General features: G+C 38.8%; 1 protein-coding gene across 1 annotated transcript; it reads left to right on the forward strand.

Annotated features, from left to right (window-relative positions):
• Nucleotides 1–3,427: 3,427 nt before the first annotated feature.
• Nucleotides 3,428–58,848, forward strand: LVRN (laeverin). The gene is made up of 20 exons (XM_037141792.2): nucleotides 3,428–4,330; nucleotides 17,080–17,222; nucleotides 19,658–19,797; nucleotides 23,239–23,365; nucleotides 26,876–27,030; nucleotides 28,561–28,674; nucleotides 32,562–32,705; nucleotides 33,244–33,309; nucleotides 33,401–33,466; nucleotides 33,877–34,049; nucleotides 35,879–35,955; nucleotides 36,276–36,415; nucleotides 38,481–38,536; nucleotides 41,345–41,498; nucleotides 43,367–43,461; nucleotides 45,933–46,040; nucleotides 46,656–46,826; nucleotides 47,256–47,393; nucleotides 52,292–52,367; nucleotides 56,156–58,848. The coding sequence occupies exons 1-20, from the start codon at nucleotides 3,630–3,632 to the stop codon at nucleotides 56,294–56,296; spliced, it is 2,985 nt and encodes a 994-aa protein (XP_036997687.2). The 5' UTR covers nucleotides 3,428–3,629; the 3' UTR covers nucleotides 56,297–58,848.
• The last annotated feature ends 1,157 nt before the right edge of the window (nucleotides 58,849–60,005 follow it).

Here is a 60,005-nt window from a genome sequence, read left to right on the forward strand (position 1 = left end):
TGCAACCTAGGTATGTGCCCCTGACTGAGAATTGAACCTGAAACCTTTTGGTATATGGGATGACATTCCAACCAAATGAGCCATCCAGCCAGGCCTGGGTATCTGTTTTTTGACACATAATCAATTAGTTATGTGCTAACTAAGGTCTGAAATTCTCCTTGGAGTCCCCCGAGGGTTAGTTTCTGTACTGGTGATTTTCCACTGGATTTATGGGTCTGACAAACCTGGTTTGACTGTCCAGATGGTTTGACTGTCCAGATGGCCTCTGGAAGGGTTTCTCCCGTGAGCTTTCTCTAAACACGACTCCTCTCACAGACCTCGGCGATTGACGCTGATGACCCAACATGGTCCAGTTATGTAAATAGGGGCCCTTGGTGAGGTTGCACATGGGATGTCTTTCTGTCCTCCAATACTTGCCTGTTTTCTTTCTCTTGCTGCACCATATCCTTTTCCTTTAAAGAAAAGGCTATGGATACTCTATAGAATTTGGTAAATCCTTTCAAATAACCAACCTGGGAAAACTTTTGCAATGATAAGTCCATACAATGTAGTACCGTGCAGCTGTGGAAAAGAGTGTGAAATATATCTGTGAATTCATGTGGACAGATATTTAGGATATATTGTTAAATAAAGAAAATGCAAGGTGCAGAATTGCATTTTTAGTATACTATTTTTTTTGTAAGGAGAGAAATGCAAAGGTATATAATTGTATTTGCTTGATTTGCATACATAAACACTGAAAGGGTACACAAAAAACTGTTCAAATTATTAACTAGGTAAGTGATGGAAGCAAGATGACTCAACCTATACATTTTTATATTTTGACCTAAAAATTTCACGTTTTGATTTTTGAAACTATGAATATATTACTCATTCAAAAAGTATATTTTCAAGGCAAATGAAGAAAAATTGTCATGTAGCTCAGGAGAGATAATAATGTATTACAGAGGTTCACCTTAAGTACCAAGAAATAAAGATGAAAAAACAGTAGACATGTCAAAGCATAAACATAAACAGCAAAAGTAAGTAGTGACACAAGATACAAAGGTTAAGTTTCACTTGGGGAATATATAAAAGGCTTAAATAATGGCTTTAGTTTTCTGAACAGCAGAACTGGGCACTTTTTGGGCAGGATATTTCTCTGTTGTTGTGGGGATCCTATGCCTTGTAGGATGTTGAGCGCTAATCTGAGCCTCTACCCAGCAGTTACCAGTAGCAATCCCCACAAAATTGCGACAACAAAAAATGTCTTCCAACACTGCCCAATGTCCAGAGGAGGAGGAGAGCAAAAACACCCAGTGGAGAAGCACTGCTTTAGCTGATGTGACTAGTACATAGGCTTTCCAAGCAGCTCCTTAAAATTTTTTTAATACTTTAGGTTTTTTTTTCTGTCAACTGATCTATGTCCCAGAATTACTCTTTCATTGAGATGTTAAATATTTCATATTATAGTATTTTCCAGTTCCCTTTTGTTATTAACATAAGCATGACTAAGCCACCATATTATTTTGTAACTTCTTTGGACTGGCATTAATGATTTATTAGAGATATTTTCCCTTCTGATAAGATATTTAAATTGATGCATCATTTGGTGTGATTTTATTACTTTGAGACCTTTTGTGTAGTGGCCAATCTTTATTTCTTTAATGATATTAGAGAAATGGAATTAGATACTTGTGTCCATGTACTCACTTTCCAATAGAATTTCTTATATAAAATTGAGGGGAGGCATACTTCTAACATGAATTTGAAATAATTTTGTTATGACTCCTTTTCTTTTTTTTTTTTAAACCTTTCCTTGAGAGTCTGGAATCCTTCAAAATCCTTCAAGAAATTACCCAGGGGGTCTTGAGGACGATAATTAATTAGCACCGCGTCTGTGACAGTCCCATCTGACAATGGCCTGAATCCGGGGGCCCTCGCTAGCTCAGTAACTCACAATTCTGGCAGCCTGACTTAAGACAGGTTTTGCAGAGAGAAATAGGAAGAGCATCTCCACCCAGCTCTACCCAGGAATTTCTCGGAGTGATGCACGTGGTCATAATTATTTTAAAACATGATTGTTTTGTTTCTGAAGAAAACAAATCAGACCGGGAATCAGACCAGTCCACGGATTATAGCGCAACGGTGTGAACTGTTAAGTTTCCCTTCACCATCTTGTCCTGGAGAGTTTGTGTGTATTTTGCTGTTGCTGTTACTGTGACTAATTTTCTGTTTCAGGAGCGGGGGGGGGGGGGGAATCACATTTCCCAAAGAATCACCTGGGTTTATCCCGTCTCCTCTCAGGTGGGAGGGTTTTCTCATTGGAAGGGAGATACAGTTCCAAGAAATAAAGCGAAGACAGTTCTGTGACCTTGGCGGTAAAATTCCCTTCGTGCTGAAATAACCGGAGGAGTCTAACGACGGGATACACTCAAATAAATCTTCAGCCAGCAACCGGATCTTTAACCACCCTCTCCTCCCTCTTCCACAGCGCCTCCTCAGTTAGTACTTGCAACCCATTCCAGATTCAGCCGAGAGCCCGTGCAGACTCGGAACTTCGCTCACGGCCCGGGAAGCTCCCCAGAGCATCGCTAAATTGCAAACAGATGCCCCCAAGCTAAGGCCTCACCGACTAGGGTGGCGCCTGGGAGATGTGTTCCAGCTCGGTTGTTCCAAGTGGAAAGGCTAGCCGTTAGATTGCTTTATTCTCTTTTCTTGAAAAGGCTGGTTTTAAGTGCAGGATTCCCCTTTCCCGGGCAGGGGAGTGGAGAACCAGACCGGGCTCCGGAACTGGATACCCAGTTCTTGGCACTTGCAGAGCCAAGTGGCGGCCTCTCGCCCCGTCCGGTCCGGAGTTAGCGGCTCTCCTCTCTCTTTCCCGGGAAGGAGCAGACACCACGCTCTTGGGTTTCTGTCGCCCCCTCCTCCAGCACTGGTTAGGAAAAGGCTCCAGGACGCCGGACCTTGCTTCCGACCCAGCACTCGCAGCCTGTGCTGCGCTCACTGCGCGAGTCCCGAGCTTATTCAGGAGGCGAATTTCCCGCCAAAGATTACGCTCGGGAAGTCAGTTCTGACCTCGAGGTTGTCCCTCGAGGGGTCATTTCAGAAGCGCTCCCAGAAGTTTAAGTTCTTAAGCCCCCCGACCCGGAGCCCCTAGCGCACGAATATCCAGTGGTGGCCAACAGGTGGGCTGCCGTCAGCTCGTCGCTGCAGACAAGGACCTGAAGGTGCTTTGTGTCTCTCTCCTGACTACACCTGGACTGCACCCAACAAATCCCATGAATCCAAATATCACTGCCGGAGGTGTCCAAATTCGAGTTTGTTCAGACTGTCCCCTCCTGGCACGGATTCTGGAAGCCGCCTCTGCGCGGTCTTTCCCTTTGAACCCGAAGGGGAGCACGCGTGGCTTTGCGGGGTCCGCCTCCTCCCCGGGCTCTTGCGGGAGGGGTGGGTAGGCAGGAACCTGGATCTGATTAGGTGGGAGGGGGAAGCTGTGGTCCCGAACGCCTCTCTCGTCTCCCAGCTCCTCCGGGAGGAGGGACGACGGTACAAGAGAGGGGGGTCCCACCCCTGGGCACTCGGCCTGGGTTCTGAGCCGTCGCCACTGTCTCGCAGCTCTCACCACATCCCCGCCAGGGGTCTCAGCCATGGGACCCCATTCCAGCTCCGGCTTCTACGTGAGCCGCGCGGTAGCTCTGTTGCTGGCCGGGCTGGCAGCCGCACTCCTGCTGGCGTTGGCTGTGCTGTCCGCCCTGTATGGTCACTGCGCGCGTGTCGCACCGTCGGAACTTCACGACTGCAGGGTCCCTGACGCAGGGCCTTCTCCGCGGAGCAGCGAGCAGGGGGAACCGCCGCCCACCCAGAAGTCCGGCCCCACTCGTGAGCCAGCGGTGGCGGTCACGCCGGACAAGTGGCCACTCTCTGGGCCCTGGAACCAGCTGCGCCTGCCGTCCTGGCTCGTGCCACTGCACTACGAGCTGGAGCTGTGGCCCCGGCTGCGGCCAGACGAGCTCTCACCTCCAGCTCTACACTTCACTGGCCACGTGAACATCACTCTGCACTGCACTGTGGCTACCGCGCTGCTGCTGCTGCACAGCCTCTACCTGGACTGTGACAGAGCCGAGGTGCGGGGTCCTCTCTCCCCAGGCACTGCAGACGCCCCCGTTGGCCACGTGCCGGTGGACAAGGTGTGGTACGCATTGGACATGCAGTACCTGGTGCTGGAACTCCGCGAAGCCCTGCAGCCTGGGAGCCTCTATGAGCTGCAGCTCAGCTTTTCGGGCCCGGTTTACCAAAACACCAGGGAGGGACTCTTCCTCAATGTCTACACGGACCAGGGTGAGCGCAGGTAAGGGCGAGCCGACCGGGCCTCCTCGGTCCCCACGTCCGTCTGTTTAGCTGCCCACCTGCTTCCAAGCGCGAGTGTCTCCAGCCAGCGGGAGAGCGCCTCTTTCCTCCCCTTGCTTCCAGAGATTCTGCTTGGAATAAAGGCTCCGAGACCGCGGCCACTTTTCATTCCCATCCCTGCCCATCCAGTTCATTTCTCTCGTTGTCCCTTTTAAGGTCGCTGCTACCCTCAGAAGTTTGTGGTTATCTTCAGAAAGTCTCCTTCTCCTCTAACCCTCAATTTCTTCACTGCAGTAAACAAAAGCCTTGGTATTCAACATTTGGTCCGCGGACCCTCAACAGCTGTCATTCTTGGGGGGTTGAGGGATTAGAACTTGCGTTTTAACGAGGTCCCCAGGTGCTTTCCGGGCATAAAGTTGGAGAAGCGTGGGGCCAGTTGCACCCTTGACCTCCCGGCTGCTGTCTCCCCTGACGCCCTTCTGCGCTCAGCTCCCTACTCTGCCTCTTTTTTTTCTCCTCTGAGCTCTGTAACTGCTGGTCTAACAACAAATAGACTCTTCTCGGGGTTGTTTGCTCTCGCAATTTTTTTTCCTAAAGTTCTCCAAACCTTCGGAATCCCCTTTAATTCATCCCCTCCCACTCGCTGCCTGGGGCCCGCATCTGGTTTTGCTGGTGAGCAGCCGCATCCCCCTACCCCACCCAGCTCTTTGAACAGCTCTGCGGAGTGTCCGTGCCTGCGCTTTGGGATTCTTCCGCTGGAAAAATAAATAAAAGTGATGACAGACCGCCCCTCTGAGTTCGCAAGCTCACGTAGTGTACATATGTTCTTTCTATACTCATTTGAGATAATGTCTCCCACACGGAATATTTCCACTTCAATACTTGCCTCTTCCCACCCTCTGCGACCACATTGCTTGACCTCCAGTGAGGATCGGGGGATAAATGGTCAAGGCGGTGGAAGATACCAAAACGGTCTTTTATTGTTCTTTTCTTTTTTTCAGTTGAGTGTATGGGGTGATACCGGTTGACAAAGCCACACAGGTTTCAAGAGTACAGCTCAATTAAACATCATTTAGATTAGGCACCATGCGCCTGTCACCCCAAGCACGGTCTCTCTGGGCCCCCATTCCACCCCCTCCCTTTGCCCACCTCCACCTAGCCCTCCACGTCCTCCCTTCTTTCCGGCCATCGCCACACTGCTGTCTGTGTCTGTGTGTTATGTATGTATGTTTTTTGTTTGTTTGCTTCTTTGTTTTTGCTTAAGCCCTTCACCTTTTTTGCCCAGTCCCCCCAACCCCCTTTACTCTGACAGCTTTCAGTCTGTTCCATGTATCCATGCCTGTTTTTATTTTGTTCCTCCGTTTATTTTGTTCATTAGATTCCACATATAAAGGGTTGTGTGTGTTTTTTTCTTTCTTTCTTTAAACTGGCGATCTCCTTCACTCACGCACTGGTGGAGCACTTGCGGTTTCCACAATTGCATGTACTTCACCCTTTATTATTAGAGAAAATGTTCTCAGATGTTCTCTATGAGAAAGAAACCCACTAAATTACCCCCTAAATCATCTCCTGTGCTATTTTGAAAACTTCAGGGGTTTTAAAATAAGTTTAATAAGCTGCCTTACTGGATGTATAATCTGTAACTTTTGTTTTTAATGACAGTATGCCTGGTTTTTCTCTTTCAAAAATGCATCAATGCTTAAAAAAATTGTTTCTGAAAAGGTTCATATTAGGATGACGTGTAACTGGACTATGAGTACTGGAAACCTTTTGAAATAACTGTAGTTCAGCGTGCAAGATTTTTCGAAGGGAAAAAAGCCCACTCTGTGCATACATACCTGATAGTGTTTCCTGCTGTCAGTAGGTAAATCATCTGTTCGCCCACCTCTTTCTTCTTCCCTGAGGGGGAGTTTTCATGGAGCTCAGATCAACTGCTCTAGCAAACACGGAAAAGTCCCTTTTTCTATTGTGCTGCCAAGTCTAGTGGTAACCAGAAACCATATTTTGAGAACATTAAAATTCAAACAGGCAGAAATCTTAATAAAGTTTTGCAGATGTTCACAGAGCAAGGTGGAGCTCCTTATGGCCTCTTAAAGGAGCTGTTGCCTCAAAATTGTTCTTCAGCGTCTCCGCTTCTGAAGCCACAAAGAAAAGAAACATCTGAGTGGCTCTCTCTTTGTTAGAAAAGAAAATTAGAATTAGATGTTTGAGATAAATAATACCAAACCAAGACTTTTTGTTTACCCAATCAAAGTGACTCAGAAAAGGAAAGGACTGACTTGAAGCCAAGGCCGCAAAGAACTTGGACAGAGTGATGACGTGGTGAGAAAAATTTTAGAAACCCAACGGGCCTGAGCTTGAACTTGAGCCATGTGCCTTGAGCCAGTCTCTCTACCTCTCTGAGTTTGTTCATGGAATACACACAGTAAGTGTCAACCATTAGAGTGCTGTGAGAATTTAATGAGAAAGAGGGGGTCAGTGAGTGACAGACAATTTGTGTAGCGGTAGCTGCTATCACTATTATTGTTGCGAGCATTCTCTCGTTATCTAAACACAGAATCTGCCAAATTCCTGGTAGATATGAGTTTAAGAAGAGGATTCCCTCCCATGTAGGAAGAAACTGACTACTGATTTCTCCTTCTTCCTAGGATGACTGTAGTGTCAGATGCAGCAGTCAGAACACATTTACCTCTTTTCTTTGGTGACTTTTTTATCACAGTCTGGACAGGCTAATGTTCTTAAATAATTTTACTCAACACTAAGGGAAATAAGAAAGAAAATCATTCCAGAAAATAATTTTCAAAGAGCATCACTGTCTCCCATTTCTAATGTTTAGGTTATGATTTTCTACTTTCAGAGTTTTCTGGGTATGTTTCCCATCTGGTTCTTGGCCTGCTTCCACTCGGCAGGGGTCATCACATTTCCGCCATATAGAAGCCCCCTCCTGGATCCTTGGACATGTGCTTCTGTGTGTCAGTGTCTGGTTCCCTCCTTCAATGTGTAGAAAGTTGAGAGCAAGAGTGAAGTGTTGATGTTCCTCAAAGCAATATTTCCCAAACTTCATCTATTGGCATACCATTATCTCAGGTAGTGTCAATATTTACCTATCCCTAGCCATATTATTTACATATCTCTAGCCATATTATTTTCTTAAAAAGTTACTTGATTTAGACAAAAATATTAAGTAAATTTGTTGAAAAGCAAGTCTATACCATTGTCACAAATGGGAAACCATTTGCAATATATCAATTGTAATGGCACAGACTAATACAACAAAACCATGCTGGTAAGTAGTAGTCTTATTGCCTACTGAAGGATTTGAAGGCTCTGAATTTGAGGGCTGCTCTCTTTATTAATAAGGAAAATTAGAATTAGATATTTAAGATAAATAACACTAAGCCAAGACTTTCTCTTGATCTAATGAAAAAAGATTCATAAAATTGGAAAAGGACTGTCTTTCTCATGTGTAAATCAAATCTCTATGACAGTGTAAAGGAGGGCTACCACAAATCTTTCTCCATCAGTACTTTGGAAAAACCTGCATTAGAGCAGTGGTTTAAAAACTTTTAATGCACATCAGAACCATCAGACAGAGGAGCTTATTAAACATGTGGGCTCCTGGAGCACACCCTCAACCATTCCAGGTCATCACACTCATGGTTAATAGCATTGACACACAGTGGAAGACACCCAAGTGTCCACTGATGGATGAATGGACAAACAAAATGTGATATGTCCATACATGGAGTATATGATTCAGTCTTTAAAAGGAAGAAAATTCTGAAATATGCTACAATGTGGATGAACCTTGAGAACATTATGTAAGTTACTTAGAGTAGTCGAATGTGTGAAGACAGGAAATAGAATTGTGGTTGCTTAAGCACTGGGGGGGTAGGGAGTTGTTTAATAGGGGACATTTCGTGTTCCAGCTTTTAGCTATTATAAGTAAAATTTCTATGAGCCATTGTGTATAAGTTTTTGTGTGATTGTGAATTTTTATTTTTCTGAAATAAAGGCCCAAGAGTGCAGTTGCTGGGTTGTATGGTAGTTGCATGTTTTGTTTTTAAGAAAATGCCCAACTGTTTTCCAAAGTGTTTGTGCCATTTTACAGTCTCACCAGCAATGTATAAATGACAGTCTCTCTTTATCATGGTCCCCATTAGGTATTACCACTGTGTTTTTTAGCTGTCCTAGTAAGCGTATGATGATATCTCATTGTAATTTTAATTTGCATTTCTCCGATGGCTAATGATGTTGAACATCTTTTTATGCTTATTTGCCATCTGGACATTACTTACTTTCAGTGAAATGGTTCTTCATCTCTTTTACCTATTTTCTCATTGAATTTTTTTTTACTGCTGAGTTCCAGGAGTTCTTTATATATTTTATATCTGAGTCTGTTGTGAGAGACATGGTTTACAAATACGTTCTCTCAGCCTGTAGTTAGTTGGTCTTTTCAGTTTGTGAATAACGTTTTTCAGAGACCAAAGTTTTTAACTTTAATGAAGTCCAATTTATCAAATTTTTTATATGTCATGCTTGTAGTGTCATGTCTAAGAACTCTTTTCTTAGGACCCTATTTTTTTAGAGTAGTTTAAGGTCTACAGAAAAATTGAGAGAGAAATGTAGAGATTTCTTATGCGGTCTCTGTCCCCACTCATGCATGGCTTCTCCCATTATCACTCACCAGAGAGGTTTTTTTTCTTATGCCAAAAATGAACCTATATTGACACATCATAATCACCCAAAGTCCATAGTTTACCTTGGGCTTTTCTGTCGGTGTCATATGTTGTATAAGTTCAAACAAATGTATAATGACATATGTTCATTACTGTAAAAGCATATTGAGTGTATTCACTCCCGAAAAATCCTGTTATCTGCCTATGTATCACCTCCCCAACCACTGGTATTTTTGTTGTGTCCATAGTTTTGTCTTCTCTAGAATGTCATATAGTTGGAATCCATTATATATGTTATATATAATTACATATATTATATATTCAATATATAGCCTTTTCAGATTGACTTCTTTCACTTGGTGACATGCAATTAATGTTTATCTTTTTCATGGCTTGATAGCTCATTTCTTTTTAGCACTGCAAAATATTCCACAATTTGTTTATTCATTCACCTACTAAATGATATCTTGGTTGCTTCCAATTTTTGGCAGTTATGGGGAAGCTGCTATAAATTCTGTATGAATGTTTTTGTGTAGACATACATTTTCAATTCCTTTAGGTAAGTACCTAGGAGCAGAATTACTGGATTGTATGATAAGAGTATGTTTAGTTTTGTAACCGTAATCACCAAACTGTCTTCCAAAGTGGCTGTAGCACTTCACATTCCCACCAGCAATGAATGAGAGTTCCTGCTGCTCCACATCCTTAATAGCATTTGGTGTAAGTGGTCCAGATTCTGGCCATTCTAATAGTTGTGTGGTGGTATCCCATTGTTTTAATTTCCATTTCCCTAATGGCATGTAATGTGGAGCATCTTTTCATATGCTTATTGGCCATCTGTTTCTTTGGTGAGGTGTCTGTTGAGGTCTTTGGCTCATTTTTAATTGAGTTGCTTATTTTCTTACTGTAGCATTTTAAGAGTCCTTTGTATATTTTGGATAGCAGTCCTTTCAGAGATATGTCTTTTGCAAATATTTTCTCCTAGTCTGTAGCTTGTCTTCTCATTCTCTTTATATTGTCTTTGCAGAGCAGAAGTTTATAATTTTAATAAAGTCCAACTTATCATATGTTTCTTTCATGGACCATGTGTTTGGTGTAGTATCCAAAAAGACATCACTATACCCAAGGTTATTTAGGTTTTCTTTTCTATCTTATCTTGTAGGAGTTTGAAAGTTTTTCACTTTACTTTTATATCTATGACCCATTATGAATTTTTGTTAAGGGGGTAAGGCCTGTATCTGTATTCACTTTTTTTTTTGCATGTGTATATCCAGTAGTTCCAGCAACATTTGTTGGGGAGGTTATATTTCCTCCATTGTATTGCCTTTGCTCCTTTGTCAAAGATCAGCTGACTGTATTTATATGGGTTTATTTCTGGGTTCTTTATTATGTTCTATTAATGTATTTATTTTTGTCTATTTCTACTTTACTGAAGCTTTTATCATAAATGGTTTTTGAATTTTGGTAAAACTTTTTTGCATCTATTGATATGATGATGTGATTTTTCTTATTTAGTCTGTCAATGTGTTGGATTACGTTAATTGATTTTCAAATGTTGAACCAGTCTTGCACACCTGGGATAAATCCCCCTTGGCTGTGGTACATAATTCTTTTAATATATCATTAAACTGAATTTGCTAATATTTTGTTGAGGATTTTTACACCTTTGTTCATGAGAGATATTGGTCTACAGTTTCATTTTCTAGTAATATCTTTGTCTGGTTCTGATATTAAGGTAATGCTGGATTCATAGAATAAGGAAAAGTATGTATATTCTCTCTACTTCTATCATCTGAAAGAAATTGAGAATTTTTTTAAAACACCAGAGAATTGAAATTATTTATTCCTTAAATGTTTCATAGAATTCATCAGTAAACCAATCTGGAACTGGTGTTTTAGTTTTGGAAGATTATTAATTTTCAGTAATTATTTGATAATAATTATTAATTACTGATTCAATTTCTTTAATAGATACAGGCCTTTTCAGATTATCTATTCTTTCCTTGTGTAAACTTTGACAAATTACTTCTTCCAAGGAATTAGTCCAGCTCATCTAGATTATCAGGTTGTGGGCACAGAGTATTATATAGTATTCTTTTTATCCTTGTAATATACATCAATTCTGTAGTGAAGTCCTTGCTTTCATTTGTGATATTAATATTGATATAGTTGAATTGATATCTACTATACTAATTACTGTTTTCTATTTGTTGCCCATACTCTTTGTTCCCACTTTGCCCACTCTTTTTCTGACTTTCTTTACTATGTTGAATTTTTCAATTCATGAATCCAGAATATCTATCCATTTAATATCTTTGATTTATTTCATCAACATTTTCAGCATACTATCCTATATTTGTTTTGTTAGATTTACATTTAAGTATTTTATTTTACTTCAGTGATTTTAAGTGATAATATGTTTTTAATTTTAGTTTTCATGTGTTTGTTGCTACTAATAGAAGTACTGAGTTTTATATGAGTCTCTTGTATCCTATGACTTGATGACCTCACTTACTAGATGTAGTAGGTTGTAGTACATGTGTGTGTGTAGATTCCTTGTGATTTTCTATGTAGAACATCATCTTATATGCAAATAGAGAGTTTTATTTCTTCCATTCCAATCCATAACCCATTTGTTTCCTTTTCTTGCCTTAGTGTGCTGGCTTAAACTTTCAGCACTATGTGTAATAGAATGGATACTCTTGCCTTTTTCCTAATCTTAGAAGAAAATTTTTAGCCTATCACTGATATGTATGATGTTAGGTATAAGTTTTTGTATATATTCTTTATCAAGTTGAACACTCTCCCCTGTATACTATTTCTGAGAAGTTTTTTTTTTCATGATGAATGGGTATTGGCTTTTTTCAAACACTTTTTCTGCATCAGTTGATGTATGATCATGTGATTTTTCTTCTATTTTCTATTAATATGGTATATTATATTGGTTTTTGAATACTGAATCAGCTTTTGTGTTCCCTCAGTTTTTGATAAGAGCAGTTGCTTTATAGTAGGGGAGAGGAGTATAAAGCCTTTCCAATGTGGAGAAAAAAACTGGGAAGAGTAAGGGAAGGACAAATGGATAAAACAAGTGTCTTTACTTTTCAGTCTTCTTCTCACAGGGTGTGACCCTGAGACAAATTTTCTTGTGAAAGTAATTTCTTAGGACATGTTCCCAGGAAAACCCAACTGGAGAATGGGGAAGTATGACTGGGAATGGAAGGATACCAAGCCAGGATATGAGATCAGTCAAAGTCCCATGGAGGAGAGTTTTGGAGACAGTGTGAGCCCTACCTCAAAACTGCCCCCATCAGGAGCAAAGGCGCAGGAGCAGCTTGCTAGTGTGAAATGGCTGGAGAAAATTGTGATCTTTATTTTGGGCAAATTTAAATGAGAACAGCATGATCAAAATCAATCCATTTTTGCAGGTGTAGAAAGAGTATTCAGCAAATTGAAAGACTTCCTTCCAGTCACTGTTTATGCTAGAAAATCTGACACAGACCTCAGGGTATGACACATAAGAGAGAAATTTGAGTAATATTAGAAAAATATTGAGAAATCTCAAAACAAGTTCAGTAAACTCAAGTGCCAGGCACATGATATTGTTGGTGTCACAGAGAAAAAAGGTCATTTCATTATTCTATAGGGTGTTGAACCCCAACACTTCATGTAACAGCAGTTTTCTCTGGGAGATGGTTTTGCTCATCACAGATTTAGATCCTGTATCTTTGAAAAGCAGTGTAACCAGCGTATTGAAGAAGCACACCTCATGGATCAGTAAAAAATATTGCTGTGTTTGTTCCACTGTCCTTTCACAATTAGTGTCCGGGGTAATATTTCCTGCTCCTGCATGAATACTCCAGTGGCCTATAATTTTCTGCTCATTCTTAGGTGGCAGATGATCTATGGTCACTAAGTCACAAATATTGTCCAGATGCAGAAATTAGAAAATCCAGTCCTGCCTGATACTTTAAACTTAATTTACTGTCAAATCTCCATCTTTGCCTGTGTACCCCACTTCCCCAAGTACGGGCTAGTTTAAGATGGAAACCTGTGGTAAGGTTGTGAGTAGTCCTTCCATTTCTTCACCTCATGTTTCCATCCTGCAAGCTGCAGTCTCAACCCCACCAGGTCCAGGGGGACTGGGGAGACAGGGAGGGGTGACACACAGGGCAGTTTTTCCTTAAGCCAGTACTCTTGTCATTTAATCTCACTTAGGTCCAGTAAATGACTTACTCCTTTGAGATGTTGTTTTTCTGGACTCTTCAGAGTTTTCTCACTGGTTTTCTGTCTCCTACAATTCCCTCGATTCTCCTTGATGTGTTTCTTACTTTTCTGTTCTGATGGTCACTTGCGACTCCTTCCTCAGCCGTTAGACATTGAGTAGTGCATCTCCAAGCTCCTCCAGTAGGTCTGTTGGACAGAATTCAAGACAGCTCCCTTAGTGGCTCACTTTGTCATTTTGTGTCTCAGGACCCACAGCTCTTCCAAGGAATACGCACACACCCTTTGCCTGGGACTGACATGGGTGCCAAGGCAGACTCAGTTGGGCACCGGCCTCTAAGTCTCAGTCTTAGAAAACACATCTACTGTTCTCTGAGGAGTCTTGTCCCCTCAGCACAGGGTTACAGGGCTGCACCTCCTTTCAACTACCTGAAAGCAGGAGGGCTTGGCAAAATAACGGCCACCTGCCCCTCAAGAAATCTCCTCTGTAATCTTTTGGATCTCCATTTTATGACAGTTCTTTTCTGTCCTTGGTGGAGCTGAGAAGTCCAAAAGGAGCCCACAGGTTCTCAAGACTGTTTACTTTGAAAATCTTCATAACATGGTTTGGCACTTTTCTTTGGAATTTTACATCTATTATGTTTCATTGCCTGGTGGAAACTTCAGTTTTTGGATCTTATTACACAAGTAATAAACAAACATGATTCATGGGCCAATCCTTGAACCACAGTCCAGTGGCATAACATCTGTCTTTACTAAATATTTTTATTTCTGAGTGTGTCATGTAAAAAAAGAAATTGGGGACAACTCTGCAAAGAGTCTTATTTACTCTTTCACCAGCTATGTTATTTTGCACTTGTAAACTAGAGCTGTAGACATACAGAGTTCATAAAATAATTTGGAATGGAATACTTTACTGAATATTTTTTATATGGTAGTAGATTTATCCCCAAGGGCATCAAGTGGTCTTGACCACTAAGACCTCTTCCAGCACAAGAAAGTGGTGAGTCCATAAGTCTCTGGCTGTATGAGAGGACAGGAAAGAAAGTGGCTTTGCAGTACTGAGCCGTTTGCAGACAAATTCCCCCCAAATTAACTCCCTCACTAGCTAAGCACTCTAAACCCAGACTTCATGGGCATCATAATAGCATGTTTCAGTGAGGTTTCAAGGCAGGAGAGGGTGGTGGATGGTTCTATTTTCTGAGGTCAGGATATCTTTGCAGGATTGCTTTGAGTCCCAAGAAGGGAACTAAACACCAGTCTTCGGTCCCCAGATGTGGCATAACTGGATCGTATGTGTTGCTGGTTGGCTCTGACCTTTGTAGTTGCTATTGAGAGCCAGAAAGACTCTGTATTGTAGGGATTTTTCCCATTTTGTTTGTTTGTATAAAACCAGGGAAGGAAATAGTTGAGTAAAATCCAAGTGGATTTCTTTAATTTCACTTCTCTGGAGACCTGAATCACGAAATTGAAAGGCACTTGCTTGATGTTGTTTGATTTGTTAAAGTGGTGACTGTAAGCTGGTGTCTCTCAGCCTTTTCGAACCTGTCATGCATTTCGATGGGCATAAAAGTTTCCCATTTCGTAAAAGAGTCTGATTTTTCTCCCTCCTCCCTACCTTGAACTTCCTTCAGACTTATATGTTTTGTGAAGTCATGGCAGCAGAGAAGATGTTATCAAGCTTTATTTTCTATAGTTCTGCTATACACATGATAGACATTTGTTGGCCCTCTGAATAGGTAAGCATGTATTGTATAACTGGGTGTACTTTTTCACTCTACATTACACCTTTTCATACTAATATATATCTGTTGGTACAAAATGTCCCACAGTTTCAAGGAACTCAGAGATCCCCTGAAGCTAGAGATCATCTAGTCCCATCTGTACATTTTATAGAAACAAATGCCCAGAGTTTAAACAGCTTTCCCACAGTTTCAACACTGTGCTTGCACTCCAGACCCTGAGCAAGAACCCAGGTCATTGAATTCCCCACTTGATATTCTTTCCACTAGGTTTTCAGTTGCTTGAATCTTCTCTACTTTATCCCATCCCTTTAAAGGTAGCAACCACTACTACAAAACAAACAAATGCCAATATAACAGACTCTGCAAAAATGTTTGTAGTCTTTGTGTATGCTAATATCAAAGTGCTTTGTTTTATATAGTACCTCCAAAGCTGAGAAAACACTCAATTTCTATGAACCCACATTTTTGCCAAGTATTGTAAATGATAGAGAAGAAAAATACGTAACCCATAACCTCTGGTTGTTTAAAATTTATTGGGAAGAAAGATATGGTTCATATTCAGCTGTGGTCAACTGTGACCTCTGGAACCTTTTAAAGTGCATTCGCAGTTAGTGATCTCCAGCCTTCCACCTCTGTCCTAGAACTTACTCCTCACTGAATTCTTCTGTAGTTCATTTATATCAAAAACAACTTATGATATTGGAAGGAATATAAAATAGTTCAAAGGTCATTTGTTGGTAAATTTACTTACTACTGATATGAAAGTTCAAACAACAAAGATAGGTGGTGTCATTCCTTTTCAGATGGGGAGCTGAGGCTCAGCATGAACATGTGACTTGGTCAGGACTGTGCGGTGGAGCGGACTCTCGCAGCCGCAGTCGCTGGAGTCAGAGTCCGAAGGCCTGACTCCAGTCCACACGAGCAAGAGCATAATAAAGTGGGAAAAGCAAACGGGACAAAGCAGGCTGTCGAAAGTTGTATTTTTGTCATAGGGTAGGAACACATCAAATTAGCTGACTGAGAGAAGTGTTCGAACATGCCAACCGCCAGCCTTCTGTGTGTCTTTCCCAAGGCCGTGTGAGTTTCTCTGAGAAGGGGCCTTGCCATGGCAGAGCGGGGGTCTGCGGTGATAGGTAATGGATGGGCTGTGCTCTCGAAAGGTATCTTTGTTGAATTCACCTTTTCTTTGTTTAAGAACTGGGCCCGAAGCAGGAGTGAACACATCAGAGAGATTAAGTCCCAGGACCTGCGGAGACAAAAGGACTTTAGCCTCCATGATAGTCATCTAAAAGCAGGTTCCCAGGTCAGGGAGTCTTGGAGAAGGGGATAGTGAGACTGCAGACTTATTTTGAGGAAAAAGTTGTTTGCTAGGACCCATCCCTTGTCAGACTCAGGCAGTTTTTACAGAGGGTGAACCTGACCATCCCCTTGTTTGCTCAGGCTACTCTTGTCCCTATGCTTTTCCCCTATAAATCACCAGTGCACAGTGGGGTAATGTCACTATTCATATTTTTCCATGGAGGTTGAGGGAGAGAGAAGCAGGAATTTGATAAATCTACTCATGTAAGGCAATTCAAGAAGTAAAATACAAGTTGTTTTGTTCACTGGCATTTACCCATTTTGTTTACCCCCCAACAGTGTGAAAACTAAAACATTTTGTAATTTCTCAACCAGGAAGAAGAGAGAATGTGTGAGCAAAAGATGGAAATGTAGACATTCTTCAGCTGATTTGCATTTTGATGGAAGATAAAAGCAATTGACCATTCCCAAAGTAGTAGTCTTAGTTTTAAAAATACATGGTTTTTAAAGGCCTGGTATTGCATGTTGGTTATATTTGTCCCTATTTTGTTTGTAAAAGGTTTCAAAGGCGTATGATGTGATTAAGTAAATATTATTTTGTGGTTGAAAATTAAATAGTCCTGTTGTATTTTAGGTCTTGTGCAAATTGAAATATGTGTGTGTTATGGGGAGGGCAGCAGACAAGATGAGGGGAAATCATTCTAGTTCCTTCCTGTATATAATTATAAGCCATAATCCTTCAGTATTTTTTTCTTCCATTGGTTTGAGATAAAAATACATCAATTTTTCCCAAAAATGTATTTTAGGGCCCTGTTAGCATCTCAGATGGAACCAACATTTGCCAGGAACGTTTTCCCTTGTTTTGATGAACCAGCTCTGAAGGCAACTTTTAATATTACAATCATTCATCATCCAAGATATGTGGCTCTTTCCAACATGCCAAAGCTAGGTAAGTAATGTTTTCTGTCATCATATTTTTATACACACACATATATATATCATATATATACACATATATACACACATATATATGTATGTATATATGATAATAATTTTATGTGTGTGTATATGAAGTCTGTCCAGAAAAATTCCAGCCACAGTTAATATAACAAGAATGGTTTGCACAACGTTGGTGTAACTTGGCAGCCAAGGAGAGTGGACTAGAATGCTCATGCAGGAACAATGATGACTTCACTGTACTAGTAAGTGGAGGCAGTAGACACTGTTGAGTGAGCATGTGTACTGTATGGCTGGCACATTCAAAATGGCTGAGCAAATACAGTGACAAATCTGCATCAAATTTTGCATTAAGCTTGAACCAATTCCTCCGTGGAAACTACGAGGATGATTCAGAAGGCTGAAGTTATGGGCAACTGGTGATTGGCAGCTTCATCATGATACATGCCTGCTCATGCATCACATCTCATGCAGAGTTTTTTGGCAAAACATCAAATCACCCAGGTGACTCAGCCCCCTGACAGCCAAGATTCGATGCCATGAAACTTCTGGCTTTTCCCACAACTAAAATCACCTTTGAAAGGGAAGAGATTTCAAGACCATTGATAAGATTTAGGGAAATACAACAGGGCAGCTGATGGCCATTGGGAGAACCATGTGAGGTCCCAGGGTGTCTACCTTGTAGGGGACTAAGGCATCATCGTCTTATGTACAGTGTTTCTTATATCTTTTATCTTCTTCAATAAATATTTTTTTTCATATTATATGGCCGAATGTCTTCTGAACAGATCTATATTTAACTCTACAATAACTTTTTAAAAATATTTTTATTAATTTTTAGAGAGAGGGGAAGGGGGGGAAGAGAAGGGGAGAGACATCAATGTGTAGTTGCTTTTTGTGTATCCCCTACTGGGGACCTGGCTGGCAACCCAGGCACGTACCCTGACTGGGAATCAAATAAGTGAGTCTTTGCTTCACAGTCCAATGCTCAGTCCACTGAGCCACACCAGCAGGGCTGTAATAGCTTTTAAATCAATAACTCTTCTAGGTAATGTGTTGATAATGTTTTATAACTAGGGAGAGCAGTCACCTAGGGTATGTGGCAGTACCCACATCTTTGAGATGATAAATCCTGTTCCTTCCTTTAAATTAAATTAAGTGGGGCAATATTGGTCAATAACATATATAGTTTTATAATATATCATCTATTTCCCCTTTCGTCACCATATATTTGACCCCCTTTACCCTCTTCATCTTTTCCATATCTGGTTTCCCTGTAGTAACCAACACACTGTTGCCTGCATGTATGAGTTTGTTTGTTTTGTTTGTTGTTCTCTGTTTTATATCCCACATATGAGTAAAATCATATGGTTCTTGTCCTTTCCTATCTGACTTATTTCACTTAGCATGATACTCTCAAGACCCATCCATGGTGTCTCAAATGGCGCTATTTCATCACATTTTATGTCTGAGTAATATTCCATCATATCGCTATGTACTTCATCTTCTTTATCCAATCGCCTATTGAAGGACATTTAGGTTGTTCCCATATCTTGAATCCTGTTTCTTTTTGTATTAGAAGCTGGGGACATTACACTGTTCTTATACATTGGCAGCCTGTCTGCACATTAGTTTGGGCTTCAGCTACTGATCATGAGTAACAATGAGCTAGTGGTCCTAGTCTGGATCTGGTGCAAAGAGGTGTTTTCTTCTTTGGCTTGCATGATGCTCTTCTTTTGATTCAATTAGTATCTAACGTTTAAAAATTCAGAGATTTCTTATAAAATCAAAATTCTTACTTCCTTGAAAAGTTAAAATATCTAACAACACTGGACCTGCAGGTCTCACATGACAGCCATAATTTCCGCTGAAGAGGCTGCCACCTGCAGACCAAGCCTGTGTTCCCCAGCCTGCCGGGATCCGGCCAGCCCCTGTTAGTGTACTTTGGCCCTTTTCACCTCAGGTATTTACCTGGCCCTCTCAGGCATTTGAATTTGTGATTTCAGGTGAAAGACCCTAGCCTGACTCCAATGAAGACCTAATGGAAACCTGAGATGGGCAGAATTGTACACTGTTGACCTACCATGGGCCTGGGAAGCTCTGGATTAAGCGTTTTGAGAAATGTGCCAGACTAGGAAGTGGTGGAAGTGGATGAAAAGAAAGGAGGTAGATCATGGGCCTAACTTACAGTGCTCATGGATGTGGCCCTCAGTCAGGACTATAGTCCTCAACATGCTAATTCAGGACCATGCTGTCTTTAGATCTTGCTCATGTGGTTTTGATACCTTAGGGACAGAGAAATCCAAACTGCTAGACTGCAGGGAGTAGCTGAGAGGAAGTAGCCAGGTGACAACTTGACAGGTTCATTTAAAGGTAGATATTATTGCTTAGGTTTATAGTGATTTGGACTCAAATTAATTTCTCCAGGTCAGTCTGAAAAAGAAGATGTGAATGGAAACAAATGGACTGTAACCACCTTTTACACCACACCCCGCATGCCTACTTACTTAGCTGCATTTGTTATATGTGACTATGACCACGTCAACAGAACTGAAAGGGGCAAGGAGGTGAGTAAAGAAGGTTCCCCAAATTGGCGTGCATTTGTACTAGCTGCACACTGTTCATCCACTCTTTCTGCATCTAGAGGTTATGGCTACCTATCCCATCATCATCTCCTGGTTCTCACTCCAACTTTTCCAAGCCTCTTTAAAGCGCTTCGTGTGGCTTTGAGGAATGAGATACAACAATTTCTGCTGTGGCTTTGCGGAGGGGTTTCTACGGAAGGCCCACTCAAGGCAGGTTCTCAGCCCCCTCTTCCCAGGCTATTATTGCCTTTCAGAAGACAACACAGAACAAGGAAAGCTGATGTACTTGCACCTTGCAGCTCAGGTCTACCTGTTGTTTACCTCGCCTACAGTGTTAATGAAGCCTTGAAGCTGGGTGCCTCTCAAAATGTCCAGAAACCAGTGTGGCATGAGCACCAAACAACAAAAACAGACACCATCAGGGGACACAGGGCTGTGGCTGAAATGGTACAGCTTAAATACCATCCCTAACTGAGAAGCAAGGCTACTGGGTTCCTCCCCAGAGTTGCGTAAAGTAGGTGCTCTGTCCTGAAATACCTAGTTTACACCCAGTTATATCTTCATTACACAATAATCCTTTAGGAAAATATCCAGATTATTGTGCAAGTACTTTGTACACTGGTTCACTCCCTATGCTAGAGCGTGGCGGTAAGGAAGGCCACTGCCATAGTTCCAGTTCTATCTAGTCAGATCAACTTCACAGGGCTGAGGGAGATTAGGCTCCACAGCAGGCTGAGGCTGTCTCTTGTGTCCAAGACCTTCTAGGCTCCTAGTTTGTCTCCTACTTGTGGAGACAAGGAAGCTGCGGATGAACCAAGTCTGCCATCAGGGGGAGAATCACTCCAAGTTACTCCTCCTGTACTCCTGACCTAATGACGAATTAAAAATACTGTGCTGGATGCAAACAGTGGCTTGTTATCTTCCTCAGCTGTTGGCTCCAGCCTGCTTTTCCTTATTGAAGAATCACTAATAAATCCTTGATATTCACAGAGGTAACACTGGCCAAATCAAACGTTCATGACATATACAGGGTCCAGCACAAATAATGCCCCATTTAATTACAAAATTATAAGCATGTAATTCTGTAACACAACAATATCACACTTAAGCACACCATGTGACATTTTAGGTGAAGTGTTCGAATTAAAACTATAAATTGTTACACCTGTATTATCATCCTGCCAACCACACTCAAGCAGGCCTTACTTCTGCCGGACCCTGTGTGTTGATAAACATACTCAGGCATGGTTCAAAAGCACATGTGCTGTGCGTGGCGTGAAGGAGTGGGCCCCAGAGCTCATGAGTGACCCACGATGATCTGTCAGCATCCCCGTCTCAACTGGCTTGTTCTCAATGCTACCGCAGATGAACAATTCTTACAAAAGGATCAAATCTGTTTCTCAGTGAAAGACCACCCTGAAAAGAAAGCCAGCTGTTACAGAAGCAAAGACTCAATGGAAGATACCTAAGAAAGTAATGTTGTTAGCCAAAAAAACCGAGATTGGGGGCGAGTTTATCAGTGGCATGTTGCACTTGGCTAAGGCTCAGCTCTATGAAATGAAGGAGGAGCCCACCAAATACTCTACAGGGGAACTAGAATGTACTCTCAGAATAACATCCAGACTATATACAAATTGGTCATTAAGTAAGATAAAATTTAGTGAATATGCCATTAATGTGTGACATGAGGATAAACATAAGAAATACAAAGCTAAGTTTGAAAATAACATATTTTGAGTAGAATTTAGCCCACATGAGCTTGTGTATAGATATTCCTTTCTTTTAGATGTTGAGGTCAGCTAGGAGGGCTACAAGAATGCGCTCTTGGACTGGGCGTGGTTTTGAAGGAACTTTATAGCTGCATCTTCCAAATGGTCCTCGCTGCCTTAATAGGCCACCCACCCCTTCCACACAGCTTGAAATCTCCATTATTTGCCTGCATTTTGGCTTAAAGAACAGTAGTTTATGGGAGGAGCTTTATAAATTGAAAATTGACACACAGACTTTGTTATTGCCCTTATTTTCCAAATAATTAAATGAATTAAAATGCATTTATGATCTCGAATGTGGGGCAAGGAGCCTATTCTTTCTGCTCAGTAGTGTGGGCTTTGGTTCAGCAGTCTTCCTGTTACCTCAGAAGTTAGAACTCAAGTTGTGGAGGGTAAGCTTGTTGGTACAGGGCTGGGAGCTGGGCCCCTCTCTCCCAGGGTAAGAAGACCTTTGCAGCAAGGGGAAGGTGGGAAGAAGTGAAGGGATCGAGTCAGGAGGCTTCAAAAGCAGGTGGTTGCATTTTGTAAGAGAGGTGCATTCCTGAGGACTTCATATAATTCAAAATTCACATAATTCAAGACAAATTTTTCTAGCAGAAATTAAACTAGGTGAATTTGTTCTTGAAGTGCAACAATCACAAATGTTGTGCTGTTTTTCATTGCCTTAGCATTTTCTGTAATGTTTTGCAAAGAGCTCTTTTTCAAATTGACTGTACTTACATCAGGACAATTATTTTAATTCCCCCATCTCTCTGTAATTTCCATCCCAGGGCTATTGAGTTCCATACATGTTTTTTAGGATTAATACTAACAACTCCATTAAAAATGCTTAGATGGCATTGTGTGGGAGTATAAAATAATTTTATATTAAAATAATAAAGAATGTTAAAACAACAGCAAATTATGCAACAAAATTACGCAAATAGTAGTCAATAAAATTATGCAAATAACTTCCAAGTGCCCAAACAACAACACGGTTACTTTAAACTAACAAAACATTCCAGGAATTTCTTTTTTTTTTAATTTTTTAAATTTAATTATTTTAGGAATTTCTTTTTATCTACTAAAGTGGTAGCATCATAAGCAGAGAATGTAATCTACTTGCTTCAACAATTGTAAAAACATAAGACTTTTGATGAACTTTTTAACATTAGGCAAATTAACTATATTCCAAATTTTGAAAATAAGATGGGACTATTAATATTTTCATTAACAAATCATTTTAAACTGGCATGATTCAAATTTGTTTAATATGTACCTTACTATAAAACCCTCACTAACTGTACAGTTTTGTTTTGGAACATCAGAAATATGTCCAGAACAGGGAAGTAAAAGCCCAAGGTGCCCATTTACTCTAACATAGAATCTACATTTTCTGTGAGGGTAGACACAGTGCTTTCGGACTGCAATAGTTATACATGTTATTGCAAAAGACAGAAATAACACACTTTCTGAGGAGCTACTGTTCACAGCTTAGTGAAGAGCCTTTTGGTCTTTCTTAACATGTATATCCATTTAAACATTTGGTTATGGTAGCTTCATTTGAAAAAGTATGACTTTGGGTATAGAGTATCAGGGAATTAAAGCAAGCAGACTTCATTTTCCAATATCAATCACTGCTTTTCCTAATCACTGCTTAATTGTTTTGATGTAGATACGCATCTGGGCCCGGAAAGATGCCATCGCTGATGGAAATGCTGACTTCGCTTTGAACATCACCGGTCCCATCTTCTCTTTTCTAGAAGACTTATTTAATATTAGTTACCCTCTTCCAAAAACAGGTAAGTGATCTTCCTTTCCAATGCGGTTGATTTCCATTATGAGGCCTCTGAGTTGAGGTCAAGTGTATCCAGAGGGGCCCCCAATGGACCCATTGTCACCATTTGGATGCTATTTTGGGGTTAGCTGCATCCCCCTCTGAACACATAAAGGCCTGTCTGTGTGGTGCCATGTGCTCAGCAGGTACTCAGACAGCTTGCAGGCTTCAGATCCCTCCCAGGTCCCCGCCGGCAGCCTCACACCCTCCAGGCCCTGCCTTCTCTCCTGCACCCTGCCCTGACTGTCATCTGCAAGAGTGCAATGCAGTGTTCTGGGTCCTCATGGCAGGCCTGTGTGAGTTACTTCAGTTCCCTTTAGTAAGGCTTTGTTGGTTTTTAAAAAAATATTCCTTAGGTGTGAGTCATTCGATTAGGACTTGAGGTCCCATCTGTGAAGTTTTGTTATATAAAATTGGAATCATGTGTGAGTATGATATCCCATGAGGAAGTATGTAAACATTTATTCCTTATAGATCTATGCAGTATGTCCTTAAAATTGTGTGAGCCCTTCAGTTCAGAAAGTGGTTCAGTGTTTTTTCTCTCTAATGTGAGGGTATCGTGTAAATGTATTTTGTTCCTCTAACGTGGGTCAATGGGTGGGATGGGAATGGGTAGAGAAAAACGGTTAGAAGAATAGGGAACCTAGGCTAAGGCAACTAAGTTTCCGCAAGATAATCGAGCATTATCTATGGAGGCTGTGCAAGGACCTGGGTGCACTCTTTAACGTGCAGTGTCAGCATCGGCAACTTGTAGTCAACTTAAATTACTGAGCATAGCACAGCATAGAACACTCGCCAGGCAGATGTAGCATGGATTATAATATTTCTCCCATTAGCAAAAGACAATTTAAAAACTTTTATTGTTCTAGTTATAAAAGTAATAAATAATCACACTGTAGAAAATTTGCAAAAATGGGGAGAAGCACAATAAAGGGAAGAGAAATCCCTGCAATGCCACCACACAGGTACAACCATGGCTGGCCTTCGGTGCATGTCCCAGTGCTTGTCCTAGGCTGGATCTCAGTCTTTCTCGGAATTTGCTGCTTTATGTTTAACAAAGAGGACCACATGGAGTTGGCATCTTTCTTTCATAGGTCACAACATGGTCCAGATCACTAAATATTTTTTATTGTTATTTTTAATAAAGAAAATACCTACATATTAATTTGATAAAATACTTTATTTACTCCTCAGTGGTTGAATATTAAGACTGCATCGACCACTTTTTAGGGAGAAGGCTACTTTCAGAGCAATAAAGAAAACCATTGTAAGAAAATGTTTACAAATACCTGTGCTATTTGCTTTAGTATAAATTCCAAAAGTTGAGTGAGTTAGTCAAAGTGTAGGGACATTTCTAAAGATTTTGAAGCATTTTGCTGGATTGCTCCAGAAAGACTGTACCAGTTCACACCCATTGCCAGCAGGTCTGTGTCAGTTTTCCTATAACGAATTATTAATGCTAATGCTAACCACTACTAATTATTAAGCTTCTCATACATTTGAAAGATTAAGTTATAATGTTTTATTTTTGTTTTTAATAAGTAAAGAAATTGAACATTTTAAATAAGATTTTTCGCTGCTTAAATTTTATTTCTTTAGTGAATTGTTCATATATTTTTTTTGATTTGTCAGGGTTCTTCACTGAAGAAAATATTGTCCAAATGTGATAGATGAGATGGACCACAAAAACTGGAATTTATTTTTAAAAATTGTGTGTTGATTCTTATATGTCTAAATTTCAGTTACCCTCCAGTGCTCTATGCAATACACCCATCAAGACACTTTTTCCACTGCTCAAAACAGTTTTGGAAATCATTGATTTTGATGTCTTTTAGTGTTTCTGCTGTTTTTTGTTTCACCTCTTCCACATTGACAAAATATTTCCCTTTGTGGGCTTTTTTCAATCTGGAGAAACAAACAAAAAAAAGATACTTGAGGCAAGATCGGATAAATAGGGAGAATGGGATACAAGGGGACACGCTGTTTTGGGTCAAAAACTGCTGAGCACGCAGCACAGTGTGTGCAGGTGCACTGCTAAATCAGCCATCATGAAATGGGCGAATGCAGTGCAAGAGTCTCCACAAAAATGTAGTGAAGCCACATGCAGCCTCTCACAACAACACTGATACAGACGGGTTCCTAGGACACTCACCTGGTGGGGGAAGCCTGTACTACAAGTGCCCACCCTCCAGAAGATAATTCTAGGGGGTTTCTGGGGTCCTCCATCATATGCTACAAATACACCAGTTTGTGGTTTGCCTTTCAAATTCGTTTATGGTGTTCTCTAGGAAACTTAAATATTTTATTTTAAATATATTTTATTTTTAGAGTTCCCATATAGCTCTTCTACCTTCCCCTTATCCTGCCTCTAGTTTCTGCTATGATCATCTTCTATTAGTGTGGTATATTTATTGTAATTCTAAAGCAATATTGCTACATTATTATTAACTAAAGTCCATAGTTTACATTAAGGTTCACTTTACATTGTACAGTTCTATGAGTTTTGATGAATGTATATTACATGTATACACCACTATAACATCATATAGAATAGTTTTACTGGCATAAAAATCCACTGTGCTCTAACTATTCATCCTGCATCCTCCCCCAATCTCTGAAAACCACTGATCTTTTTACCGTATGTAGTTTTGCCTTTTCCGTACTGATGTACAGTTGTAATTATATCATGCGTATAGCTTTTTTAGACTGGCTTCTTTCACTTAGTAATAATACACATTTAAGGTTTCTCCATGACCTTTCAGAGCTTGATAAATCATTTCTTTTTATCACTAAATAATTCACTATTGTATGGATATACCAGTTTGTTTATCCATTCACCTGTTGAAGGACATCTTGGTTGCTTCCCATTTTTGGCAATTACAAATAAAGAAGCAATAAACATTTGTGTGCAAGTTTTATATGGACACAAATTTTCAACTGATCTGGGTAAATACCCAGGAGCTCAAGTGCTAGACTGTATGGTCAGCCCACGTTTAGCTTCATCAGAAACAGCCAAACTTTTTTCCAAAGTGGCTGTACCATTTTGCATTCCCACTAGCAATGAATGAGAGCTCCTGTTGTTCCAAATCCTCTCCAGCATTCGGGTTTTAGCCACTCTAACTGGTGTGTAGGGGTATCTCATTGTTGTTTTCGTTTCCTTATTGTTTCAATTTGCAACTTCCTGGTGACGTAAGATGTTGAGCATATTTTTCATATGCTTATTTTTCATTTACATATCTTTAGTGCAGTGTCTAGACTGATCTTTTGCCAAATTTATCAAGTTGTTTATTGTTGACTTTTAAGAGATCTTTGTATATTTTGTATACAAGTCCTTTGTCAAAATTATTTATTTTTATATAGTTAAAATTTATTTTCTGGCTTCTGTTTTTGGTATTTGTCTTTACAGTCTTCTCTCAGATTATTCGTATTCACTTGTATTTTCTTTCTATTTTTCCCTCCATTTAAATCCATGTAGATATAATTGCCTTGCCTACTTTTGACAACCGTGCCATGGAAAATTGGGGACTATTGGTATTTGATGAGTCATTATTGTTGCTGCAACCAGATGATCGACTAACAGAGAAGAAGACAGTGATCTCCCACATTGTCTCCCATGAGATCGGACATCAGGCATGTGGTAAAATGTTTTTTTCTCATTTCACATGAAGATGTTCTCCAGGTGCTCTACCAAAAATAGCACTCCCCCTAAAAAAAAAAAAAAAAAAAAAAAAACCCAAACAAAACCCAGAAAGCAACCTGCTACATACCAAATTTTAAAAAATTGTTCAAAAAATGGAAAAATGACAAAAAATAAGGAGCTCTGTGTAATCAGATCTCGAGTGGATTTGAACAATTGGTAATAGATCATACTGATGAGTACATTGGACAGTCAGATATTTACATCCAAAGATTAACTTTGCTCCACAAAATCTTCTTTTTAAAATTTTATTTATTTATTTATTCTATTTAATCTTTTCTGTATTTTTTTCCATGATCATTTAGTCCCCTTAAACTCCCCAAAGTCTTCTTCAAGAAAAATAAGCCAAGCAGATCTATCATGAGTTGTTTTCATGCCATCTCAAAATAAGGTACATTATAAAAGGTCACTAAAAGGTATCCACATTTCATCAGTAGATTGCTACAAACATTTTCTTTCGAGAGGTTAAAGGATTATAGGCACCATGTTAGTGTCAGTGCGATGAATAGTGATGAACCCTTGAGCTGCATCCCCAAAGGAGGTGGAGACAAAGACTCGTTTCAGTAGAACTTCATGCTTTCATGTTGTATTTTAGAGGCTTAGTTATCTGATTTGGAGGGAATTCTTACATATGCCTTTTGACCTCTACTCCATTAATACAAGTCTGTCAAGAAAGAAATCATCTTGTGTGGATCCGTAAGAAATTTGGGGGAAAGGGTGGTTTACTGGGACTGAATAACAAACACCACGTTACACAGTCAACACACACTTTCGCAAGTTTTGATCAGTCACCTCTAGTGACATTTTTTATTATATCCTCAGGGACACATTGTTTTGGAACACAGGCTGCTAAGTATGAGTACGTCACAGCCGTTAGAAGAATTTGGTTAAATACCAGAGTGTGGATTTGTTGGTTTTGGAAACTATTGTGTTTTTCTTTCCTTATTCTATTCATCATCTGTTTGACACTTTCTTTCTGTTAAGTTCATATAGAACATAATCACAGCTAACCACTTTGCAGAACATGATTACTCAAGTGATTTGTACATGACACAGATCAAATCATATTTTTAAAATGTCATAACTTCTTACAGAAAAATCCTGATGTAGTCTATTTAGAGTATGAGATGCTGTAATTAGGTATTAAGTGAACATTTGGAACTTCTGCTTTGTTTTACTTATGGGCAAAGTGGACACTTTAAGAAATGCTACTCTAGCTTTCATTATTTTTGAACATCACAGTTTTAAAAGGAAAATTGCTTTCTATCATTGAATGTGAAATAATTATTTCAGAGACATACATGACTGATATCTCTTCATGTTAAAACAACATGCTTTTTGGAGTCCTGTTTTCATGATAAAGTTTACTTATGTCTCTGACCCTGTATTTATTTAACATGCAATCACAGTAAATATTACTTAAATTAAATTTAAGGAGTTCTTTTTTCTTCCATGTCCAAAAGTGGTTTGGAAACTTGGTCACCATGAGTTGGTGGAACAATATCTGGCTCAATGAAGGTTTTGCATCTTATTTTGAGCTCGGAGTAATTAACTACTTCAATTCTAAACTCCCCGGAGTAAGTATGTCTGTTAGATTTATTTATCATTGTTTCTCCTATTTGTAAAAATAATGCATATTCACTGTTGAAAATGTGTAAAATACAGAAAAATGCAAGGAGTAGTACATTATTTGTAATACCAGAGATGATCAATATTACCTTTTTAATGTGTTTTCTGTTTCCAGGCTTTTTGTAAATATTCATAAAAGTGGGAATTACACACACAAAAAAATAAAGCCTTTTCTATTTCATATGATATCAAAAGCATTTCCACAAATCATTAATTATGTTTAAAAACAAGATTTTTAAGTGTTTCCTGGTAGTTTATTGTATCACCTTGTATGGTATTTTTGGAATTTAGGTTATGTTCCTTTATTCCTGCCCAGCATAAATGTAAAAGCAGCAGACTGCCACTAGCCAGATCTTCCTGGCAAGCTAAATTTGTTCACTTAGGAGGAGATTGTAAGATGATATTTTATTATCTTGGTAGTAAAATGTCCTTTTTCCCTTCTTTAATGAAAGGATGTTGATAGTATATAGATGATATTTGGTTTCTGTTGATTAAAAAATGGGCAGAATAAAAAGTGGACAAACCTATCTTGGCCCCACAGAAACTTAAAAATGTCTTTGTTTATCTATCTGTGAAATCAGTTTCTGGGAAGCGCTGACATAGCAGCCTCTGAGTGCCCCAGCTCCGTGCCCCCACCCTGCCCTTTGTAGACATCCTATAAATGCCCACCACCTGCAGTCTCGCCGCTCTGTGGTGCTGCTACCCTTCCTCCCCTGGACGCTCGTCATTACGTAGGTCAGAAGATGAAGCATTGAAAGGTTAAGTGACTTGCCAAGGCCATTTTCCTGATTGGACAGAACTGTGATTATAACCCCATTGTCTGGGTTTAGTCTGATAACGAGGATAATCATGCTAGTAACTATAATAGTATGGTATTTACCATTAACTGAGGACTTAGGTAGTGGGAGTTCTATGTACACATCATCTTACTCAGTCTTCAAAACAGTCATCTGAGTGCAGTTGTTATGTTTTCTGTCTTATAGTTGAGGAGGCAGGCATCAGATCATGAAGTAAATTGTTTCAGTAATTAAATGTTTAAGATGAGATTCAGTTCCCGTTTCTGCTGCTGTAAGCCCATGACTTTAACCCCCATGCCCTGCAGAGAATGCACCTGAGAGTGTTCTGTTCTCCAGGAGCTAGTGTGTGTGCGTTCCTTATACGACTCTATCCATATATAAATAAACTTCATACACATACAGTAAATCTTAGTTTTCTTCAAAAGCTCTTTCCATATATTCTGTACCTCTGTACTTAAGAGTCAGTGAGGAAAGGAGTTCCGTTCCCATAAAAAGAATGAGATTCATCCTCTAGGTTCTTTTTGAAATTTTTTAATTACAGTTTATACTCAATATTATTTATAATAAGTTTATTATTTATAATTAGTTTCAGGTGTACAGCATAATTGTTAGACAATCATATCATTTACAAAGTGTTCCCTCAATACTTCCAGTATCCAGCTGGCACCATACATATTTATCACAATATTATTGACTATATTCCCTATGCTGTACTTTACATCCCTGTGACTGTTTTGTAACTGCCAACTTGTACTTCTTAAAGCCTTCTCCATTTTCACTGGCCCCCAACTTCCCTCCCCATTGGCAGCTCTCCATCTGATCTCCTTATCCATAAGGTGGTTTCAATGTTGTTCGTTTGTTTTGTTACTTAAATTCCACAAAGAAGTGAAATCATCTGGCGCTTGTCTTTCTCTGACTCATTTCACTTAGCATAGTAACCCCTAGGTTCATCCATGATATTCTAAATGGTAAGATTTTATTCTTTTCTATGGCTGAGTAATAGTCCATTGTATAAATGTACCACTACTTTTTTTATCCACTCATTTATTAATGAGCACGTGGGTTTCTTCCACATGTTGGCTATTGTAAATAATGCTGCAGTGAATGTAGGGCAGCACATATTCTTTCAAATTAGTGTTTTGGATTCCTTCAGATATATTCCTAGAAATGAAATCTCTGAGTGTAAGGCAGTACCATTTTTAATTTTTTGAAGACCCTCCATATTATTTTCCACAGCGGCTGTAGCAATCCGCCTTCCCACCAACAGTGCACGAGTGTCCCCCTTTTCTCCACAGCCTCACCAACACTTGACTTGTTGATGACGGCCATTCTGACGGGTGTGGTTTTAAATCTCATTGTGGTTTTAATGTGCATTTCTTCAATGATTAGTGACATTGAGCATCTTTTCATATATCTATTGGCCATTTGTGTGTCTTCTTTGGAGGAATGTCTATTCAGGTTTTCTGTCCATTTAAAATTTTTACCCTCTATGTTCTGAATTGAAGAGAATATGCTAATATCACTCAGTATTTCTAAATGAAACTAAAATGGCTAAGATAGTGTCATATCTGGGAAAACTTGATGAAAGCATATTAGTGGTGTTTTTGTAGTTTAGATGGTAAGATTAGCTTTTTTTGTACCATTCAGTTATTTTTTTTCATCATTGCTTCATAATCACTCTTTTCTTAGTCTACATTTCTCAATTACTTGTGAAAATGAGTGAATATAATGCTTACTGGAAGAGCATCAGTTCCTGGCACTTGAGAAAATTACCACAAGCTTTGTTTTTTAAAATCTTAAGGCCCTGTTTCAAGGATTTTTGAAAGATCACAGACTTTTAATCTACTCATTAGATTAAAACTGAGTAAGAAAACCAGAAAACCATATGCAGAAATAGAAACCTTGAGTGTTAAACTAATAAAACCTGTACTTACTAAGACCAGCCTTACACAGATGTCTCTCCTAAATTTTTGCTACTCAAAGTGTAATCCTTGAACTAGCAATATCAGCATCATCTGGTTAGTTTATTAAAGGTACAGGCCCCGAAGCAGACCAATGGAATTAGAATGAGTTCGACAAAATCCCATTATTCTTTATTGACATGCATTGCCCTAAATGACAGGCTTTCTCCGAGTTTCATAATAATCAATGGTATTAGTAAATCTAAAAAAAATGTGCTAATAGGAGAGGGTTGATTGGGACATTGGCTAATGGAAGTGGGGCAGAATTTTAAAGTTTATTTGGCCATGTGCAGGGGTGAGAGCCGACATGGGGACCCCTGAGAGAGGCGTAATGTAGATTATCAGGGGCTCTCCCAGCTCTCCAGGGTATGGTGAGCTGTCTCTGTAGCTTCTCCACTGCCCCTTTCTTTGGCCCGTCCATCCCACACTTCTCTTGTCTCTACTTTGGTGATCCTCCTAGCTTCCCTTCAGAAAGAGATGGCCCTTGTCATGTGTCAGAGAGATCTAATCATTTGCAGAGTTCTGTACTTTTCACTAAAATATAACACATTGCCTTCTTTTAATGCATGGCATGTAAACTGTTGTATCCAGTCTGGGGATTTATTTTCAATTTCAAATTATTACATCAGCACCCTTGCAAATGTATAAATATGGCATGCTTTTGGTTTATAAATGTCCACACAAGAGAGATTGATCAATTTTAAAAGGTCACTAATAAAATTTTCTATAAAATGCTAGAGGATTAAAACCACCAAGACAAGCAATTCCCCCAGGGACCCTCCTTAGGGCAAATGTAGCTGGCTCTCTTGAAAATTAAATTAATTTTGTAATTGATTTTTTAAAAATTAAAATAAAAACTGACAGCAAATGGAAAGGAAAGAATCCTAGATTTTCATTATTCATGGAATCCTGATGTATTCGGTGTAGTACAGCTCACAGAGCACGTTTCAATTACTGTTTTTTTTTTTCTTACTCTTCAGCGTCAGTTGAACTGACACTGAAACTATTTTGGGAACATTGAACTCTGTGTTTCTTTGATACTTCAGAACTTCATGTGGCTCAATTTTTTTCTTTTAGAATGAGGTGTTTTTTTCTAACATTTTACATGATGTTCTCAGAGAAGATCATGCCCTGGCATCTAGAGCTGTATCCATGAAGGTGGAAAACTTCACAGAAACAAATGAAATAAATGAGCTCTTTGATTCATTTACTTACAATAAGGTAAAATCAATCATATATTTTCTTTTGTTCTGTACTCTTACAGAAAGTTGCATAAAATGGATTCTAAGAGTTGTAGACAATTTTTGGTACAAATAACCTTCATTTTATTCAGTAGGTAGATTTTAGAAAATGTGGTTAAGTCAATTCTTATCTAGTAAACATTTTTAATCTAGTAAATATTAATCAACTTGATATTGGTTGCTCAGTACCATTTACTGTTATAAATAGACTTAAACATTTGCTATTTTTATGGTAAATGTTTCTGCTTGGTGCAGATTTACTCTTGCCATGGAAATATATCAATTTAAAACATTTTGTGTACACTGAAATCTATATGTAGGACATTAACTCACCTTTTACCTATTAATTAATGACAGTCTGCTATTTTATTAAAATATTTTGGAATAACTGAAACATTCACCTTAAAATACACAATGCAATCAGGACCACAGCCCAGAATAATACTAATCAAAATGGAATGTGTCAGTATTTAAATGTACAATTTTGTTCAAATCATAGACAGTTTCTTTTGTCTTAGGGAGCATCGATGGCCCGGATGCTTTCTAGTTTCCTGAATGAGAGTGTATTTATCAGTGCACTTAAGGTGAGTTTACAAAATTGTTACCTGGAAGGCAGTAAACATAAATTGCTTTGGGATGTGATTTATTTTAACAGTAACTTTTCTGTTTTTACAGTCGTATTTGGATACATTTTCTTACTCAAATGCCGAGCAAGACGACCTATGGAGGCATTTTCAAATGGTATTGTCTTCCTGAAGTGTCCCTGCTGAGTCGTGTGATAGAGTTCAACAGGGTGGGGTGGCCATGCATGTGTGGCAATGCCACGGGAAAACAAATTTGCCTTGTTTGTGAAACTCCTTTAGGTCAGGGCTGTTTCTTCAGTCTTCGCCACTATATTCCCAGTGTGTAGAACAGAGCCTGAACATATTAGATCTAATAACATGTGTTCAGTGAGTGAATGAATGAATGAATGAACTAAGGAACCTAAGGAACCATTCAGATATAGAATTGAAAAGAGTTCTGAATTTGGCTCAGAATATGACCCACTGGGAATTACTGCGTAAAATAGCTATATAGTTTCTTTTAGGAGATTGCTACCTCAAAAGATTTCAATGACAAATATCTGCTTTTCTGATGATTTTTAAAAATAGGCCATAGATGACCAGAGTAAAATTGTTTTGCCAGCAACAGTAAAAAGCATAATGGACAGTTGGACACACCAGAGTGGTTTTCCAGTTATCACCTTAAATGTATCTACTGGGATCATGAAACAGGAGCCATTTTTTCTTGGAAAAGTTAAAAATCAGACTCTTCTGACCCACAAGTAGGTAGATTTGCTCCTCTGTCTTTACCTTCCTTGGGCTTGAGTTCTGATCAAATGGAAGCCAGCCTGTGGGTGAGGAAGCATAAGCCCTGCTGGGGACACACCCTTTTGCAGAGTGACTTTGGGATGGTGACGTAGGACTCCATGCAGGATGTTACTGGGGTGCTAGGGTGAGGTAGAGCCCCTGATGTCCTGAGCTGGGCCAGGACCTGCATGTGAAGATCCAGGCAGTGTCCCTCCCCCACACCAGTGACCCAAAGCTTTGGGTGTTACGTATTTCTTTTTGTCCTTCAGACAGAAATAATGAATTACTTAGGATTCTGGGTGACAGGCAATATGATAGATCTGTGCATGACCTCATGCTAGTTAAGAGAAAAGAAGATCCCATTGCAAGGCTGTCTTCTCTTCCCTAGAAATGATACTTAATGGTAACTAGTCCTTGAGGAATAATTCTGAGCATGTCCACACATGCATGTATGTGTGTATTCATAGCCATATTTATACTATTAGAATTATGGCCTTTAGATGCTGGATTCAAATATTGACTTCACCAAAATTCAAACTTTAGGTAAGTCGTATTTAAAATCTGTGTTTCAGTTGCCTTAACAATAAAGTAAATGCAATAACATGTATCCCAGGAGATTGCTGTAAAAATGAAATGAAACAATGAGTATAAAGTGGCTTAGCATTTGTCGCTTTCTCCTTTCCTTCTATGTTTAAGTTTGTTGGATAACATTCACCTGTTTTTCATAAAGTTTTGATCCTCACCACTCATTGCTATATTACCACAAATGAGTAATTAATTTTCAAATACCATCACCATAATTTTCATATTGTCCTACTCTTTTTTCAAAACCCCAGAGAAGAGGAACAAGAGACCTCAAGGTCTCTTCTCACTGTGCTATTCTGTGTCTTTGAGAAGAGTGTGCCTTAGCCATCATGTAAAAGCACAGACCCTCAGTTTATTGTCTTTGAGAACCCAGACTTGTGAGGCTTTGAGCAAGATTGGAAATTTTGCCCAAATGCCAAGTATCATGTTCCTTCAGATGACTAGTGTCCTCTCTGTGGTCAACTACTTCATCCAGGTCATGATCACCAATTTGGGGAGAATGTCAGCATCCAGTAAATATGAATAATCTGGCTGATTCATGCTGACCACTTTTCAGATGGGGAGAAAGCTTGATGATGAAAAACATTTTGTAATGTTTGGCAACCTTTTTCTTTCTTAAATATTTAAAATATTTTATTTATTTTTAGAGAGAAGGAAAAGGAGGAAGAAAGAGGGAGAGAAACATCAACTGATTGCCTCTCCCTCACCCCCCCACTGGGCACCTGGCCTGCAACCCAGGCATGTGCCCTGACAGGGAATCAAACTGGCAACCTTTTGGTTCGCAGGCCAGTGCTCAATTCACTGAGCCACACCAGCCAGGACACCAAGCTTTTTCTTCTTAAATTGCTCTTCAACTCCCTTGGCAAGGATGGATTTAGGTCTATCCACAGCATTTGAACGACCTCTGAAAAGGCCAGGTGGCTATAATTTATTATAAACAGGCCTTTAAAGTTTCAGATACAAGACATCCTTAGTAGCTACCTTAAATTACAAGAAGTAAATCTGTAAGATACAATGAGAGAGTAAATAAATGGCTAAAGCAAAACTGGCTTGTAAAAACAACAGCGAATAATCATAAGAATAATCTCCTACGTATCCAGAGGGAATGACCAAAGATTTTGAGTTCTGTCTGTTATTTTATCATCTCATTTAATATTGGCTCAGGGATTACATTCTTATGTCTGAAAATTAACTACATTTAAATCTTTTTCCCAATAAGTAACACATGGATTGTACCTATTCTTTGGATGAAAAATGGAACTACACAGTCTTTAGTCTGGCTAGACAAAAGCAGCAGTAAGTAACAAATTTTTAAAATATCTTCATATATATATTATAAAAAGTTGAAATATTTAACTTTTGAAAAACTATCCTGTTTAAAACTAAAGTATTATATCATTCTTGTTGAACACAGAGCTCTAAAGAAAACTTTCAAATCAAAAGCTATTAATGTGAAAATATATAATTATATGGTAAGATCAATGTATATAATTTAGAATTCCTTTAATTCTTATTTCATTGGGTATCATGTTTAGAATTAAGAGGATATCATATAGACATATATTGAAGTATTTTTTAAATGCACCATTTCAAACATTTCACATATTCCTTTGTAGGATTATTCCCTGAAATGCAAATTTCAGATTCCGACCATGACTGGGTGATTTTAAATGTGAACATGACTGGATATTATAGAGTTAACTATGATAAATTAGGTTGGAGGAAATTAAATCAACAGCTTGAAAAAGATCCTAAGGTAAGATGATTTTTATACCTTTTATTAAATGAATATCATTAATATTACACTCTCTAGCCTTTCAGAGTTGAGCTTTTATAAACCTGCCTGGGTGGGGAAGAGACCTTCCCCTCGTTTCTTACTCCTAGAAAAGGGAGATTTTGGTTAAATGTGTTGTGTTTTTGAACATTAATCTCACTTTTCCACAACAATTTTACCTTTCTAGGTAAAATTAAGAATACATTTTCCCATTAACCTTTAGTTTTATGATGTTAGTCAAGTCACTTAAATGTTCTACTTTCATTTCTTCACTTTAAAATGAAAATAATATATCTTTCTTATTTATTATGAGGATTAGAGACAATGTAGGTAAACATATACTTAAAATTCCTGAGCCCAAAGTAGGTGTACACTATATGCTAGAAAATGTTAACTTTATAAAAACTATGTTCTTACTCTCTCAGGGGAGATTTTAATTCACAAAATATCAATAACCAATATCACTTTAAGATGTGAAAAAAACAAAATCATTATTTAATATGTAAATATTAAAATGTTGGCCAGCTCTAATCAGTAAGATTTTAATTGGTTAAATTAGACCAAATCTCCACTGGTGGAGACAGATGCTGGCTTAGAAGTCCACAGAGTTGGCCCAGCTGTGACCCTGGGGCAGTTCACTGAGACTCCCTTTGTAGAAGTACAATGTTGAACTAAAAGAAAGCTTAGGTGTCTCTCTCTTTGAAAGTTCTCTGAGATACACATGCAGCATCTTCTCTACCAGAAGAGGCAATAAAGAACATTGATCTAGAGCTTGGATTTTGGGTCAGGTAGACTTGTGTTTATATTTTTTGCTCATTATTTACCAGCTGTGTGACCTTAGGCCTCTTATTTGGCCAGGCATGCTTCAGTTTCTTTATCTGTGTAATAATGGGTATAACAGACCAACCTTAAAGGGTTGTTGCAAAGACTAAATGATGCATGTGTTATGTTTAACAAAGGACTGACAATTCAGGCAGGCATTCAGAACAATAATGTTCTGTAATTTTTTAAAAATTATTATTGCACTTTTGAATAAAGCTACAAAAACTGCTTATGAAAATATTTTGTTCCAACATCTTTTTCAGAGCAGCTAAATTCTTGTTGATTTGTAAGGGCACTCTTGGCTGTGGAAGCACTAGGTCATGTCATTGTGTCAATGATTTCTTGAAACTGCCGTAGATTTACTTACTTAAACACTGAGGTCAGTTATTCCTACAACATAATTGGTGAGAAAATTAAAAAATAGTACAGTTATTAATATTAATCTATAGAATGAATGATTACTTGCCAGGAAAGAAATGAGACTACTACCAAAAAAAGAATTAAGCTTGGCTTGCTCAGATGTTAAAAAGGATGTAGTGAAGATACATTTTCTAGGACCAAATATACGAAGGTGCTGGGAGGTATTGATGGAATACTGTGGGAGGCTCTGTGCATCCTTAGGACAGTAACACTGAGACAGAGTCCTGTGGCCTGGCAGTGCCACGCAGCTCCAACAGAAGCCTCAGGACTTAGGTCGGCAATTGGCCCCTGCCTCTCCATGATTCAAAGGGCTCTGTGGGTGGTGGTGTGTCAAAGTAGTAAAATCTTGAGGAGAGATACATCATTTAAAGAAAACTTCAGTATTACCAAACTGTGCTAAATAATATTTATTGAAGGCGTCCTATGGCCAAAAATACCCCTGACAATAATTTGGACATCATAATAGAATTGAAAGTGTAATTTTGGTTTTGGAGGGGCCTTTTAAACTTGGCTTCCTGTTTTCTTTTTTTAACATGCTGTTTTCAGGGAGTATTTTGGCAAAACTCTCTGCTGTATTTAAGCCTTATGATTCATGTCCAGAGGGATCATTTATCAAAAACAGATGTATAATAAATAAATTATGGGGAATACCCTTAGTAATGATCATTTCTCTGAATGAGACAATTCACGTCAAAGTGCTCTGTAAGCAGCAATGATCTTTAAATGTTGTTATTCTTTTGAAAATTATTTTTGTCCTAAAAAAAGTTCTCATATTTTTCTGCACATATTGGGATCTAATTTGTAGGCTATTCCTGTTATTCACAGACTACAGTTGATTGATGATGCCTTTTCCTTGTCTAAGTAAGTATATATTCTTCTCTCGTGGTTTTAGAGTGTGCCTTGAGAACTTTATCATGAACTCCATCACTATGAAGTTGGTTCTTTAGTATATCCAGGCTCTAACTTATCAAGATTAGGATCAAATTCTGTGGTGATAGTGGAATTTTATTACATAAAGCTTTCCAGAATATGCAGCAACTTGAGGGAATTATGCTAGGTGAACTAAGCCAGTCACAAAAGGACAAATACTATATGATTCTGCTTACACGAGGTCATTAGAGTCAGCAAATGATAAACACAGAAAATAGAATGGAGGCTCTCAGGGGCTGGGGCAAGGGGATGGGAGATGCTATTTACTGTGTCCAGAGTTTCAGTTTTACAGATGGGAAAAGATAAGGAGGTGGATGGTGCCAATGGTTGCCCCACATTATGAGTGTATTTAATACCAATGAACTGTACACTTAAAAATGGTTGCAATGGTAAATTGGTTATATGTATTTTTCCACAACAAAAAAGAAAAAACACAATTCAAAAGTCCTATCAGGAAAGAGCAATAGAAAGCAATGCTTTTTCCAATAATTTGAGAGGAAGAGTATGTTGTCTCTCAAGTCCAAACATGGCATTATTATTAAAGTCCTATATATTTTCAATTAAATTGGACTTGGTAAAATAAGATTTAAAATGATCATAGAAAAATTTTTAAAGGATCTCAAAAGATCAGCAAAGACTATTCAATGTTTTAAAAAGAACCCCTTTTTAAAGAAAAAGCTTGAAAAGGAGGCAGTAGAGAAGATATAAATAGAAAAAAGATAATAGTATTTAAATATTTATAGGATTATTTTTAAAAGTATAAGAATTATTATTTTAATGTATTAACCAGGAATAAAAACTTAGGTAAACTACAAGTGATTCCGGCTTGCTTCTGTAAACTCTAGTAAATGTTAAAATAGATTATTTAGGAAGATTGTAGATGTGTTCATATTTTTCTGTAATATTGAGGGGTAAAGAAATAAAGTAGCTCACATTTTAAAAAAAGAGTTGTTGGAAATAAATAGATTGTGAGCTGAGATTTTGAAGTGATATTACCCAAGGGTGATGGCTGTAGGTATAATTTTAATGAGATATGGCCTGTATTTTAATATATTATAAAATTATTGATTTTACTTATATCATAGTTATTCAATATAAGCTGTTGGTAAGTACTTAGCCAGGTAAATTGATATATGGTCAGAATTTAAATTTTCAGGCAATAAAATTAAGGAAAATATACATGATAAATTACCTAGTGTGTTCTTTCTTTGGCCTGTCATATTTCTTAAATGAATGTCTGCTTATCTCATCTTTCATTTCTTTACAACTATTTCCATCTGTGAGCTGCAGCACACTTCCTTGCTCACTACTTTTATTGAAACTCCTCTCTAAGATTACCATGACTGTGATACTGTTGACCACATCCTCCTGGAAACTTCTTTTCTGGCCTCCTGAGACTCCAATATGCAAAATCAATTCTCCTCGTGTATCTGACTTCTCTTCTTCCTGCTGCAGTGAGCATCCTTAAGACCAGTGATGGTTCTGTTATTTTCTTCAGTCTTTCCTTTGGATAATTCAAGTATTTTTTATTTTAGTGATTATTCTATTACATACATGTACAGTGCCAAGAAGATATAAGGTACTCAATAATTGTGGAAGATACGATGATGACTTCTAAATCTACATATCTATTTCTCTCTTCGTGTCTTCTGTTTACCCTATGGTCGTTTAATTACAGCACCCAAGACACTGAATTTTTTTCTGCCTCAAAATTGTTCCTGCTATCATTTTTTCTCTTGTCAAAGGTACCACTCTTCTTCTCATCACCCAGACTTGAAACATCAGCGATATCCTGAACTCCTCTACATGTCCCAAATAGCCACCATGTCTTCTTACCAATTTGTCCTTGGGCAAGTCTTGAATTCTCACCTTACTTACTAACTTCACTGCATCCATACTAAGCCAAACTTTCATGGTCTTTTGCTTGGACTATTGCATTAGCTTCTAGCCTTTAGTTCCTTTGAATTCCATTCCATCTTCTTTGGCACAAGTGCAATAACATTTTTTAGGCATCAATTTCATGATGTTACCCAGTTGTCTAAACACCTTCCCACCACATGTAAACTCTTCATCTGGACAGTCATGGCTCTCCACAGTTTTAATTCACCTTTCCTATTAGGTTCCACCCCCTAGCTATACACAAAATAAGTCCTTTTTTTCAATTAGCTTGGTCTGCCCATCATATTAATTCCCACTTTAAGTTCCTTGTCCTAAGTTGTCTTCCTCTTTTTCGCTACCCACTTCAATCCTTCATTGTTCTTCTTAAATTCTTCCTCCAGGAGTCCTTTGCTGATTTTTTTTCATCACATGCATATGTTTTCCTTCTTTGCAACTTTATTGTGTTCATTGCTTTTTTAGGACATCTTGTAAACAGCTGCTTATGTGTAAATCTCAGTTCCTCACTGAAGAAATAAGCTCCTCAGTGGTAGGCAAGCATAATGTCCTATTTTCTAGTTTATGCTGACAGAACATGAGCTAGAGAATGACTTTTAATTAGTACTCGTTGAATGGAAATTATATTCATAAGAATGCATACTAAATGCAGAAATACTGCTTTGCCAAATTGAAATGGAGGATCTGTCAACATTGCGTGGTTCTCATCTTACCAATGAGAGGCTCCCGGCTTCCTGATTTCACATATCTTATCGAAGTCAGGCTTTGAAGCATGGAACAAACATGGAGAGTGTGCAAATCACTTAGCAAGTGAAGGTTTTTAGTTTTTGTTTTTAAACCGAACAGAAACAATTATATTGAGATTGAAACAGCACTTGATTTAACCAAGTACCTTGCTGAAGAGGATGAAATCATAGTATGGCACGCGGTCTTGGTGAACCTGCTACCCAGGAATTTTGTTTCTGATGTGAACAACTATGATATATACCCATTATTGAAGGTAATTTCATTCTTTGTTATGTGGTTTTAAAGAATTCATCTTTCCCCTTTCTATACTCTGAAGAGCATCTGTGAAATAGGCCTTTTCAGAAGTAACAGTCTATATTATATTAGTTCCATACATATATTCATTTTTTTAGGGGTGACTGATTATTCTTTTTAAAAAAATACCTTAGTCATAAACCTGGTCTAAGATATGAGTATGATAGAAGTTTGGAGTGCTGGCTGGTGTGGCTCAGTGGATTGAGTGCCAGCCTGCAAGCCAAAAGGTTGGCAGTTCAATTCCTAGTCAGGACACATGCCTGGGTTGCAGGCCATGTCCCCAGCTGGGGGTATGTGGCGAGGCAACCAATCAGTATTTCTCTTTCTCCCTCTTTTCCCCTCTTTCTAAAAAAAATAAAATAATATATTAAAAAAAAAGAAGTTTGGAAAGGTACTTAATTCTTATCGAAGTGGTATGTCCTAACCTTAACCCTAAGAAACCAGAAGTGGACAAAAATAGTATGACTCTTTTTCTTACAGAAAAAAATAGTATGTATTAACAACTATTTTCCCTGAAAGATTGTTAATCAACAGAACGACTTTTAACACTTCTGTGTTCTTAATTGAAACACCGATTTACAGGGCCAACACTTAAAACCAGCGAGGTGTGTTCCAGAAAAAGAAAAAGTTTCAAAGCTGCTGGCGGTGTTGCAAAGAGAGAGAGGGAAATTAGAATTAGTGAATGAAGAAATAACATGCCATCATAATAATAATATAAAAGGAGAAAAGTTCCATTATTAGGTTTTAGACATTCATCATAAAAAAGACAGCACAGGTAAAATCAAAGCAAAAGCTAGGCAGCACCCCTCTGGAGAGTTAAGGGCCACAAACAAACCAGACAGTCAGGTGGTGAAGATTCCAACTGAGTTGCTGGGCAGTTTGAGGGGGAGATCAGATACCTCGGGGTGCCAGGCTTTCTTTTCTCTTCTGCCCAAAGTGCTCATGGAAACTTACTTGAGTGAGGGGACAGGGACCAATAGAAGGCACTTCAATATTTGCGGGATTGAGGTGGCTCATTGATAATATCTGATGACTGGTTTGGGGTAAATAAGTAAGAACTAATTATCTGTTTTTACATTTTATTGATTGTGCTATTACAGTTGTCCAGATTATTCCCCCTTTGCCCTCCTCCACCCAGCACCTCCCACTCCCACAGACAATCTCCACACCATTGTTCATGTCCATGGGTCATGTGTGTAAGTTCTTTGGCTACTCCCTTTCCTATGCTGTACTTTACATCCCCATGGCTATTCTGTAAACACCTATTAAAGAATTTCAATGAATAACACCTAGTTATTCTCAAGGATGTATTGTAAATATATGTTTATAATTTTATTATTTACCAGCTGATAGTTCAACTGAAGAAATTTTATTTCAGATTTATGGCTTATATTTATCTAAGGCATCAGTTAATTTTCCTTATTTTCTTGGCAGTCTATATATTATACATGGAAGATTTAAAGTAGGAGTTAGTTTCAAATTTTTACATTTTTTCTCATTTTGAAGACAACCAGAAATGGATAGGGTGATATTAAATGATAATAATAGCTAATATTTATTTACTTGATGTGCCAGGCAGTGTGCTTACATACATTGTTTCGTCTTCCCAAAACTTTAATATTGGTATTATTGTAAACCCCATTTTTTTGTACAAGCAAACTGAACCTAGGGAGGTTAAAAAATAAACCAGCTTCACATTACTAACACATAAAGATAATTTCTGAAAAATATCTGTCACTGTTAATGTTTTTTCAGATAGAGAGAAATGCAGTGCAAATTCAGTGTTGTGAGCCAAAACTAACAGTATATTTTCTTTACTGTTTATAGAAGTATCTATTAAAGAGATTTATCTCAATATGGAATATTTATTCAACTATAATTCGTGAAAATGTGGCAGCATTGCAAGATGACTATTTAGCTCTGTAAGTATTTTCTGAACAGTGATAATTGCATACAATGATTCATATTAATAAATAGGCTTTCAGATTTACATAAGATCTTAATAACTATGATTCACTGAGCGATTTTTGCAGGTTGAGATTGGTGTGCTACATGTATTCTAATAGGAAATAATAGTTTGGGACCTCCATTTACTGGAAAAGCACATTTGTGTATACACAGAAATTTATAGCTCTATATTCTCAAATCTTAGGCCACTGGTTGAAACTGTAAGTGTATCATACTATTGGTGAAGGGTTGTGCTAAGCAAAGTGAGCCAGTACCAGTTAATTGAAGGGCATGGGAAGACCACAGGGGAAAAGGGTCCCCTCTATGTATTATTGGTGACAGAAATTCTACCATTGTGCAAATTTGGTGAGAGAGGTTGAAAGTGAAATATGTCAGTCATTATTGTGTGATCCCAAGTATTACAAATGATTTTCACATCATTGGTTTGGTGAGGAGAATAAACATGTGGTTGTGATGGTTTGGGCAAGGGGTGGAAGTCAAAATACAGCTGTGGTATTGCCGGTCTCCCTGGGACCCAAGGTTTATGTGTGTGTCCTGTGCTTCAAGATTTAGGGAAGGAGTTTATAATCGACAATAGTATAGAGATTCTATTTACAGTGCTAGTCAAATCAAGCTGAAATCAGTAAGACCAAACAAAAGATACAGAGTACACAAAATGTGATTATCTCTCTGGAGATAATCTCATTTCCTTTTCAGTATCCTTCTGAAAGAGGAGAAAATTCCAGCGCTAGGGCGTGTGACTGGAAGGACAGGGCTGAATGGACAAATGGATGGAAGATGTGGAAGACTAACTGGGGTAGTGAGTGTGCAGGCATGCATGAGTAAACAGGAAAGTGAAAGAGTGCTCAGTCAGGCAGCACACTTGTTAACTAGCCATGTTCTTAGACTAGTTAATTGGACTGAAGTCACCTGCTTTTTGTAGCATCCCCAAACCAGTTCTCTTTGGAACAATCTTGCTGCAGCCAGCTTGGGATGGGTGGGGAGAGGGAGTGTGTGTATAAATGAATGCTCAGAGCTCTTTCTCAGAGGGCCTCCACCCTTGGACATTCATTCCACTTCTGTGTGTGGGAAGGTCGAGTCATGGTGGGTTGAAATAAGAGGGTGGAGCAATAAAGTTTCAGCTCTTGCATTTTCTGAAAATGTACAGACAGTTTGAATTTCTTTGCCTCTAACTCCAAACTTGGGGAATGTAGGAAGACACATCTCAGGCACCACTTAATCTGGATTTATTGTTGTTCTCCACTCTAGTCTTTTGAAATTACTTCATTTTGAAGCATAATGTGTACCCATTCTTGATGCAGACTCTGGTCCATGGGGTCTGTGTATTGTGGCTGCAATGAACAAATTCACATGGACTACAGAAGTTCTGTGGAGAAAAAGGAACAGCATGGCCACTCTTTGAGTGAGAGAAAGGGCCCCAACCCCTGCCTGGACAGGCTTTTATTGCTTTTCTGGGTACATAGAGGTTGGTCCTCATTTACTATGCACAGGTTCCTGTAGGTGATTACCTTTTACAGATAGCAAAGGAAAGAATGTTGCTAATTACTTCAAAGAGAAAGGATATTTGCAAATCAAGGGGAAAAGTGGTTGAACTGGTTACACTCCATACTTGGGAGGTTTAGCACAGATTTTAGGAAGTTACCTTAAAGGTACGCAATAAACATTTGCTACCTCAATTCAGGGTGAAAAAACCTTAGCACAAAGCAAGCCTCATAGCAGCCTAGGTACCACGCAAGCCTGATTCCCCATGGGAGGACAGATCCGAGGACCGATCCGTGGGCACAGCTCCTAAGTGCCAACTTGCTCCCCATCGGTTTTCCGAATCAGGGGCTGGACTACATTTGCCATACCACGCAGGCAGGTTCCCTATACCTCCTCAGCCGTACCAACAAAACAAAAACCTCTCTTCTTTCTCTGGCCATAAATATAACAGCCAGGAAGAGTTGAAGAAGAAACAGAAGCTTAAGCAAGGAAAAGCACATTGTTAAAGGAGAGAAATAGACCCTTCCCTTTCCTTTCCATGTATAAAGAACTTTATTTTTAGGAGTATTAGATCAAATACTCTGAAGTCATTTTTTTTATCCACAAGGCAATAATGGTAAAAAGGAGGAAAAATAAATTGATAACAGATGTGGGGTGGTTGTACACTGCGCGTGATTGAGGGAGATGAAGGATGGCAGTAATTTATTTCTAACTTTAAAATAATACTGACTTAGGAGCTTATTTGGTGCCTGAGAGCCTCTCAGCAAACATTTCTCTGAATCTTAAACACATTTGTTATCCACAAATCCTTTTTATAAAGCAAACCTGATGTCATTGGAAGGATGTTTTCAAATACTGATAGTTTTATGAAACATATGCTTGGAGGCAGAAAAATAGTGTAATAATACAAAATAAAATGTTTTTCTTTGACTCTTCCTTCAAGAATATCACTGGAAAACTTTTTTGGAGCCGTATGTTTCTTGGGCCTTGAAGACTGTCTTCAGCTGTCACGAGAACTGTTCAAAAACTGGATGAACCACCCAGAGAACGAGTAAGAGTAATATTGCAATTGCCCTTGTTTTTGTCCTGTTTCAACACCATCAGTCCCTCTACCTTTTTGGTGCTCTCATTCTTGAAGTTATTATTTTTGTTTTCACTAGGTTAATCCCTCTCTCCTACTATTTTTTCAAGTATCTTTTTTTTTTTTAATTGTCTATCGTAGGTCTATGCCTAACAATAGATTCGGATTTATACAGTGATTACCACCATGGTGCCTGTCGTTGCCAGTACCTTTTTCTCTGTGAGTTTGCTGTCTCACCGAGACCAAGACTCTATTATTTTGGTTTTATTATATTACTTCTAATTTATCACCTCAGATAGATTATTAGGGGATGTGACAATAAGATAGAAGACCAAACATTATCAGCATATATTACTGTTTATACTATTCTAATTTTCTTCTCCCTTAAAACCATTAGTTTCTAAACTAATTTGATGATCTCCTTTCATGAGAGTAAGACTAATGACAGTTCCCACAGTTGCCTTTCTAGGTCCCTCCTTTTGATCTTTATGTCTGAGGTCTCAACTTTCTTGCTGGATATATAGTTCTAGACAAACATACAACTTACTGACTATGAGAACTATCATTGCATATTATATTTTACAGAATACCTTATCCAATTAAAACTGTGGTTTTATGTTATGGCGTTGCCTTGGGAAGTGACAAAGAATGGGACTTTTTGTTCAGTATCTATACCAATAACACAGAAGAAGAAGAAGAAAGGATTCAACTTATTTATGCAATGAGCTGCAGTAAAGACCCATGGATACTTAACAGGTGATTATTATCAACTTACCTTGAAATTTCCTGGTGGGCCCTGGCGGGGTGGCTCAGTTGACTGGAGAACCATCCTGGACACCAAAAGACTGCTGGTTTGATTCCTGATCAGGACACATACCTAAGTTGTGGGTTTGGTGCCCAGCATGTGTGGCAGGCAACTGATTGATCTTTCTCCCTCACATCGGTGTTTCTCTCTTTCTAAAATCAATAAAAACATACCCATGGATGAAGATTAAGGACATATTTTTGTGAAGGATTATTAAGGATTAAAGAATTTCCTGGTAGAAGAATGCAATTAATTAACCAAAGGGAGTACTGTGCATCATTAACTTAGAATTATACAGGGTTTTGATTCCATTTATTTAAATTAACATTTTATATTGGATGATTTTTACATATTTATTCTTTGCAAACACACTTTTTTAGATTTATGGAATATGCTATCTCTACATCTCCATTCAGTTTTAATGACACAAACATAATCGAAGTTGTGGCAGCATCTGAAGTTGGCCGGTATGTCGCAAAAGACTTTTTAGTCAACAATTGGCAAGCTGTGAGTGAAAGGTAAGAAGGAAATGCGAGGCCGCCCTTTCATTTAGGGCATGGGTTCGGTGCTAGAAGCACAGCTTTAGTCTGGCTAGGTCACAAAAGTCCTCTGCACTGGCTACAAAAGTGGTGATGTTTTCCTGCATTCAGTCTCCTGTCAGTGTGACGGAAGAGTCACTTACCCTCAGTTTTGGCTCTCTATGAAAATGGATTTGCATGGGATAGTTTTATACCACAATTTCCCCATTGTGTCTGCTAAGAAGTTTGAAACACAGATCAGAGCAAGTCACGTTTTTTTGGTATGCACACATATCATCTGTTCATCTATTTTGTGAAGTACATCACCAAATCGTTAAGAAACAACAATGCCCATTATGACTTCAGCCTGGATGTTGCTCATGTGTTTAATTTGTCACATTCCCTTGATATATCTGGATTCCATATTCTTGAACTTTTTTATATTTCTCATTATTTAAGATTAGTTTACTTGCTTTCTAACCTATCTATTGGGTAAAATGTATATTGATGTGCAAATATTAGACTTCATGCCCTTGTTGGCTAGTCTTTCTAGAATGTTATTTAATCACACATGCCTCATAATCACACACTGTACAGTTAGCAGTTACAGTGTAGCCAATAGTTCATGTCCAAGCACCTGTAAAGTTGGAAGATACTTTTTATAAATAAGTTCTTTTGAAACAGAAGGTATGTTTGGAATAAAAATGTTTAAGAACGTGAGTATAGTTCTTTAAAAGAACAAAATAATGAAATGGGATAGTTTTTTGTGGACATTTATTGATCATTACAACACCAAATAATGTGGTTTTTAAATCAGAAATTTATCTGTGTATAGATAACAGCTTATTTGTATAATACCATTTACTGGTTCACCAGTAGAATATACATAGGCTACTCACATGTTGAGAAAATTGCCTTTACCTCCTGTTTTAAGTTATTCATCATTCTGGGTTCATTGCTTCAGGGGCCTTATGCATTCCTTAAGTTTCCCGGGATCCCTAAGACGTTGGGGTAAATGGTGTCTTCATTTTTTGCTGAAAATTATTAAAGATAATCCCCTCCTTCCTAGCTCCTACTTCTCACTGGGAATTTGGAACTTGGCCTATAAATCAGAATTTTTTCCGTAGGTCCCTTTGCTCCATGAGGCTTCAGAGATGCCAGCCTCACAAGCGTGTCTGCTGGTGTCTGTCATCTCCCCCTGCAGCTTATAACAAAAGCTCCAGCCCCAGGCTTACTCTGGGGTCTGAAATGCCTGGTTTTGCCAGGTCTGTGAAGCCATCTGCCCTCTGCTGCCCAAGGTCATTCACTTCCGCTACAGATCTTGACTGTCCTCTTTCAGAACATTCTGCTGAACTACCTAGTAGTGATTTTGTAATTCAAATGTTGAGAGAACAGTCTCTTTAAGAAATACAGCATGATGTGCCTGGAGGCCTTGTAATCAGCACAGGCTGTCACATTCTCCCTTCTGTTGGAAGTACTGCGGGACCCTGTGGCAGACACAGGTTCACAGTTACTTCCAGACTTAGTATTTACTAGTTCTTGGCACTTGGTGTGTCCTGGTAGGTGTTAAGGATTGTTATGTATTGTTGTAGAGGTGGTATGCTACCTGTCAGCCACAGGCCATATTCACACTAAGCACAAACCATTTATTTTCTACCAATAAAGGTAGAAAGGATTTATTTTAGATTTGCTAAACATGTAACTAATCACTTGCAAGTTGGTACTGAAATTAGTGTTTCTCCAGTATGTTCTGCTGAGCATTATGCATGCAAGATAGTGATAAGCCTTCTGTTAACAAGAAGACAATAGCCCAATCAGTTTGGAAACTGTGTGTTTTAACCCTGTAAATTCACAGTGTATGTGAGCCATGAAGGCTCCAAGAAGCCCTGTAGGTGGAAATCTAGTTTTCCATAGACTTTACCTAGCACCTTACATCTGTAGTCCTGCTACATACTACACAGGCTAATGTAAACAATATGCCATTTTGCTAGTAGATCAGGTGCATCAAGAGGAAGACAGATGAGAACATCCTTCAAACCTCTCATTTGGAACTGGAACTGGAACAACACCTATTCATTGTTTGCCTAAGAACATTTAGGCCTTGGCTTCCTCTTCTATAAAATAAATAACATGTATTTGATTGACCTAAAGTTCTTTCTAGTAATAACATATTTTGGTTTTTCTATGCCAAGGCCCAGTTAGATTAAGCTGTTGTCAGGGATATAAAGTGATTAGAATGTGGAGATGGAGGTGGAGCGGGCTTTGGGCATTCAAAAGGGAGAAAGGGAACTGAGTGAGATGGGAACAGGCAGAGTTGGAAAAAGTCACCTTCCACATGGAAGGACTGAAAGACTGACTTGGTACTGGTCACGGTCACTGACTGGAGCTGAGGGCACTAAGGAGGAGAGAGGGCAGGTCAAGTGTGAAGTTGAGTGCACTTCCAGTAGCAGTTCAGGAACATCTGCTCCCTTCATCCACGCTCAGGCGTTGTCTCAGGAGGCCTAACCTGAAAATGTATTTTAGAGTGTTTGGTTGAGTAGAACACCTTTAGCTTGGTCCTGCCCTCCTCACCCCCAGGTACAGGCACTCCCTCACTCCCAGGTGCACGCACTGCACTGGTTGTGGAAGGGTAATTAATTCACTGTGAAACCAAAGATGGTCTTCTGAGCACTGATCTAAATGGAGGAAGCTCCACTGTCTGTAAAGACATCCCTCAGGTTGCTGGAAAATCAGTATGTAAATGCAGATGTGGATAGAGTTTATGGAAGAATGTGTGGATAGAGATAGAACAATAGGATTTTTGTGACTTTTTATTGAATGTGGTAGAAATTATATTTGTGCTCTGAACATCCCTGTTAACTGGCTTTTGGCTTTCTTAAATCAATGTGGACTTCACAGCCTATGGGAAAACCCTAGCTTTATTTGAATATATAAGGAATAATCAGTTTCAAACTCAGCTGGTCTGAAATGAAATTTACCCTTTCTTCAACCGAACACTTGATTTCTCCTCCAAATATTGTTATATTGCCTAAAGTCCTAATCCTGAAACCTGTACTTATTTTCACTTGCACTGTGTTGTATTTTATAATAAGGAACAGAGAGTTGAAAGGGTTAAATAGGAGCACTGGGGAACTGGGTGAGTTGAGATGTTGGAGTGGACCCATTCCCACCGCCTGTCACTGGATTGACTGGATGCCTCGGTGACCCTGTGGTTGCCACAGGAAGTCAGACAGAGCAGAAAGAGGGAGAGGGAGGGGAGGGGAGAGGAAATGGGAGAAAGAAGAGGGGCAGTGGGCGAGCCAGAGTAGAGTATCCAAATCACTGTGTCCATGCTGGCATTGAATGTTATCAATATGTTTAAAGGGGTATCTATGCTGACACCCACTGGCTCTTGTCTTTATGGTAATTAGAATGCATTTGACTACTTGGGAGATAAACTATTTGTAAAGTGTATATTCTTGTTCAGTAATATTTCAAAAGGATTGCTCTCCCCACAAGAGTGACAGATCCTCTCTGTCTCAAAAACATCTCTTCTTGGAGCTTGCAAGACCAGGAAGGAATGAGGTGTCCAGGGACTCGGATAGGTGCCTCAGCATGTATTATCTCACTCACTGTCCAGAACAATGCCTCCTAACTATATGTTATTCCCCATTTTCACAGTTTAAAAGTGGCCTAAGGTAACTTCAAATTGAGCCCTGCCTCTTGGGATAATTTTTCTTCTAGATCTGGTAGAATAAAATCACATATTTATTAACCTAGATAGTTTTCCACTTTTTTTTAAAGGTTGGAAACTTGGTTTCTTTGCAAATTTTGCCAAGTTTCTTGAGTCATCTCATAGGCTTTTTATATCTGGCCAATAAAAATGAAGGGCTAAGAAATATTCCCACTTTCCCCACAGAAACAAGTCTGCTTGTCTGAATTATATGTAGATTGTCTCTTGTCCTCCACTGTGCTCAAGTAGACACAGTTTACGTTATAGCTGGGAACCTAAACAGAACAAAAGCACTGTTTTCTCTCACTCTTGTTTGTGTATTATGCCAATACTACCTCTCACAACTTTTAATTTCAAGTAAACACTTTTGAAATAAATCAGTAGTGTGTATTAACTATCAAGGCATGTCAGCCATTTCTTGTTCTGTCCATATTGACTCTATTTTAATTTTCTTTCTTTTTTTTTTAACGCATCCAAAGTCTTTATTTACTTTTTTAGCCAGAACACCACTTTGGGCAGGTATGTATCTGTTTTCTCTATAGCAACACTTTGTGGCTTTTTAAAAGATGATTCTTCCTGGGTATTCAGGGACACTGAACTAAGAAGGAAGTTTCAGCGACCCTGCTTGTATGAGGGAGCCTGAGTAGAGCAGAGCCAGGAACTTAGCCCTGAATGATCACCAGCATTTGGAGAATCTCAGATGATATGGCTCCTCTCTCCAAAGAAACATATGTACATGCAAATTTTTAAATGAGCTTTCAGGGTATTTTAGTCAGAGTTTCTGAAACTGATCCCATGTTAACTACTGTGTTTTTAAGGGGCATAATTTGCATATTTATTTACTCCCTTATAAATTTTCTTAATTTGAGGTATGTGACATCTATTCCAACCACTTCATTTAAAAAGATAAAAACAGTTGTCAGTGTTATTGTTTTTAATAAGAACTTTTAACACTCAAGTAAACTATAAACTGTTATACAAATCAGTGTTAAACTATAAATACTTTTTAGTGCTATTAGATTTTCTATTAAAAGATGAAGGCAAACTAGTTCATACAGGTTTTCTCTTAGATTTTGGAGATAAAAATTAAAAGGGGCTCTATGACCAGCATTCTTCAGGCAAAGAAAATATAGCTTTGTCTTGCAACAGATTTCCCGACCTTGATTAGCATCTTGTTGTTTTGCAGGTACGGAACTCAATCATTAGTTACTCTAATGTATATAATAGGGAGAACCATAAGTACAGATTCACAGATCATGGAGGTAAGTACTTTAGATATTGTGATTTATAATATTTTGAAAGCCACTTTTTTATGTCATTTGGAGTTGCTAAAATTAAAAATAATATGCTTATCTGATTTATTACATTCTATGCTTCCCTTGGTGCTAGTATAACTGTGCACTAGATGTTTTTCTTTTTATTCTGTCTTGCTCTTGAGGGTTGGAGATCATTCTTTTTCACTTAGATTACTGCCCTAGATTCTGGCTCGGGCTCCCTGCCTCAGGCTGGTCTTGCTCCATCCATTCTTCACACTGCTGCTGAACATTGTCCTACCCCCAAAGCTTCAGTAGCCTATCAGTTTTTAGGAAAATTTAAAATCTCATTGGCACATGAAGTCCTTAATAAGCTGGCCCCTACCTTCCTCCATGATTCCATTTTTGCCCACCTTGCCACTGAATATCAGAAAGCTAGAGAGACACACCTGCAGACGCTTCCCTCCAGCTGTACTTTACCACGTAATAGATTTTCTGAGGTAATCCTGTTTCACATTTTCTAGATTTCAGGAACACACTACCTTCCCCCTGGGGTGCTTTCCCCAGCCCTGTCCTTGACTGGACAGTTCCTAGTCATTCTTTTTTTTTTTTTTAAAGAAGTATTTTATTTTATTTATCTTTAGAGGGGAAGGGAAGGAGAGAGGGAGAGAAATATCAATGTATGGTTGCCTTTCATGTGCCCCCTGCTGGGAACTGGCCTGCAACCCAGACATGTGCCCTGACTGGGAATCGAACCGCGATTGTCTGGTTCGCAGGCCCGCGCTCAATCCACTGAGCTACACCAGCCAGGGCCCTAGTCATTCTTTAAGACCCTGTTCCCACCACTATTCCAGGAATTTTTATACTGATGTATACCCTTTCTTCCTCCATACTCCCAAATCATCCTACCAATATTTTCATCATAGCACTTACCACATTATAAAGTAAACAGTGTGTTAATACATCTTCTCTATCAAAATGAGCTCCCTGAGGACTGAGACCATATTTTAATTTTATCTGTGTTCTACAACCTAATATGGGGCTTGCTTTTCTTTATTCTGGACTGAAGTTCTTCTTAGGCAGGCGTTCTCCGTATGGAGGCCAGCATAACTCCAGGCTTATGATCCTTAGCACCCTCAGTTGTAGAAGGAGCAATCCTTTCTCACCCAGCTTCAAGTTCCAGCCCTGAGAGAACTGCTCTGGTTGGACCTACTTGGGTCAGATGCACCAATCACTGGGTCCAGAGGAAATAAAATACTCTGATTGGCTTAGCCTGGGTCATGTGCCCACATTTGGAACCAGCCCTATCCAAACCACAAGCACTGGGATAGGCGAGGGGTAGTTCTGGAAAGAAAAGGGGAATCCTATTACTGAGGTAAACTGAGGGGAGAAAGCTAATGTCTACAAAAAGCCACACACCCACAAAATAAAACAAGAGTAAAATATAAGTACAACCTTTACACACCTAGGAGCGTAGGTAAAATTAGAAAGATTAACAATACCGAAGGTTAGTTAAGATGTAAAGCAACTGGAACCCTCTTACCCTACTGGCGGGAATGTAACATGGTTCAATGACTTCAGAAAACAGGCAATATTTTAAAATGTTAATTAGACACATGTGACCCACAATTTCACTTTTAGGTCTTCACTGAAGAGAAATGAAAACCCATGTTCACACAAATACTTGTACCTGAACATTCATAGCTGTTTTATTCACAAATAATTTGCTTTATTCGCTAATGATTTGCTTTATTAGTGAAAAACTGGAAACCATGCAAATGTCCCTCAATAGGCAAATTGACATGAAAAATGTAATATATCCACACAATGGAATAATGCTCCACAATAAAATTTTAAAAAAAGGAACCAAGTTTGTGTAGCAACATGGATGCATCTCAAGATAATTATGCTGAGTAAAAGAATACAGACATCTCCCAGGAAATGCAAACTAATCTATAGTAACAAAAGGTAAATCAGTGGTTGCCTGGGACATAGGGAGGGATGGCCTGAAAGGGCCTGAAGACACTTTTGTGGGTGATGCCAATGGTCTGTGTCTTGATTGTGGCTATGGTTTCACAGGTGTGTACAAAGAGCGAAGCTCAACTTGTACTCTTTAAGTGGATAGAGTTGATTGTACATAAATTTTATTGCAATAAAGCTGATTACATATTTTTAAAAAATGCAAGAGTACAAGTTAACCATGGCCTGAAACTATATTAATAAAAATAGAAAGGGTTTGTGTAAATAAGAAAGGAAATTCAACTCCCCTGCCTCAGCAAGTAAACAAATAAATGCGTGGGTTGTAAAGGCCAGAAATTTGATCCAGGGCAAGAGAAAGAGAAGCAGTGAGTTCTGTAGTTGTTATAATGAGAGAGAGGATGCACCGCTAAATCCCAGAGGAATTATTTTTGTTTCAGTTGGGCTAGCCTGAGGCTGAGCTGTCAGGACCTGATTTATGGGGACTTCCTGGACAGGAGAGTGCAGGGCACACCCAGCAACACTGTAAGGGAAGCTCCTAAAATCAAGACTGAGTTTGTGTGGGTGTCTTCTAAAGTGCATCCATCTGTCTTTGTCTCCACAGAAGGCAGTTTTGTTGTTTAATGAATGAATAAAGGTTGTGTAAACTGAGCAGTTTTCAAAGTTCGAAAAGTCTGTAGGCACTGATAGTTTATAAAAAAATGCAAAAGTGGATTTAGCAGTGATTAAATTTTTGCAATTTTAAAAACAAGTTAGCTATTATGAAAATCCTTGTCAAAAAACGTTTAATGCCCAACAGTCCTACTATAATGTATTAATTCACATGATAACATAAAAAATAATTACTAATAAGAGGATGAAAACAAAGTCCCACAAGTCCCTTCTTCTCTGCCAGTACGGTTTCTGTACATCCTTTGCTGCTTTTGCTCTGTTCCTTACACTCTGCCCTGCTGGGGCCTGGTCTCACTCGTGCTCTCAAGGGCAAAGGAAATGTCACCTAGAACACCACAGACCCTCAGTCCCCTCCCACCCGCTGCAGGAACGCAATCACATGGGGCTGTGGGCACGTGGCTCTCACTGCTTGGCAGGTGTGGACAGGTGTGGGAGATGGTGGGAGGTTTTTCTGGTTCCTTAATCTACTTTTTCCTAGAACCTTCTTCTTCTTTTACAGTGTAAGTAGCCTTGATAGCCCTATTACTAGTCAATTCAAGTGCATTGGGGTCTGAGTGATGATACTTTGTGACCTGGCATGGTACGCTGTCATCTCTCATGTTCTGAGTTCTAATTCATTGACAGAGAAATAGACGTGGAATATAACTAATAAGTCGACTGAGGTCTGGCTTGTACATAATATTGCATATGTTCCTATAGCTGAATGTTTGATCCAATGAAGGAATTCAGCCAATGAACAAATCCACTATCTAAATATTCTTAAATAAAGGTTAATATCTGTGAGGACACAAATGTTGCATGCCAGTTTTGAGCTTTGAAAGTTGCAAAGTTTCTTTTGAAATGAAAAAAGATCTCACTGGATCTCTGTCCACAAATCTTGTTTGATATCCATTATGCATTCAGTAAATCTTTATTGAGCACCTACTAGGTGCTTGGGGAATAGAACAGTGAATAAAATAGATGGAAGTCCCACTTCAGGGAGCTTTCAGTCCATATCTGATTCTTCAGGGTAGGTGGTCTTGACAGATTTCTGCCCACTCCAGCTGTCATCAGCCTTTTGCAAAAGCATGTTGCAACTTAGCATGAACCCTGTCTTGTTTTGTCTAATTGAGAAGTTAGATTGCCTGACCATCTCTTTGTCCTTTCAGCTGCAGCAGTTTTTCAGTCCCATGTTGGAGGAGCCCCAGAAGCTCACAATTCATGCCAAATTACAGACAATAAAAAACGAAAATCTGAAAAACAAAAACCAAAGTGCCAGGATAGCTGCATGGCTACGGAAAAACACATAATTTAGTGGCCACTTTTGGCATTCCTCTTGCATATTATAAGGTAGTTTGTTGACAGTTTTGTCTTCCAGCATCGTGTGAGACTAGAAAGCCACATGTTTTGTTATTTGTATTTCAGTCACATTTATGACTCAGCATCCTGTTCCTCCCATGTTGTCATGCTGGCTCTGAGGCTCCATGATTGCTGAGGATTTTGCCAACGCTGCTGTATTTCTGTGGGAGATTTCACTTCAAGTTGGGCTGTTAAAACCACAGAATTTACTTTAAATAACTTGTAAAAATTTTACCTTAGAAAGTCTCATCTTGCTTATTCTGTCGTGAAGGCCAATGGAATAGTAAATCATGGGCTAAATGAGCACATTCTTTTTTGAGGAAGTACTGATTTGCAATACTCTAGAGTTTATTTAGTTCAGTATTTAAAATAATAATGAGAAAATAACACATTGGCACAAAGAAATAGAAACCAGAAGAGTAATACTCCTGCAGAAGAGCTGAAGAAGAGCAAGTTTTAAAAAGAAGGAACCAGACAATTTTATCAGCCATGTGAAGTGCCCTGAAGGCAAGAAGTGTGTCTACTGCCCTTCTCTCTCCCCAGAGTGCGTGAGGTTTTGTGCCACACTTGACTGGCTACTGAATTTATGATGTCACAAAAAGACCCAGGAATGCAGGATCCAAGAAATGCCTTCAGGCTTGCCGTTGTGGAAGCCGGACTGGAGAGGAGGGCTCTGCCTTGCAGCTCTTGACTCTTTGCCTGTGGAAATGGACACTCTTTTAGCCAAAGTGTATGAGCAAAAATAATGATGTCAACAAACAACAGCAGTTATGGGCTAATGTTCAGCATAAAAGGAGATAGTCAAATAAAGAAAACTGGAAGTAAAAGGCATAATCTTTCCGGTTTTGCACTCAGGGTATTAAGTTTGAAATGTGGTTGCATTTGGCCAAATTGAACTTACTTGTAGTTCGGATAACTTTAAACATTTTCATCAGTCACAACATAAGGAATTAGCGTAGTCTTCTCATATCTGATTCAATCAGGACAGCTGAGGCAAATCATTCTACTCTAGAGTTTGTGGAGAGGTGATTTAATTCTTTGTCTTAAGTTTGATTTTGTTTTTGTAGAACGGGGATCAAACTACAGATCTCCCATCTACCTCGGAGTAATAATATAAAGACTAAGGAATACATCAATTAAAGGCCTTTAAATATGTTATATGAGCTCAAGACAATGGGATCTAAGGTTTTTTCCCCCCTATTTCTTATATAATTTAATGGAACCACAAATTAAAATGCACTACAAAAGTTTACTTGCATATTCCCTTCACAAGAAGATGCTCCCTGAGTGGGCATGGTGGTCTATGAGACTTGGCTGTGAGGACCAGCCAAAGCAGTCCACTTAGATCTGACTGTGGGCACAGGTCAGAAAGCTTTTCCTTTAAATTTAGAAATTTAAAATTTAAGCAGTCAGATATCCCCTTGTCTTCAAATTGTTGTGCATGAGATATCTTCCTATGTTTTCTTAAACATTCTGTCTATATTTCCTGTATTTCCTCTGATCATCAATCTCATCTTTTGATAACCTTGTCACATGTCCTCTCAAATGCTTTTTTTTCTCCTCTTCCTCTCCTTCACTTCCACCTCCTCCCTTTCTCCTTTGGGCTCTGCTGTCTTTCTTCCCTGTTTCCAGTGACCTCTGCCTGGTGTGCCTGACTTCTGTCCTTGGTCTTTCCACCCTGCCGTGTTCTCATTCCCCCAAAGGCAGTTGGAGGCTAACACTGGGGTCCCAGCAGGCTCTGGTACCTGCTGTTGGGTGATGCCAAGCTCTACCTGAACCTCCCAAGAAGTACATACATTGGCAGGGCTCCCCAGACCATCATTTGAAAATTAAAGCCCCGTTCTATCCTGGTTCTACAGTAATTGAACAGAGCTGAAAATGTTTGTCCAAAATCGAATGCTCAAATATTTGGTTAATAGTCCTTCCTCTAAATATGAAAAGGAGTTTTCAATAATGTGCTTTTTTTCTGGCTTGGATAAAGCCAGTTACTCCAGACAAGAATCACATTTATTATATTGTACCGTAGACTTAATATAAAAGGAAATAATTACTTATTACTGTGATAGCAGTAAGTCAGAGAGTGATAATGAGGCAGATTTGTCTAAATGGTGTAAATACTTTATTCACTAATAAGCCAGCTTATTACTGGCACCCCTGCTATATAAAATGATTTCTTTTTATACTGCTCATTCTAAGAAAAGTTAACAAGATGTATGATGTACTTATGTTTTTCTCAATTTGGTAATTAGAAATTAAAGTTTTCCTCACAATTCAATGCTTCTTTTCTGCTCAGACATATTCAGTAACTTAATATAGTTGCCTTTAAGTAAAAGAACAAATGCTTCAGTCTTGAAGACTCAAGGTCCCCTATAATTTAGAACCCTGGGGCCAAGCTGTACAGCAAATTATTCTGAGGAACAGATGAAGAAGCAAAATAAGGTGAGACTGAAAAGGGAGCTCTGCTCGATTACTTCTCCTGTTCACGTCAGTAAATCCTGTCTTTGTTCCAGCCGAACCCTCTGAAAATACAGTTTGATATTTCTGTTCTATTTTATAAAATATTTTCATAGGAACTTTTCCTATGCATGCTGTATCCTTAAAAATATTTTTAACTTATTTATATTTAAATATAAATATTTAAATATATTTAATATTTTAATATTATTTTAAATATTAAATATATAATATTTATATATAAATACATAAATATTTAAATATAAATATAAATAAGTTAAATATAAATAATTATGTATATTTATATTTAACTTGTTTGCTGAAAGTTTATTTGTGAGAAAAGACCACGTATATATGTATGTGTATATATAACCCAGTATACATATGTGTGTGTACATAAATAATGTGTGTATAAACACCTGCCTGTCGTAGGCTGAACTGCATGCTGATTTTCTTGATTGCCATGGAAGGAAATAGCAGAATATTAACTAGGACAAATCAAAGGCATCCTTTCTCTTTACTTTCTCTCACATATAATGCTGCACTGCCGAGAGTGAGTTATTTTGATGACTTTTTGATGAATCCTGGACCTTAGGGGTTCATAGATAAATATTAGAGGACTAAAGCGTAGGGTTCACAGTTTATTTCTATCCTCAGTGTAGTGACTACTCTGTTATTCAGAATGGCCCTTGACTCAGTATATTTTAGCTGGGATCGACACAATCTGTTAGTCCCATCAGTTCCCATGAACTTGAATAATTCTTTGTAATGCCAGGGGTCTCAGGCCCATTTAGAATAATGTCCTAAGAATACCCCATAACAGAAAATAAGTATGTTTTCTTTCAGGCAGTGTTTTTGGACTTACCAATAGTGAGCACCAGGCCTTCCTAACTGCTAGCACGAGATGGTGGCTGGAGTACTTATGAGCCCCTGTGAGAAGTAAGGAGGATGAGAGTAATTAATTTCTTCCTAAGTTTGACGTTCAAGTTCCATGAGAAGTTATGACCTACCTAACTCAAAGTAGCATAATAGAGATGTGGTCAGCAGGAAATGGCCACTATCTGTTGAGTGTCCTCTACGTAGGATGTACTGATCTATGTGTCACGTTATCTCATCCTCAAAATAAGGCAGTGTGTCCCTCAGGATCCAGTCGGAAAAACAGAAACCAGATGATGTTTGTTTGTTTGTTTGTTTTACCAAACAGAT

The sequence above is a fragment of the Artibeus jamaicensis genome, unplaced genomic scaffold, assembly GCF_021234435.1.
Source record: "Artibeus jamaicensis isolate MK-2021 breed Jamaican fruit bat unplaced genomic scaffold, CSHL_Jam_final contig_402, whole genome shotgun sequence".
NCBI classification, from domain to species: Eukaryota; Metazoa; Chordata; class Mammalia; order Chiroptera; family Phyllostomidae; genus Artibeus; species Artibeus jamaicensis.

Coding starts and splice junctions, on each gene's coding strand:
- LVRN (XM_037141792.2), top strand. CDS start 3,630: ATGGGACCCCATTCCAGCTCCGGCTTCTACGTGAGCCGCGCGGTAGCT. Junction 33,467..33,876: donor TATGGAGGCATTTTCAAATG/GTATTGTCTTCC, acceptor TTTTAAAAATAG/GCCATAGATGACCAGAGTAA. Junction 38,537..41,344: donor GATGCCTTTTCCTTGTCTAA/GTAAGTATATAT, acceptor TAAACCGAACAG/AAACAATTATATTGAGATTG.